Genomic DNA, 51,299 nt, shown 5'->3' on the forward strand with positions numbered 1-51,299 from the left:
AAGTATATTGGGTGTGGTCATGGGTGTGGACTTGGGTATGGTTTCTAGAATTTATCTACAGCATAGCCCCTCCCTAATTTTTTAGGACGGCATCCCTGCTTCGACTCCCCTATAAAGAATCACGGGGGACCGACCCTCTTAAATTAAAACTCTCTTCAAGTTTTTGCAGTTGGGTGCTTACGCTAACCTGAAAATATATCATTAGATTTGTTTGGGAATTAAGAAAAGCTTACATATTTTATACAGTAGATCAATAAAGATAATCATTGACACCTGCTTACAATATTTTCAGAAAAACATCCCCTTCATTATTTTCAAATTTTCTTTGACCTCCTTTTCCCAAAACTTGAATCTGCGCACGTGTTATTAAGCATAGTCGTCGGTTAAAGTAAATCTGGACAAAGCTGGACGAGATGACTATTTTTTATTTTAATCCGAGTGGGCGGTGCTTTTGCTATTTTTATTATTAAAGTTTCTTTTCTAATATGCTTTTGATATAATAACAAATTATTTTCGGTCAAAAAGAAGTATCAGCCTAACAGAAGTTTTGTATGTCAACTGTTAACAGCGTTCCAAAATATTTTTAAAAGTCTTCTGCTTAATTCTAAACCACAGAAAAATCGTTCTAAGCCTTGAGGTATGTTCTTGGCAAATGACTAGTTGCTAATTCCACAAAAATGGTAGGTTATTTTACTCAACTGAATTTGTCCCTGGACTCAATGCAATAAGGGTTGCAGCCCCGAGAATGGTCTTTCGCTGGCGATACGATATAATAGAGCCATTCTTTCATGAAACATTCTGTTATTCAGTTTGAAACACAACCTTTATCCCGCTCAGCACATAAAGTACTTTGGAGGTTCCATGTGGGCTGCTGCTCCAAATTTTTTGCGCTGCTGCCCTCCTTTCCTCCAGAAGAGTTTTCTTACTACGGCGTTGATTTTACTTTCAGATGGTACCGAGAGCTTACTACGGCCTTGCTGGGAACAACCCGATATGGGAAAAGTGGTTTTTAGAAAGTGCACAGTGTAGTGACATTTCATTTAAAGAGTTATATGTATTAATCGAGGACCGAGATACCGGGGAGGGGGGGGGGCTTGGTCATTGGTTTTAACACTGCGAAACTGTGTCTCGTTTTTTGCATTAACACTGCGGAAGCAAGCCCTGTTGCAAAAATGAGCTAATTATTTTAGTTTGAGAATGGTTAGAGCCCGATAATACCATACACCTGTTGTGGTGAGCCAAGTGTATTAAGTAACATTCTAAGCATTATTTTCGTGTCCATCAAGGCCGCTTTCTGAATTTAGAAGACAGCCCAACATCATAACGAAAAGCATCGAAAAGAACAGCAGTGATTACAGGCAACGACCATTAGTAATAAAAATTTTGAACAGGTGTCTCGGACACTTCAATTCAAGGGTTTATGATGTTTTTTCGCACGAACCACTTATTCTTTTCTTCATGTTTGGACGTTTTCCAACGGAAATTGCAGTATTAGGAATACTTTTTCGACAAGTATCCAAAAGTGTGGTTAGTGCGTCAGGTCAAGCTGTTTTGTTGGCATAATTTGGGATCGGTCCATATATAAAGGCAATTGCCATGTAAATGTGTGATGAAAAGTTCGAAGTGTTGCATTGATTAGGGAAATCAGGCATGGATATTTTTCAAGTTTCAGATCGTTGTGTGCCTAAGCTGATTAAATTGAATAACGTATGTTTTGATATCAATGACATGATAATGATAATCGAAAATTATAATCGAAGTTGTCATTATGAATGTTGTCATAAAAATCATGATCATCATCATCATGCTAATCATCATGTCTTCATTGTTGCGCACAGTTTGTCAGCATTTACGATTGCAAATTCAATGGTTCAATGGATGGGGCGCCAGGCATTCTTTCTTTCTGAAGTAACAGGCCGTAAGCATTTCGGCTGTGACTATGCAGCTTTTCTTAGCATTAAATTCTTTGACACGAAGGAAGGGATATACTGGGTGCTAAAAATACCGGTGAAAGAACACGAATCCCGGTGCATTGTAAACGCCGCTTGTTATTTCCTCTAAAATGCTTTTTTAACCCTGTTGATTATTCATTCGATGGTTTGTTTGCTGCTTACTCATTACATTGTGAACAAATATCTTCCTGTCGGTAAATATTCGTGCGCTCTGATGCCACTGATGTATGTTGTCTGTGACGCATTTTGGATGCTATTCACTGTCATTAACCGCAACGTCCATTAAAGTTAGCAATTCCGCGGTTATTAGTCTTTCCACGTAGAAAATTGTTCAACTACGACAGCCTTCTTACCATCTATCTATTTTTATAGGAAACTATGTCGTAAACAGAAGCAATAAGATGTATTTTCTTGTTCACATTCTGAGCGAAGACTAAGATTCTGTGGTTTTTTCAATATATTTTCTATAATTAAGTCAGGCTAAACAAGTAGAAACTTAAAGATAAAATCCAGTTTTAGTAAGAGTCCTTGGCTCCAAATTTCGTCCAGTTTTTCTTGAATATTAACTTTATTTCTAGCAATTTCACTCCATAAGGACTAGAAAACAAGCTGGGACACTTGGTTGCACGGAGTGTTTAGACAAAGTTAAAATATCAAGAGCATTGGCTATCGGTGCATAGAGTTCAGATCATAACAAATTCTTGAAAAAGGAGGATGTAATGATAGTCTGCTGGAAAAACGAAGGAAGATTCTAAATAGGGGTAGCCAGCCCCCAAAAGCTGCTAGGCACAAAGCCAGTATCGTCGATTTTGATAACAATAAAATTGTATTAACAGTTTGCTTCTTGTTATAAACTACACTCATTTTTTATAGGAAACTAGTTATAAGAAACGCGTACTGGCCAGTCAGAAAAAATTAAGTAACTTCAATGCTCGAAGCAAAAAATTAAGAAACATTTAGTGGTCATTAAACTGAAAACAACGAAATTTTGTAAAATCCAAGAACATGATTGCCCTGATGGCCTAGAAATTAAGACACAAGGGATAAAAATATACTTCCCACATCTAGATACAGCGTCAGGACGGAAGCGAATTTCTTGACTTGTAAAAAGGTCACAAACATTTCATAACATCATTCATGACAATGAATATTGAAATTTCCAGAACATTAAGAAACTGGAGTACTCAACATCGACCTTTGTTTCTTATAAAGAATAGGTAAAGAGAACCTTTCTCGTTATTTTTATTATTATTATTATTATTATTATTATTATTATTATTATTATTATTATGACTCATACAAATGTATGCTCAAACTTGCTTTTTAAGCAGACAGTTGTGTGAATTCGGTTGGATATTGCGTAGATTCTAAAAAGTACGAAAACGAAGTGTCTTCTATATGAATTGGCCTACGGAATGAACGGAACATGAATCCTGCTCTTGCCTGCCCCGTGATTAAAAATAGACTCAGTTATTATTTTAGAAGGCTTTCGAGAAAAAATAGCAAATTAAAATTGATCAATTTCCCCAGTTTGCTTTATGTTTCCTTTTTTAGAAATCAGGCAATTGTACGACCTTTTGAGCTCAGCACATTTCAGAAATAGCTGTAATGGTTGGAAATCGACTTTGACCGGTACTTTCAAAAAGCTTTAAATAAGTTAACCTCTCTAAAAATTTCTGAAAGTGATAAAAATAAACCGTGGCCCATCCACACGGTCTGGAGTATTACTTTCTCAGCTGACGTCACAAAATGAATTTTATAGAACACGTCCCGTCCTTTGTTTCAAGCTTGCGCAGCAGATGCCTCTCGTGGTAGGAAAAGGAGGTGTATACCACATCCGCTAAGGCAGAATAGGATTTGCCAAACAGTAAGCAAAAGCGGCGCAATGCTCTCCCCGATATTTTGCTAAAACTTTGGAAACTGAAAGCAAAGGAGTCATCACCGGGCTCCCAATGAAATTCCACCAATTCCTCTAACGGCCTAAATACAAACAACCCATAATGTATTCATCTCTCTGTTCCCAAGAGTACCGGTTTCATTCAAATCAATTTATTTATTGTTAGGCTTAAAGTTATCCTGTACACTCTTTTTTATATAAGAACCAGTAAATTTAAGTTCTGGTTGATTGTTCTTAAATTTTCGGAAAGTCTGAGGCTGGATTGTTCTTAATTTGTTTCTTAATCTAATAGGGTATAAGCGGTGCGAGTGCTACCTTTTTCGCTCTAGGGTGGTGTACAGGCCTCATTTGCCAAAGTGAGTAAGACAGCCTTAATTTGCTGACAAATTTGAATATTTACCGAAAAAGCACCCACACATTGCTAAAAATCCTCACTTTTGAGATAAAACGTTGTTCTAAATTGCATTTTACAGTAGCTCATCCTCAGCTTGTTCTTAATTTGTTCTTAACTTTTGACCAATTTTGATGCTCGAGTTCTTAAATAATTGCTCTTATAAAAAAAGAGTGTATTTTACGTAATCTCAAATATCTTGTAAAGAGGGGATAGAAGAGTCCTTTGGGCAGAAAAGAAATAAATAATCAGGAGTTGGTATATGTAGGGGGCTGGATTTAGCAGAGATTGGTTTAATCGTAAATAGTAGAATAAGTGGAATGGGGTGGGGCGGGAATTAGGGTTACATGTGCGAAAATCGATAGATACCTATCCTATTCAGTTCATTGCTCAGTGAGTCTAAAACTAGCTCTAGTATTTCCTTGTCTGTTCTCAGTTTCGATGTGCCGTTTAATGCAGAATGCACTCCTTTTTTATAAGAACAATTTTATAACAACACTAGCCTCAAAATTGGTCATAAATTAAGAACAAATTAAGAACAATCCAGCCACATTCGTCTCCTCTAATTTTTATTGCTTCATCGCTGAAAATTTTGGCAGGAAACAAACCAAAAAAAGAAGTTGGGGCTAATAATAGAATAAGGAAGTCCTTGGTTGACTTTTTCCTGCCAAAACTAAGCGTCCTGGTATGATTGTTGAATTTCTCAGTTTACATACCTACATTTACCACCTTACTGAAAAGGCTGCACAGAATGTAATTACATAAATATGTAAGTTAACCAAAAGTGGTAAACACACAAATGAGATTGGACGTAATGTTACTGCCAAGCCCTATATTTCCGCCTTGCGATCGCTTGGATGTCATACATCACGTGGCGTTCTGATACATGTGTTTAACCATCAAACCGTGGGAAAGCAATTAAACCAGCCATAAATTGGTTTGAAAAAGGCGGATTTTAAGGGTGGCCTCTGCCCTCCGAAATTGAGAACAAACACCCTTATTGTATTGAGGGAAATCTTGACAGAGATTGCTAAGTTCTCAAGGAGACCTGTTTATTTCAATCATCAACTTGTGATCAGGGACCCCTGTCAACAAAAAAGAACGCGAAGCAGGGACCGTGGAAGCGGGGGCTGAGGGGGCCTCAAAAAGTGGGGGTCTAAAAGTGGAGGTGGCTAAAATCGAATAAATCCAAGCCCCCCTTCTCCGCGATGCCTGTAAAAACAATACGAAAATTGCTTTGCGTCTTGGTTTTAGACATATTTAGCCCTCCCAAAAAGCGTTTTGGCCCCCTCCATCTGTAATATGCTTCGCGGTCCTTGACGCGAAGGAAAGCCTCCTGTTGGCCTTAAAAGGAAGTGAAGGGGTGAAAACGCCCTTTTCATGACAGTACATTGGATTTGATATCCATTGATTTTCCTATTTTTATAATCATGCTAATCAAAAAGCACCGCTTTAATGTACCAGAAGTTAGCCAGATGATTTCAAGGTGCCACAGTAATTCAAAATAAATCATCAGTTACGAATAAATTATTAGAAGCTGTGAATCAAACGACCTTGTCTTGTAGCCCCTTCCCTCACCCTTTGGTTTTTCAGGCACCCTATGTTTACTACATGTTTTTCAGAGGCCCTACTTTGTTGAATTTCAAAGGGTTGATTATTCCCCATTGCGGGGGGTTATTTTAGGAGTTCTTAAAGCCGCAAACCGTGCAAAAATCCGCCAAAAAACCTCAATCCGCAATGAAATAAAGTACATTGACGTTGCTGCAATGGACAAAACGTGGGCTTGCACAAAACAGTCAAAAACCCCATTTCTTTGATTGATTAACAGTATACTCCCCATTTGGTGCGGCCCTGTGTTCGTCCCCAGTTAATTCTCTGTCTTTTTTTATCTCCACTAAATCTCCGACTTTTATTTTATTCTGGGCTTTGTTGCCTTTTGAATAAACATAACATATTCATTGTTGACCAACGATTCGAAACCACACTTTATTTCGCACAGAACTTTTAGGCACAATTTTCGATGTTTTTAACGTGATGGTTTTTAGATTATTTTTACGTTCCTTTAATTAATTTTTTTCAAAAAGCTTTTTCTTTAATAAATATGATTTGACGCAGTTCAGTGGCCTGGAGGGGAAATCTTTGTTGTGGGAAAATTCAATCTTGAAACAAGATCCTATTACAAGACACCGGATTGCCCCGCTCAGGGCAGACAATAAATTTTTTTGTGCTCTGGCAGAAAAACTCTCTTGAAATCACATCATTGGGCAAATATTAAAAACAGGGATGGTAAAAAACAAATGTCCAAAAATTTAATGAAGGTGTTTTTTTCTTTTTAACTATAATGAATGCATCATTCATGGTAAGGCTTTCTCTCGTGAGGGCCCAAAAAGCCCCGAAATTAAATATCAAAGTATTTTGTACCAAGTCTGTGTTGTTTTTTATACTTGTCCTTCTTCTAAGATAGGCGTTCCTTCGCATCTCTACCCTTATCTTCTCTTTGATTTCAATGCAAGGGGGTTTCCAAAAACTAAAACGGGGATTGGCCCAAAATAAATTGTGTGCCTTTAGCGTAAATTGAGGACCCGTCATTCCTTTTGCCCCGGGGCCCGGCCCGCCCCGCCTAGCAGCGGCCCTTGAAAGGAGAATGAAGTGCAACTACTCTCTGTAAAATGTGCACACTTTTTGAACAAGATGAGAGGTAGAAGATGCAAAGGTAAAGTCACTTCTGATTGAGCGTTTACACGGGATAAAGGGCGGAGTACTTCGGATTGTTTTTCACTTCACCTCAAAAGCGGAGTGACTTTAATCCGGTTTGGCAAATGGCAATCCGAAGCGCTTCGGATTGCCTTAGCATTGTTTTACTGAAACCCCTATACGAATTAAAAACCAATCCGGCCTCGTATATTAGGCCTGAAATGCACTCACAGATGTCTCGAAATGGCAGTGTTTTGAGAGCGGTCGAAAAAATAAATTGCTAGCTTTTTGCAGTTTTGTACAAAAGAGTACGCAAAAGCAACAACATGCTGAAAAACATCTGCTTACTCTTTGAAAGCTATGACATTTCATGGAAAACTTGAGAACGATGTCATCATGATGAGCACATCGATTTATGATCGGTCAATCAAATTAGCATAAGAATACAGCAACCACATGTCGGCATAACAATTACGTAGGCGAGTACTATTGTCAAAATGCGCGCCACTCTGTGCAATAAATAACGATTCGTTCACAGTGCCATCTGCTTGTTGCAGCACTCAACTTCACAGACTGCTGCCCTTGGTCTTGAAAGCCAATTGAAGATACGCAATGCTAGTGGACAGACATTCTCGCTACCAGGGTTTATATCAGTATTGTCGATGAATTGTTGTGAATCAAAGGAGGTTTTAAATGGAAGATTTGTAGAGGAAATACTTTGGATGAAATTTCATGAATGAAATTGTTTTGAATGTAATTCTGAGAAAACAACAAGTTTTGTATCGATCTATTGTGGCAAGTAGTTGGTCAGGAGGAAAAGCAATAGTTTACTGTCATTGACAGGATATTTCTGCCAAATGATGGGTGACCAAATGTTGGAAACATTGTATACAACTGATTTTATGCTGGCCCCCAAACACGTGGATGGGGAAGACAAGGAGAACATGCAGATTAAAAATGAATTTCGCGTTTTCCGAGATTACTTGGGATTAATCAATTTAGTGCAACCTGAAGGTTATGGCTCAGTCAGCGACACACCACCTTTTCAAACCCTTAGCCCAAGCAGCCCCAACGACCACTACTTTGATGCAAGCGATTGCGTGAAAATTTCTTCCCGAAAAAGACTGGACAGTCTCGACTCAGACAAAAGTGAAAATTCGTTAGGAAGTCGTGGTGATGGAGATATTAGCATGATTTTCGATTCAATAAATTCACAGGAATTCCGACCGTTTAAGCCGTCCATCATCGGAGATTCTTTGTCAAGATCGGAGTTGTTTTCCAACCGAATTGGGGGCAAACTAACAAAGGTGGGAAAGACGACTGCAAATATGGTTGCTAACGAAAAGCAGAGGGTCAGCCAACGGCAAGTATGTGTGTTCTGTAGAAATAACGGCGAAAGTAAAGAATTCTATACAGGCCATACCCTGAAAGATGCGGAAGGAAATACCTCATGCCCTATTCTGAGAGCCTACACATGTCCCTTGTGTAAAGCGTGCGGGGATAAGTCACATACAATAAAATATTGTCCAAAATATACCCCGAAACCGAAGGACAAAATTCTGCCAATTTAGATATATGTCATGAAAATTTTTCGTATTTATTAGAGCGAATATTAAATTTAGTTGCTAAATTCTATGAGTTAAATATTGAAATATAGAACAATGAATTGAACTGCAGCCAAAATGCTCAGATTCTTAACAATGATATTTAAAGTACGAAATGGTTCGTGTTTTGTTATTGGATGTACAAATTTGACATTTCTTTTTAAAGTTTATAGCTTAATTTTCAGGGTTATTTAATCACAGAAAATAGTAATAATCCCAAATTGGGGCCTAGATTCCCTGGGATTTAAATCAAGCGTTTTCCCCGCAAAATGTTGTTTGTCATTAATTTTAATTTGATAAAAAGTATGTTTGAGACAGGATGGCAGGTATGATACACTCCTGTATGCTCAATTGCATGAAATCGGTTGCCAAAGGAACGCGATTCAATTTAACTATTCATAATACATGCAAGCCTGTAAAATCGTCTCTGGTGCGTTGCCCTGTCTCAAAGCCGCCCTCCACACATCGCGTACAGCTCGCGTTAGTAAGAACTGAATTAAATTCCACTTCTTCCTGTTTACTCCACCTTTACAGCACCCCAGATTAGGGAGGGTGGGCGACTAATTGTTTATTCCATAAAGAGTTTTTGGAAGCGGTTAGACAATTTCATTTGAAAATTAGAGCGGTTTTATCAAATACGTTGGCCACTAAACCATGTTGACTATTTTAGCCAAAATAAAAATACCCACTTCCCCACCTCTGAAGACCATGCTGAAGCTTCCGACGGTTTACCATTTCGTGAGAAATATTTGCAGATATATTGTTTGTCTACAAGTGGTAAATGTCTATGGTTTGAGAAATTCCAACACACCCCTTCAAGGAATAATGATCAATTCTTTGTGTGCCAACAGAAGGTAATTGACGTTTGTTCAACGAAATATGATGCCACTATGTCAGCTTCCCGTCTCGAAAGCTCCTGGATCTGCGGTTTAAAAGATTCAATTGCAGAATTAGATTGTGTATGAATTCAACACTGAAAGATGTTTACAATTCTTTCTCCGATGCAATAAGCAAAAGCCGCTTCCCCTGTTCCTTATCTATACAAAGCCGCCCTTTATTACCCATTTTGATAGCGCGCTTAGGAAATATGTTTGATTTACTATAACTTAAGCCCGGCCTGCTCTTTCATTTCATTGATTTGAGATCGCCATCTGAAGAGTTTAGGCGGGAACAAAGTGGCAGTGCGGGGGTTTTCCGCCAAAACATGCGAAACAAGGAAAAGTGAGGATGTCCGCTCAGTCAACGTTTTCTTTATAAATCAAGTAGTAGTAGACTTTTCAATTAGACTTTTCTTCAATTCTGGCGAGGTATAGCATGAAATATGTTGTCTTGCCCAAATAAAAGTATCTTGTATTATTGATATACGAATAAGCCGTTATGTCTCATTGTTAATGTATGTAAGCTGAAAGACGGTGATTCTTGCAACTTTGCTGCAAAATAGAATATCATTGCACGTTGTTTCTCACTTCCTTCTTGCACGCACCTTCATTCATGTCTCCACCTGAGCATAAACGTTTACAAGATTACTTTTGGTTTTTAGCTGACGAACAATGGTAATTTCGGTGTCAGATTCTGCCGGATGCGAAGTTGGGTTGAAAACATAGTCACAAAATCCTGTTTTATCTCATTTGCCATTTGCAAGGTCAAACATCAATGTCTTCTTTGTTCTCCACAATAAAGCGATTACAAACTCTATTTCGTTGTCGACCCCGCGGCAGAAATGCCTCGATCCACCTCCCCTGCACGTGGTCTGAACATAACTTCTAGTCTTCTTTTGTTGCATAGGCCAGAGAATCGCCGTTCCGTCAGCGTTCTTAATCATCGATGTTGCTATCGAAAATCTCGTTTCTTACTAGAAATAACGCCACCATTTTGTTCAATCTCTTGATAAGCACTTCATTTGCTGTCTATTTTTAAGCCGCCGTGCTTGTAAACTTGGTGCATTGATTCTTTACTTAGTTGCCACCGTGCTACCCTGTTATGTTTGCCCCAATGTTTCTCTATTACCCTTGAAAATTGCAACGATATTTGTTGGTGTTAACTTCTAGCAAAAAACGAGTTTTGTTTATCTTATGGTTTCACGAATTTCCAATGTTGGACACAATGAATTTTAATTAAGATGAATTTGTACTTCTTTAATACTTATCGCATATTGTATTGAGATTTATTGTTAACATTATAAGTATTGAAAATAGCAATAATTATACGATGTTTAGAGATTTAATTTCCTGCAAGTTTTATGCAGTAAAGCTGGCTCCTGCCTTTTATTTGTTGTTTGCTTCCCTCAAAAATGTCTTGTCTTGTCCGGTATGCCTTTTTTGCGAACTCACAAAACTGAACGTCAGGTTGAATTCGAATTATAACTAGTTCCTTAGGCATATGTAAGACAAAAGTGGTCTATTGACAGTGTATGGATGACCTTTTTGTCGATCTGTTTAAGGGTTGGACCCCCCACTCTCGGTCACTGCCCCCAATTTTTACGCCTGTGCCTAGAACACAATACAGCTTAAAATTCTTAATAAATTTTTTCTTCTCCTATCTTAAAGACTTTAAGTCGCGATATTCTCCAGAATCGTTTGGTCAGAGCTTTTAATGAACGTTTCAGGACATGGGTGGCCAATTGTCATTATAACTGTAATTGGGCAATTAAGCGTATCCTGGCAGACGCTTGTAGCTATTTGGTTTATGTCGTTTTGGCTTAGCTACTTGGCTAGGTTTGTTTACATTCGTGCTTTCTGTTCCAGATTATTTTGCTGTATCCGCGTTTTGAATCAAATTTTCAATATTGTCTTTATAGGCAAGTGTAATGTTTTCATTTTAAGTTGTGACTGCTTATAAATAAAAGCTCGAGTTAAGGTAATCTGTGGTTTGCTGCTAGTTCTTTTTCGAGATTTCAAATCCGTTTAACAGACTTTCAATGTAACTCAAGTGCAAAGGATTTCTTATCGTCAAAAGAACGGCTGCTTTGTTTTGATTTAGTTCTCTAATGCTTGAATCAAAGCACCATGCCAAGCACAATAATGCCCTACCCGGGAGCACTGCTTGTTTTGGAAACATCTCTGTATCTTTTTATCCTAAGTATCAATCAGATTGGCGTGGAATACGACGTTTTTCGCTTTGAGACTGAGTGGCTGATTTTAGTTGTCTTCGATTCCAAGAGCCTCCAGCCCATGATGAGGCACCAACTTCCTCTCTTTGATGACAGACCGCGAAACCAATCCAGTACTCCGCCAGGTTTCGAATGGAAAAACACTCGGACGTTCTTCAGTATTGGAGTGATTTCAAAAAGACTTATAGTCAAAATATTTTATGTTTATGTTGGTAGCAAACCTTTGTGAAACTATGCCCCCAATATCGATTCGGATTACACACTCCTTAAACCTTCTGAAGACATTAACAATAAACGTTCCCTATTCTTCAAACTCCATTTTCCCTTCCCTCCAGTCTTTCTTTGTGCTAGCTGAGCAGATACATTCACCATGGATCACTGGCAGCCAATAGCCAATGAAAAAGAACAAGAGCGGAAAGCTTTAATTCTAAAACCCAGTAGAAAAAGTCCTAAAGGGAATGAAAAGAGATTAATTTTTGTAAAATGTTATGGATTTGTTTTACCACTCTGTGGTTTACAAAGCAGCAAACAAGAACTAATACCCGAGGCGTCACTGCAAAGGGATAAGAAAGTATTACATTTTGTCTAAGGATAAATATCGGAAATGTTGGCATTTCTTAAAAATACTGACTAGGTTAATGTCGTTTAATGGGAGGTAGGGTAAAGGTTGATAAGATAAAATTGAAGGTCCCCCATTCAATGAAACAGCCATTAATTAATAGGATTCTTATTAAGAGGACAGTTCTTCTACACCTATGTAAATGTTTGGAGATCTCTCAAATATGTATTTCTATCCATGTCTGTATTTTATTTTATTTTAAAAGGAAGAACAGGGGGAGGGAGAGATTTCAGATGTCAGCTCCTCCTTTCTGCAATGCACCTGCAAAAAGGACTGTAGATAAAAGGGGAACAGGGGAGAGCGTTATCTCTTTACAGCCCCCAGTTGTGTACCTTATGTGAGGGCGGTGGAGAGTCAGTTCCGACCCCGTGGTAAAAGTTGAATTATATAAAGGAATAGAATACATTCCATTAGGATAAGAAGAGAGATGTGACTGCGTGGGCTGCTAAGCGTTTATTCTTGTCCCGTCGTTTATTCCTGGGTCAATGTTTGGGAATGATTTGACTGGGTTTTCAGAATTAGCTCTCGGGCAAGTAGTGCTGACTTGAAGGGTGAAAAAGTCGCGGAGTAAAAGTATCGCGGTAGTTAGTTTTGTGAGCGTTTTTTTCTGATTACGCGCGACATTTAATTCCGAAGACATTTAAACTATTAAAGAACGCCTCCAGTAATTTTCAAACTATAGTATACTTCCTTTATAACAGTGTTCTGAATGGGAAGCGATACAATGTGCAGCCCCCTTATATGAATTTCATTCCGACGGCACTGACGAGTACTGAATGAATGACCCCCTCCCTATTTGTCCCGGCGACGCTGTTTGTTAAATTCTCATTTTAAATATGAGTCTAATGGTGAGAGAGGCCGGGCGTGGCTAATGTTGCTATTGGATATCGTAATAAAGATGAATTTGAGATCTCCGTCCTCTGAAGTCTGCCTCCAGTCATGGGCCTACTGTATTTTTTCAAACCTTTTGCCCGAGTATCGGCTATTATCTTTTTCGATTGGCTGTTGATATAGAAGATTTTCTGGTACTTTTTTAAGTTGATGTTACTTAAGAAGGCTGTAAAAGGGCTGAAGCAACCACTGGAAACATATATAATTATCTATGCTGGAAACGACCATCGCTGAATTGAGGCTGGTTGCCAGTTAAAGAAGAATAACTCGGTGGTCGTTTTTGACATGGACACACAGTGCCGTCTAACCAACTATTCATTTCTGTGAATAGGATATCAGTGGCTGATGGTTTGTGCGTGCAGTCGATTGAATGGTATGGTGCACGGAAAACCTTTTCAATATTCACTTATAATAGTCATGCAATATTTAATATTGATTCGCAGCAGGGTGAAATGAATGCTGCCAAACCAATTTCTTGTTTAAATACTCGATACTAATGAGTCTAGCCTCAAAAGTTGAATTTAAATTAAAATTTGATGCATGAAGCTTAAAGTGCAGCAAGTGTAGCTATTCAGCAAGTGCAATGACGATTCTTGTAATGACGTTAAAGAAACGGGCTTTTGATGTGAATGCCCTGAATAGCACGGTGAGAATTAAGGGTTAAAAATCAGTAGCTTATCTCAAGGTTGAATAAACACGGTGTTTGTCTCTCTCTAAAATTTTCCTTGAAGTGAATAATACTAAACGTGGTTTCTGATGAGATTCATATAGATATGTGATATCAGAATAGGTCCATTATTGTTCGTGTTTAAGTAGGACATGCACCTGCATCTTCTCGACAAAAATCTTCTGCTTACTCAAGCACTAGCATAATTTGTACTCCTGTAGCCCGAGGCTAAATCCTGGTTAATTAACGAGGACTTAGTGTTTTCCACTTGATCCTTGTCGTTCTATCGCTATCAGGCTCACTGTCAGGTTTGAGAAAAGAGACACTGTGACAGAGAAGAAGTATGATTCGTTTCTTCCAGCCCCCTTCACCAACGCAGAAGACTTCTATATGCCACTCACGTGGTCTGTTCTTTACTTCTTGTTTTCTTTGTATTGTATACCATGATTGTACTTTGACATCTTGCTTGGTTAATGTTTAGGTCAATGTGTTAGGTGAATCCATGGTCTACCATTGAAGACTTGGAGAAGAATTATCTTCCTGAATAACCTTCATTTATGCTTTTCTAGAAAATTCGTGCGACAGTGCTTCAACCTATGATTCTTCTTGACTGTGCTACGTACAATCCCATGATTGTGAATTTCATTGTCTGAATTTGTTGGTCATTGTCCGAATCATAAGTTCAGAAATCGCCTGTACATGACTAGGCCTTTTTATTGTGGGTCATATACCCTTTATTTTTAAACAATGTTGTTATCAAAGTTCAGAGGCCTCTAGAGGGGCAATGAATCTGGGAGCCTTTGCCGTAGCACGTGTTTAGTGAAAAGAAAACCGGGTTTCAGATAGCAAATGTTAAAAAAGCGCATGGTTTTTATTGACAATCGAAGCAAGCCAGCTGCATTGATAATCGCCTTATCCTGCCACTGACTCTTCTATTCATACTCTTCTCTCTTCTTTGTTCAATCTGCGAATATTCTACTTGAACCTGAGTTTGTTTCCTTGATAAATAGTAGATAAGAAATGCCTACTACGGTCTTTTTAATGTTTTATCTATGGCTTTAGAAAATGATTTAGCGAAAACTGTTTGTTCTACGGGCAAATAAAACACCTCTGTTTAATGTGGTATGTATAACAAGACACTTTTCACTGTTTAATGTTACTGGGATAATTTCAAAGAAACGATTCGAGCGTTTTACGGGTAAAATCCATTTCATTATTGACCTGGAAGCCGTAGCTAAGGTTTTTTATTATTTAAAGCGATATCATCAGCCTCTTTAATGTCTGTGTCTCGTTTTCATTGAAGTTCTATAACCCAAGCAGTGCAATCATCGTCCTCTGCTGCATGCATGTTTTCATTCTTTCAATATATTTTAAGCTCTCTTTTCTTGGTGGTGAGATGTAGGTTGGTGTTCAAATCCCACAATGCCATGTCTGGTATACAGTAAATTAAATTTACAAGGCTATCAAGTTTTTTTTATAAAACTTCGGTACATTATCTTCACTGGGTCAAAGAAGTTAAGAAGCATTTGATGTTGTGTTATCAAACTTTTGTTATGTATTACTCCGTTTTTTCAAACCACAAGTTTTCGATTTCTTGCCAGAAATAGTAAAGTCTCCTTCTATTTAACCAATATCATTTGCAAATGTTCGCACATGAAACGGAAAACAACATTTTGAAAAATTGAATATTGTTATTTTGTAAGAGACATTTGGGGCTCCTCTAACAAATTTCTTGGTTTGCTTTACGTATAGACTCAAAGAATGCTATGTGCGACCTTTTCTGGAGAAAAATTATGTTTCCTTGTCAAGAAACCTTGCTAAGAGACCTTTTCTACAGAGATGCAGTAAATTGTTAAGAAACTCATACTACAGGATTTCGCAAATATTCTTCTTAAAGATGAACTAAAGTAAGAAACTTTCGAACGGAAGAGTTTTGGAAAAAATAACTACGGACAGAAAGATTTCGTATGCATTTTCAAGAACTTCGAACAAAACTTTCGGCAGCTATTTTTGGATGATACCGAATATGCTAATAGAAGCTGCAATTTACAATAATAAATCATGGGCAACCAAAATAATAAGTGTAGTACGAATATTCGACAGAAGAAAGAAGTAAAAGCAAAGAGGAAAACTAGAAAGGAATTCAGAGGATCACTAAGTTTAAAGCAGATTTTGCAAAATTTTTATAAAATGTGAAACATGTTGGATCGTGGACGCTACCTCTTCATCTTTGCATCTCATTGAAAAGTAGCTACCTAACTGTTTTAAAGCTGTTTATCCGCCATGTTTGTTGTTCATTAATCGCATCGGAAGGCGCTTAAATAAGGAGGGAAACATCTTTTCCTGCACTTCGCTAGCGATTAGGCGAACAAAAGGAGATTAAAACTCTAGCTATGTAGGCCCTGAAAACTCTTTTGGTAACTTTAAGTGCTAGGGATCTGAAGATTTTAAGAAAACTTCCTGCGCTGGTTCAAATCTTAATATTATGTTAGAAGCTTATATGCTTTTGCCTTTTTATTGCCTACAAATTAAACATTTTTGGATGAAATAACTTTTGAACTATAAGGAAATTACGTTTCACAATGATGTTTGTTTGCATTTCTCAGAAAGCCCTCATCATCTGCTTTTGCTTCTTTTTGCAAAATTGCACTGATAAACATTCGAATTACCAACGTATTGCAGTTTGTCTGAGCCCTTTAAATTTAAGAGCTTCATAAAACTAAAATTTTGTACTGCTACAAATACAGTAGTTTCTTATGTAAACAAAGGCTGAGATGGGTTTAGAAATGTGAGGAGGGTGCTTCTGTTTTGTTAAATAAAGTAAATATTTGAGCTAGAAGTAACATCGCTATGAAGCATAAAGTTCTAAGATAAATGAAACTGATACTTAGTTTAAATGATTAATTTGATGTTTTTAGTTGCTCGGCGGTGTGTATCAAAAGCAAAGAAAAACTGCGCTGTTACATTGTTTATGATTGATTAAACAGAAAATACTATGAACAAACGATATACACTAACTGGAATATAAAGTTCATTTGGGAGGGGTGCTCAAATCTCTTAGCCCCCGCTTTCTCGGTCCCCTTTGCGCACTTAAAAACGTTTTGACCATGTCTTTAAAAATTTATCAATTACAGTTCAATAACCTTCTCATTTCATAGTTAGACTTTTGAACTAAATTTATCTTTAGTCACAAAAACAAAACAAAGGACTTCGCAAAAGCTTTAGCAAAACTTTTAGTTACTGACTCTAAAATAAATGCAAAAATTGCAGTTTCTAGAAGAAATGTTCACAGTTAATTGCTATGTTGTTGAAAAAATTGTATTCTCGTTTCTCTTTATCCGCTTAAATAGAATCGTTTCTAATTCCAGAATAAGCCTCAATTTGCTTGATAGTATTTAGTACTTATTAGCTAAACACTTCTGAATCGCTTGTCCATTTGCCAGCGTGGTATATTTTCAACTAAAGTCACCTGCTGAGAAATATCCCATCGATTGACAGATGGTACTCTTAAAAGACTTGAAATATCATGGCTTTAGGTGCTTTTGTGTTGAATTCACTGCGCAATGTCGAAATTAGCTCCAAAACATCGGTGAAGTCATCAACATAAAAAGGTTATGAGACGCAATTCTGTCAAAGTTTTTTCATTCATCATTTTAAGATTTGTTGCTAGAGTTGATTTCAATTCATGTTTTTAGTTACATCTTAATGAGGGTTTTTTGGCAAAAAAAACAGGAAAATTCCAATCTTGCCTGATTGATATCATAAATGAAAATAGATTTTATGTTTTGATCAGCTAAGTGAACTAAGCAATTGCAAACATTACAGTAATAATTTTGTTGGACCTTGATGCTCATATCACAAATGATGACGTAAAAGCCATGCTAAGAGCAGAAAACGTTCATATCCGAAATTATCTACGCTTCCTTCTTGAATACTGAGTCGAAAAGAGGTCAATAATAACTGACAACATGCAATAATACTTTATAACCGGTGCTCCACGACTTCTACATACATTCCTTACGTCATAGCAAGCTGGTATTATTCCATACTTTGTACCTTTTCGTTTAGATATACAGCAAGTCTTATCAGCATTATGAATCCTAAGTATCAGAATTTCAGGATGTTTACGAGATCAAGTGTAAATATTTTCGTTGTAATGCTAGCCATTTGGGTTTTAATTTTGCCGTAGCTCTGTCCAGGTACGCAGTTGCAACGAAGCATTTGCCAGGCAGTTTGTGTAAATGCGAAAAAAATATCATTAGAACTTAAATTACGATCGTTTATGGGTGCAATTTTGTCAGAAAATTTGATATTTTGTCCTTGGTCCAGCTGCGCCCCTGGCTCTGCAATAATTGCTTTTAAATTGTTCATTAAATGTCGCTCTTGCTTAGGCATTCAATCTCTCACCAAAACAGCTGAGCTGAAATTAAGCCTTACAGTTGATCTAAATAAGACAAAATTGAGCTTGCTAGCGTAACGAGGATCACTAACCGTATGATATATGTCATACACCTGAACCATGCCTCCTATCTCTTTCAAACATTCCTTAAACAATTTCTGTAAAATCATGATTATTTAGCTTTCATTAAGGTCTTCAAAATGCAGCAAGAAGCAAAATCATTTTTTCATCTATACACCTTACTTGGCTCAAATAAAAAATGGCGGCATATTCTGTAAAATAATTATAAGGGTGCCCTTTGTAATGATTTCACATCTATTTCAAAGGGGCACATACCCCCTCTGTGCCCCGGGCTCTTACTTCTATGTGCTACCATCCCCTGTGTCGAATACTTTTATCGGCAAAGTATGTTACCGTTCCTAGTAGCATATTCTAGCGAAAACATCAACTTCTCGATAGTGTGTGCTAGGCTGACGATGTTCTAATAATAAGCATAAAGGTCCCAAGCGAGATGAGCTTTAAGCAATTATTCCGCTACTGACTCGAATGATGGATCTTGATAACATAAAACAGCAAAATTTTACTATGAGAACATCCACAAGTTTCATCTCATTGGAAATCCTGGTTATGTTCATGACTATATTTTCACATGAAAGATTATGTTGCCCACCTAGAACACGTAGTACAGGAACTTCAAAGAAGGTCAACGCTAATGTTGTGGCCTCTTTTGTGAGAAGTTGAAAATTTTTTTAAAGAAACCATGCAATGTAGGACAAGAAATTCCAATTTCACCCCAACCCCTAGCTCGAATGAGGCTCTGTAGAAAGGAAAGCGATATTAGGACCACCATTTCATCCATTTTGCTTGAAGCTATTTTAAGTTGCATTATTTGCTTAAAGCCCTCTTTATACTGAACAGACAAGCGAACCTGTAGGAAAGATCGTTTAAATAACTCCGCCAACAGTCAGCGTCTAGGAACCTTGTTCTTCAAACTTTTGTCGTGCACTTTCTGCGGCACTTAAATTATTCATCACTACTACAGTGGCGATTGCAGTCTACTGCTGCCTAAGATCGCTAGTAAGGAAACCGCTCCGCTTAATATTGAAATTTAATACTTGTTTCCAGCGTAGAATTCCCATATGTCACGTCAAGTCCTTGGCTAAAAAGGCAAGCTGCGCAATTGGTTGATGTGCTTTTGTCTGTCAGCTCCAACGATCATCTTCTTTTCATCCACGTTAAGAGAGTATATAAGCATATAAGAGATTGCTTAATTACGGAGTTCACTGTGTTGACATCTTTCTTCGTCTTATTCGCGTATGCAACGATTGTATTATATTGCACTCGCACACCAAGACAACTGCCTAAATGCATTCTGTTTGAAATGCAATGGTCCGGAAAAAGCAAATCTGCTGATTATGGAGAATAAACCTTAGAAACAGATAGAGGAGCGTCATGTTTCTTGGTTGGGGCAAAGGATGTCCCTACAAAGTTAGAAAAGGGGCAATGGAGCTCCAAAGATAACTTCAGCAAATTATATTTCTATTCATATTTATGTTCTGAAAGAACGTTATGAACTACCTCCAAAAATTGGCTGGATACATAGTCTCTGTCTTTTAAATTATGAAGTAAGCTAATATAACTATAATCCGTTTGCAAACTTTATATTGCAAACTTTATTTTGCAAACAATATTTCAGTAGCCATATCTTAGCCAATTAGGAACAGATTTGGCTGATTTACCATGTTTAAGAGTATTTCATGGTTTTATTCTAGGTAATGTAATAATTAGTAGTAAAATCTAAAATTACATTTTTCGTTACGTCACACTCCAGAACTCTATACCATGATTCAACACGGCATACTAAGCCCCTGATTCTACCACTTTCTGACTACACACCTTTCTTAATCCGCCACTTTCCGAAACCACCTCTCCCTACCTGCAGCTTTTTCTAACTGGAGCATTTCCTTGAAGAGTCAATTCATCGTTTCCAGAAACTTAATAACCTAAATCTTAATTGCAAGGTATATTCATGTTCCAAATTCGAAATATTTTACACTTAATGAATATTTTGACTTATGTTAGACTTTTTCTGGCCGATTAAATAAAAGCTTAGAAAAGATTCGTTAATGCCTCTCATTTCTCTGAAGTGGGGATATGTCCATAAATCAAATAGAATGTGATCCCTTCTCCTTTTTTGCCATTTGTTGCAATCATTGAGTAAAAATTGGAGCAGCAGCTTACAATACCCCAGATGTTTATACTACAAGGAGGGTCGGCTGAAAAGTACTTAAGTATGCTCTGTTTTCCCTTTGTCGCGCTATCTTCCAAATTTCAGTAGTGAGGTAAAAAAGAAATTTCCAAACAGCACAGATTCTTGTTTATTTTAAGCCAATTGAAGGCCTGGTGTCGTTTCTAACTTAGAAGAAAAGAAGTTGATCGCTTCGTCCTTACTTCTGTATGAATCATTCGCCACACGCTGTGGCATTCTCGGGTTCCAATCCCATCTATCTACTTCATGTTTCCTTTATTCGATAGTTATTTGTTCTTATGAAATGATTCAGCCTTCTTTTTGTCTTCAAAAATAATGCAAATGAGGTTTTTTATGTAAGCTTGTAACTGATGACGCCAATAAAGATGACGAATTTGATCTTATGTGACTGGTGTCAGCTGAAATCTTCTGACAAGGCAGCTTGTGTATCACGCAGGTGTTTTATTGTCATAAGCAAAAATCGTAATGAAGCAAGCAAGTTGATGATAAATACATACACTTCTGGTACTAGTTTACTTTATAAGTTACACAATGCATGAATAGAAATGTAAACTACGTCGATGACCAAATGAAAGGCCTTTGGGCAGGGGCGGCGTGGAGTGATATAAAGTTGCTATTACCACAAATATATGTACCTTGTGAGTTCTTTACTAGTGAGTTTTTAAACGATTGTTTTAGGACCTATATCTCTTTTCTCAAAGTCCGTATGTACGGGTGGAGCCACTAATCTATTCCTTTGGAATACTGGGTTTACGCATAGGCTGATAGCCTTTGTGAAAGGTGGCTACACTTTGGGGCCGATAGACCCCAGCGGCTCTTTGCCATCTGGGAAAGCCCCTTGCTATTAAAGGTACACTGTGTTATAGCAAGATTGCTACTGTGATCTAATTGGGTACCAGAGAGGTGGGTAATCAAACCATCTGATATAAAGCTTCTAATGAATGGAAATTGCTTACAAACCACCAAAACACCAAAAATAGGCCTCAAAGCAAGAATTTCCTTAGCTTTATCTTTGCACAGACTTCTAAGTTTCAGTTTAAGTCGAAATACTGAACTATGTACGCGTGGTCCTGCTTTCCTGGTCATCTATTTGTCAAACGAAATTTCACCCTAAGCCCAGAAAAGATAGCGGACATACTGTAGAATACAACGTTGAAGCTCATTGAAGTCAAATGAAACAAAGGCAATACGTCTGTATCCCGCCTTGTATTCTTCCTTTGGAGAGATATTCCAAGCCCCAAGTCTGGAGGAGGGGGAAAGTTTCTAGATTTTGCTTATCTTCAGCTTTAACATAATGACGTTATCTGTAGCGAGCTTGGCAAAAGCGAAAAGGGTTTCGTGTCGTTCTGGAAAATAATTGAACATATATATATATATACATCTTATTATGAATTTTGGCAGAAAAATTCTTTATTATTTGGGTTCCTAGCTCTTGATTTGTTGATAGGTTCTCAAACGACCCGTGGATTATGTTGCCATGAAATTCTGTCCAAAAGAAAGGATATTATTATAGCTTAAATCCGTGCAGCACTTTATTATATGGTAAAGAGAAACGATTTTCTCATTACCAAAGGCCAAAATTGGTTAACGATGAAGAAGTTTAATTGAAAAGAAAATGAATGAGTCGAAAGATGATCTGTCGTACCATAGCATATAATTATAACTCTAATGGCATAAGTCTTAAGTTTAATATTTCTAGTCCAAAACTATTTTGATATGTTTTTCATGTAAATCTACTAGTTAGCTTTCATGAAAGAATTCGTCGTACATAGTCTTGTTTGCAGTGTCTAAAATGCGTCCTTTGTTAATTTAGTATTTAGTATACATTACTTTATGTTCTAAAGGGTTATAGAGAGAGGTATGCTCTTATGAAAGCAATATTCAGCTTTTTGTAACTAGGGGCCTGAAAACTAATCTGCGCATACTGAACATTAAATCTTATAGTGTTTTAAGGGACTGTACGTGTATTATCCAAAATTGCAATAATTCAGTCTTACAGTAACACGATTGTAATGATGTGGGAATGAAAATTCAAAGCCCGGAGCATTGCTGTTTGTCTTTGTTTTGCGTGCAAAATTTTTGGGTGTTTCTTGAATAATCCTGTAGCAACACAAAGGGAAGTAGGCCTCAACTGTCAAATGGTTTGCTTTTTCAAGTTAAATATCATTGAGAATTCTAGTTTGCAAAGCAACATAATGTAGCTTTGTTGAACTTTGAAATTGGTTTATATCAGTGGTTAGCAATCCAATTTCTCAAATTTAATCTTGTTTTCTTGTTTATTCAATATTTTGGTTTCGATGTATATGAATTGGGCATCCAAGTGAATAATGTTTGTCGAATAATGTGGTACCCAGTACTGGTTAGCTCAAACATAGCATTATTATCATTTATATTCAGGAAACGTTAATGATAATACGTTACAGCCAGCTCCTTGTTTATACCGTCATGCAAAATCGGTTAGCTTCTTTCAGTGCAGTTTGAAAATACATTCCTTGTTTTCAGGTACACAAGCAGAACTGACGTTATTGTTTCTTAGTGCAGTATACTAGCATTCCTAGTCATTTTGTTTCCTAGTTCAGTTAACTCGCACATTCCGAAAGCAGATTCAGACCCTTTTGCGCAGGGACATAAATTGATGTAAGTTTTTGAGGAAGTGAGAGGTAAAATATTCCAACTGACAATAGTTGTTATTTTGTACCAAAATCGTAACGAGTCTTAACTTACAGAGACTTAAAGGTCGGGTCAATTTTTTCTGAATTTTGAAAACACTATATCTGAAGTGACTAAACATTGGAGCTACGACGTAGGTTTTAAAGAATTTCAAAGTTTATGGGGTTACATCCCAGCAACATCCCACCCTTCCGTTATGCTCCCTATACTATAACAAATGACGAGATTCAGTTCAATTAAATATTTAAGTCCACATGGTTCTAGCAACTGATAATAAATATGCAAACGATATTTGGTGTCACGCAGCTCTTCCGACTTGTTTGCTGTTAAATCTAAATCCTTCTGCTACGTTCAGAACTAAAAAGCCTTACATGAAATTTAATAATGATTTATTCTGAAAATCTATCTTCTTTTGTGCTCTTAAGAAGATTGGCGATTATTCTAAATTGTCGTTTGCTTCAACTCTGACAGTGCTTATTGCTGCGATAATTTGCGCTGAAAACTAATAAGAGATGCCGTAAATGATCTTCTCTCAAACAAGACCTGATAAACTGCATTGCGATATTTCGATACATCAGAGAAAGGGTTATTGCTAAAAAGTAGCAAAATAATAATAAGGGAAGGTATATAATACCTATCTATCGCGGAGGTACGGATATATAACATTAGAAGAACCACCTCAGATAAACAGGAATGTATTTAGTGGAAACCAATGTAAAAGATGTTAGTCCCAGGACCCTAAAATTCTTGAAAACACGTAGTCTTTGTTACTCGTAGTATAATTCAATAAGAGGACTGAGGAGAGTGAAGCATGGAATAGGATTGTATACGGGGAATGTGTTGATAACCTAAAACAAAGTATTTACTCGATAAAAAGAGTTAATAAAAAGAATACATGTTCAAATTAAGTTGTATCAAATTTTCCGTGTTTCTCAGCTGCATTGAAAATGGATTTCAATCAATTTCACATGAACAGCCGCGCTGAGCAACTAAAAGGGAGGCTGGTTCGAATATAGAGTGAAATTGAGGCAAATCAAAAACGGTTTTCAAGGTTCAGCTCATCCGGGCCGTATTGATTTCTGATAAGAAAGCCTGCCTTGTGTACATTAAATGTGAATTGAATAACGTTTTTAAGGTTATAGGCAGCTAACTGAATAAAAAATCGTTTTTGGTTGAAAAACTCCATTTGGGCATTGAAAACGAACTGTGGATTAGAACAGACGCTGTTAGGGTTCAATATATGATTGAGGTAGCGATAACATTACTTAACGTGCGACATGCGATTTTCAGGGGAAATAATGTATGACTGCTGGACCTACAGGATTCTGAATTAAAAACTAATTGGATAAAGGGCGTTGTTTTAAAAACATGCTTAGACAGTTAAGGTTGGAATAAAGAAGGTATCTGCCTTGAAAGCAATTGTTTTCAAACGACTCATAAGGTGACCTTTGTCATTCCTTAAAGATTTTTAAGGGCAGATAAATTGGGCGGCTGCAGGATTGAGATTTCCATCGCTATCATCTCAGACTTTGGGTGAGAGGTTCGAATTGATAATGAATTAAAATGAATTAAAATGGTTGGTGGTATGACAATCATATGCCAGTGGTTTCACACTTCGGGCGTTTACAAACCGCTGAAAATCCATGCGCACATGTTCGGTGTTGTGTGATAGACGTTTTTTGCATGATAATATTTATCTGTCAAGTAACAGGTGGATCAGATTAACAGATACAGCTAATTACATGAATATTGCAAAGGGGAATGTGGACAAGAACCTGCAGTTTCTGGTGTTCCAATGGAATCCGTGCAATACCTTGGCATTCAGTTATCACGCGCACTCTTATCTTCAATTTCATTCCATCGAAGCGTGTTTTAATCTCATTACATCATTGATATTTACTAAATCATGAATTCCTTGTATCACAAATATCAGCCGTCGTTAACAAGCTGTTGTTGCTGAAAACGCAGTTGGTAATGGTGATTATGATTATCATAATGCATCAATGCCGATTATGATTATTATAATTAGTAACTAAGTCGAGAATAAGCTGAATTCTGAATTCCTATATAGTTGCATGCTTTCTATAAACAAAACATTCCATGATACAAATTTTAGGTCACCAGTTAGTTTATTATCTTTTAATAAGATTTAGAGAAATTATTTAGATTTCCAAGCTAACATCAATGAAAGAATGCAAAGAAACCCTAGGCTCATGCCTTTCTTTCTTCTACACCCTCCCACCTGCACCTTATTAATAGTGTATTGCAATAGTCACTTTCAAAACCCCAGTTTTTCGTTACAGTTTCTTTAGGTTGGTCAAAATAAATACATTATCGAAAACTATTTTAATATTTTTGAAGCTAATTCCGAATTATGTTATTGTAGGTTGATATGTGGTGAATCATCGGGGCACTGAATCTTTTTATATGGCCACACTTTTTACTTATGAGAGAAATGAAAATGTGCTCGCTCAGTCTTCTGGCTTTTCTCTCGTTTGATCGATACTGGTAGCTAATAAGCTTCTCGAAATACCAAAATAATACAAATATGAGGTGTCTGATGTCTGATGAAACAAAGAGCCCGTTGGGAAAATAAGATACACTGTTGTCTTTAAGGATCAGTTTGCTAAACCAGATTTTTTGTTTCAATTTTTATGAGATGACTTGCCTTGACTTATAATATTTATTGAATTGCCATCTCATGCAATTTTAGTGCTAAATTGATTTCTCGACAGATTGTCTCCTCCGCAGTGAATCGCATTATAAGCTGTTGTTTTCCAAACCCCTAAAAGCAGCCTTTAAGTGAATGAAGAAAATGGCACCCACTTTAAACTATAAAGCAGATAATAAAGAAGGGGTTTGCGCAATAATATCAATTGAAGGGAAAACAAGCGGGGACCAAATGACGACACAAAAAATTCCACTAAGACATTATATTTTTCATGTGAAATCCTAAAATGGACATGTCTATTTTATTTTCAGGAACCTAAAGGGCGTGGCACCAAAATCTGATGCTATCTACACCTACAATCCTGGACAAAAATGGTTGAGACTTTTCAAGGAAAGCTTGTATTTTCTTAAAGAACTTTTATTAAAAAATTACTTTCCCCCCACCCTCAATTCAATGTAAAATGCATGATTTTGAAGGAGAAATAATAGAACTACAAATCCAACATTGCTTCGGGGGAAAGGGGATTCGAGTTTACAGGAGCAAGGTAAAGAAGAAAATTACAAAAATTGCATTTTGTCTCAACATTTTTGTCCGGGATTTTAGCCTCAGCCTGTGTCAGTTAGAGGCCTGGACCACAGGCTATCTACACCCCCTCCTCAATCCTTGCCTCTAAAATCAACCCCGCTTCAATCCTTGCCTCTAAATTCCTGGATAGCAAGTTTTATGCGCCATACCAGGCATCTGCAAAAGAAATGATGGCTTTGGCTCTTTAGGCTGTGGCTAGCAAATGGGAAATCGAATAACGAGATAAGTGCCGAAGTGTTTGCAGCAAAAGATCACTAATTATTTTAGATGTTTAACAGGCATTTGATTAATATTGTATTGTATATAAGCTGACATAATTATTCTTTATTGATGCTTCATCGTGCGTTTTGTTGATTTCAATTTTTTCGAAACTTTGCGTGTATAGGTCGAAAAATATCTGACTATGGTCTAAAGAGACCTGACTATGCAAGTTTGACTGTATAAGCAAAAACTTGACAACGACTCCAAGAAATCGATTAAAACCATCAAATAGCTTTCTGCCTAAGGATTTTAATTCTAAGAGAAAAGTTTACTATAAGGTATGCTGCAATGAGTGTATTTTTCAGTAAACTGGAAGAATTGAAATTCTAAATTTTTCCCAGCATTCCGCCGCGTTTGCTACTGTCGCAAAAATCTGCAGTCTGGCAAAGGCCTATGCTAAGTAAAAGTTGTTCCTTTTCTGTTAAGTTTTGAAAGAAGAAAGTTTTGTGATGCTTCAAAGGGCATCATATTAGAGAACGATTCTTAAGGAAAGCACATCCCAATAAAGTTTTTGATAACTGCCCCCTTCCCGTAATTTCCTGTGTACGACCTTGCACGCCTGTGTCTATTTACTATTTCATCGCTGAGATTATTTTGTTGTCAAAAGCGAGTATAGAAGCTGGTTTTCAATTTTTGATTACGATCTTGCTTTAGTATGCTATTACCTCAAAATCACAACATAATAAACAGCACGATACTCTAAGGTTGGGAATAAACGGAGGGGGTTTTGAAACACGGGTCGACCTTCAAAACAACTGAAAAATTGAATATTTCCACTGAGAGAAGTAATTTTGCTAGGCCGCCCTTCTGCGCCTCCGTGCTACGGTGTCACTGCGTAAAATCAGGTAGAGAACTGAATCGATTTAAGTAAACATGAGAGAGCTTCAAGTAAACGCTATAGGCTTTTTCTATTCGCAATTTAAATACAGTATATAAGATTTTGATAATATGCTTTAAATATAAGTTCACTAATTCAATCGAAGCTTTTTATCTTTAAGCAAGTCGTGTGTCTTTGTCTCGGGAGAGTAATATGTATCGGTTTTAATGTTGGCAAAATTGAAAATTTTTGTCACGTAATAGATATGAACTCTTCAAGGAAGAAGTGTATCGAAACCCCACCTCCTCCTTTCTCTAATGAAAACGATTTTTATTCTTCAGTGGATTTAAAAAGCATATCTTTACGCTCGATGCTCTTTCTTTAATAAAGAGAAGAGGCGCTCCTAATTGCACGTGGGATGTTCAAGCTCTCATGGGAAACCAATCAGCATTTTTGCGTAGATATTTGAGTCGGGGGTCTGTAGGAACTGGCCTAGTCATCAAACATTTCGTCGCTCTCAAAGGCAGCACTTGAAATCATGTATGAACTGGTTGAAGCTGACTGTTCGTCCTCAAGATCTATTTCTGCGTCCCTCTCATTTCTTGTGAGATAATGTGTTTTGTAGTAAATTGCAATGGCATGGTATAAAAGCTCATATTGGCTCTGAAACAAACAAAGATGCTTATCAGCTTATTTATTGGCTACCACCAAACCTGGTAAGTTCATGTTTAAAACTTTCAACTGAAAAAGCTGAATGTCAGTAAAATGCTTTTATTGGTAAGCTGATGTCATTAACAAAGGTTTGTGTCACTATATACTGTGTACTATGGACATAGTCGAAGCAAATATTGTTTGAAAAGGCAGGCTAGGAAACGAGGGGATCTTCGCCAAATTTTGGGTGGGGGTCTGCTGCGGACATACTCAAAATGGTACCGTTGGCTAGGGTGAAATTGCTTTATTCAAATATCATTCACTAGACCAACATCATCAAATATGATACCCTTGGCTAGACACTGTGTTTTTATTTGTGGAAGGTGACTATTTCGTCATCGGCCCTGTTGTCAAAATATTACATATCATTCTAACACCAGCTTTTCTATATTTTTCTACAATACTATCAATCACATTTCAGACTAAATGGAACAAAACTTTAGTCAGATATTGTTTACCGCTGCTCTATTCATTATCAGGATGAAAGTCACAATCACACGACTCACCACCCCCTTCCCCCCCTACACACACACACACACACACACATCATTTCTCTCGTCAATCATTGACAGAAGTGGGGTCGGCTGTTCATCCCAATCCACCTCGTGGCGACACTTTCAAGCTACTTTGATTCTAGCCTAGCAGAGACTGCCAACAAACTGTTAAAACCCAAGAATTCACTTTTTACAAAACAATTAACAGTCAGCCATACCAGTGTTTGTATTGCTGCCATCCTACATTGCCTCAACCGCCTCACGGTTTGTACGATGTTTACAGCTCCTTCGCAGTTCAGTTTTTCCATCAATTGACAGAGAGCAACGAAAACACCAGATTTGCCTGTTCCAGCCCTAAAAATTAGGCAAAGGCGTGTATGGATTGGAATTCAGAAAAGAATTCATAATCGAAGCATAAAAATGTTACTGATTCGGGGGATTTTCCTAGTAATTTTTGCAAGCATATAACGAATCCAATATTCAATATTTTGAAAGGCCGTTTTATTCGTAAATTGGACCGTAACTTCAATGACATTTTGAGGTCAATTATAAAGCCGGCTAGTGGTAAAAGTAATCTTTAAAAGGAGATTTCCTATTGAAACAATTTTTGGTTATAATTATTAGACATGATATTGTCAAATTAATATCAATTCTGAAGCTCAAGCCATCAAGCTTCAACATTGCCAAATACAGAAAATACACAATAATTAAAACGTCGGTGATAATCCGGTACGGTGGACCATTGTATAGTAGCTGTGATGCAAATATAACAAAAACTTTTATCTACCAGAAGAGGACAGTAAGATGATAATGTCATACCTGCAATGTACCACAATAGTTCTACTTTTTGCTGTTGTGTTCCACTGCACACATTGCACAGCAAAATTGACGAAATCAAACAAAGATGCATCGTTTGAGTTTTCAGGCCAGGTTTCGTAATGATATTGCCTTACTAATCGTGTATCCGTGTGCTAATACAAAAGAAATCATTGAGAAAATCCTTAATGAAAATCCTTTTTGTTTTATGCTTGAACTTCTTATAATATTTTAAGGCAATATGCAACACAACATTGAAGAAAAATTATTACAATGCCCGAGACATGTTATGGAAGACTGGAAAGTGAAATTACTTCTATATTTTAGGGTCTGAGCTCCTGAATCTCATAGCTGTGACTTTGCCTTTGCATTTAAAGTGAAGTTTAGTTTCAACAAGCAGTATAAATAAAAAACAGCAAAGATAAACCTCTCCGTTAACCTAATAAAAATTGCCATCTATCGCTGATTGCATTCAAATAATAGCATAACGCTTTTTATCGTAGAAAGGATGACCTATCGAGCTTTGGATACAGGTTATAATATCTTCGATTCCGCACTAAAATCCCGTTAATGTGATAACTCCAACATCGTTTTAGCTTGGATCTCTCAGTCAAACAGGTTCAAAACACGAACAAGAAGCTTGCTACACACTTGGAAATGTCCTTAGGAAAACCTCGAAATCTTTAATAACAATCTTTAGCAGTTGTAAAAGTACTATAACCTGTATTCAAAGCTCGCTAGGTCATCCTTCGATGCAATCAACTCTTTTCTAGTTAAATTTTAAGGAAAAATCAGTCGTTTAAAGTATGCCCTATGTTAGATTAAATAGCAAAAACACAAAGGTTGTCAATTATAGGGCTTCTTTCGTAGAAATTGTTAACATTTTTTCACATTTACAAGTTTAAACGAGAACCATGGATCGTATTTCATCTGAAATTCATCGGTATTATTACAGCAAAATGTTGTTCACATTTCCAAGATAAATATCGTGATAAATGCGTGATGGATGTAATTAAAAGTTACAATTGATGACAACATGGTCGTCAGATTGATTGCATTTTACCATCACAGCTCTGGTATTGCAGTCGATCTACATACTTTATCTAATCAAATCCAATTTTATTCATTTAAACTTAAACTTTTTCCAAATTAGAAAAGAAGGTTTGAAACTAAAACTGTTTTTATGATTTTGAAAATTGTTTAACTTTGTATACTATAGTATGATAGCAGTAGGATATTGAAAACATTAATCACATTAATTATAATAAATACATAAATTACTGATAGGACAATGGTTGCACCTTTAGACTGCAAGTCCTCTTCGCACTTACCTCACTGTGTACAATTTCGAGGTTTCTTATTTCAAAAAATCCTTGCTTCTCCCGTGATATCAGTCGAACTTTTAGCTTACCAGCTTTCACAACTTCATCTTTCTCCGGCCAGTAAACAACTGTTTCCTGGAACAGAATTCAATAAAATTGATTGTGAGATATGGTTTTTAGTCAATGAATGATTTTCACTTGAGAACACTATTTGAAGAAATGCTAGAGTTGGTTTTCAATTCTTAAATTTAGCTTAAACTTCCCAAAATAACGGCAATTGCTTCTGCGTGAAAGATCAACATTTGTGAAAAATAGCACAGTAGAGACTGTTGCATTTTAGACAAACTTAAATGCCAATAATTCAATATTATTCATAAATATGAAGCTTTGTTTCAGGATTCAACAGGGGATTCACTTGTACACCTTCGTTGCTATTGAACGAGCACAGTATGTCGTTTTCATTAGGCCCCTGGATCACAAAGGCCCTTGCATCAGCCGTCAAAAAGGGTGTGTTGTAATCTTGGCCAGTCACATCATATACAGCAGCCTTTGGTACAATCTGTTAATACCCCCTGCTTGTCATGGGTTCATCAATAGCTCTATGCCTGTCCAATCTCGATTGATAATGCTTAATTTTAGAAGTGATTTTGGAGGCCCCTGGAACACTAGTGCAGCTTAGAATGTTCTCTTAATTACGTCATGTATCGAAGTATAAGAAATTGATTGACAAATGATAGATTCAATAATGTAACTGTTTAAATTTTTTTCAAAATTTTGTCAGCAAAAAAGAGTCCAAACTTGTCCTAAATCTCCAAACCGCTAATCATTTGAGCGTCTATACCTGACTGAAACAGTTTAGCTTCTTAGCTTTATCTAATTTTCTCGGCCTAGCCATCGAGGACACGAAGATTATTTTTGCACACTTTCATAATCTTTACTATTTACACTGTTTATGTTACATAAATTATTTAGTAGGTTTTTCTGTTTGTTTGTCATCTGAATTAACTAATTTTCTTTTTACAAATAAAAAATAAACTTTTGAAGATACAATTAAGCCTTCATCTGACAGTCTCCAGAGCATAAAAATTTAGAAAATTGCTTAAAAACTCATCTTAATAAAATATTAAACTATTTAAAAGGTATTTAAAATACAAATCTCAGTTGCTAACTACAGGTCTTACAGCAAAAGTGCGGATTGATCCATCCCATTGTGATATCTAGGCAAGGTGTTCCTAGTTTGTGGGCCTAACGACAGAAAACTTTTTGACCCTAAAGTAACCTGTGTTAGCTGTGTATGACTGCAGCTGCGGCAGATCACACGGGCAAATAACAAGGCTATAATTATCAAATTATGTTTGCAAGACTGTGAATAGAATTAACAAATAATTATTATCCAATAAAACGAGGGTTGCCGTTCAGTCTAGCTTGCGGCTGATGGAAGGTTGTAGAGAGAAAGCTTTCCTTGTCTGAAATTGACCCACTTACTATTAGATTTTAAGATAAAATTAACTTCATTTTGGTATTTATTTCTGTAATGAAATGTAATGTATATCGCACTTATGATTAATACAGCTCACGTGTTCCCCAAAATGGATTATCCTTTTACTTTCCCCTAAAACAGGCTCACTTGCAGGTTGAGGCAACTGGTTGTCTTAAAAACATTGCACCTGCAAAGATCAGTAGTTAACTGTTTTCGAATATACTAGGGGAGAAAGGACTGAAAGACATTAATGACAGTGCCATCAATTTATGATATTACCTAGATTTTGGTTTTGATGCACCGACCTGAGTAAACTATATTATTTCTCTAGTGCTCTGATAAACAATCCCACGATCCAAGTAATAACAAGATCCGTTTAGATTCTTTATAGTTTAATAGATATCAGGAAGATGATTGTTTCTTTGGCCATCTTATAAACAGGTCTTTTTTTCTAAAAGTCTATTTTGTTACATGTTTGTTTCTACGTGAAATGGTTATTGTACAAGCTACAAATCTGTGCAAGTATACAACATAGTTTGACAACTGGCTACAGCTAACATACATGCATTTAATCAATGAAAACTGATAAAGAGAACGTTCAGTCATGAAGGTCGGTATGTACACGTAGGACTTGCTCCAACATTGCCATCTACAGAGCATGAAGGTAAATAAAAATGATATCAAATGGCTACCTTGTCTCCAAAGGAAAGCATGACAACAGTTAAACATCCAGTCTCCCACAGCATACAGCAAAACTCATACAATGTTTCCTCCATTGGACTCTGGGTTATTATGAACTGTCTTTTTCTTGTTAATCCATCAACGTAATTTGCATTGATATAGTCAGACCCTTCTGCAATAGATTTGTCCTTCAGCTTGACTCTCGTATGATCAAAGGGCAATATGTTCGGAAAACGGTTTTTCAATGAATTTTTTGGAAGCTTAGCAACATCTGCTCGAATCTTCATTGCTGTTATATCTTTCATTATTGTCTCAAATTCCGCAGAAAGTCCCAGCTCATCTGTAAGTGACAGTAATAACATTATACATTTTTCAAGTACTAATTCTTTCTGATTAGTATAGTTCCTGTCATATGCTGTAAATCATATATAATATGTCCATAGTTATATGGCATATGAAATATGTCACATGTCAAATTACTGTCATTTCATGTCATTTCGTGTCAGTCACGTCACGTCACGTCACGTCATGTCATGTCACATTCTAGGCTACTGTTTGTTACATTGGCCATTAGCAATATGACATATGTTTAATTATGTCATTGTCATGTTGGTTACATTGTGATATAAAACCTTGTGTTTATGTCACTATGTTGTATTAGATGACATTATTTTGCATCATTATCTGTTATATTATATCCCATTAGCATATTATCATTGGTCTTACTATAATAATTGATATCATTAAATGTCATTTTTATCTAGATTATGTTACAGGCTAATAAATTAAACTGATTCCTTCTAATCATTCAACCATATTTATTTTTAATGTTAATGCAAAACTAATCGTAGCTGTACAGTGATGGCTAACAAGAAACCTTACCTTTTGGGCCCCGGTCTTTCCTTTTTGCAATGTAGTCTGTCAAATTTCTTCCATTAATTTCCAATCTCTTTTCATAGATGACATGATCAAGTATGCAGTCATGAACGAAAATGTACTCTTCTAAGTGACGAATAAGTTGAAATCTTTGTTGTCTAAAGAAACAAAATTTGAAACGGTTAAGCTGTTACATATTCGAATCAATTGAGTATGAAATTTTGGAGAACATAAGCAATCATTAGCTTGAAATTAATAAAACTTCTAAAGGTTCGGTCAGCGGTATTGTCCGTTGTAGGGAAAATTAGTTGTAGGGAATGTCTGTTGCTGGGAAAGTCTCCTGAATAGAAAGTCCCCTGTATGGTAAGTCCCTTGTATGGTAAGTCCCCTGTATGGTAAGTCCCCTGTATGGTAAGTCCCCTGTATGATAAGTCCCCTGTATGTTAAGTCCTCTGTATGTTAAGTCCTCTGTATGGTAAGTCCTCTGTATGGTAAGTCCCCTGTATGGTAAGTCCCCTGTATGGTAAGTCCCCTGTATGGTAAGTCCCCTGTATGATAAGTCCCCTGTATGATAAGTCCCCTGTATGTTAAGTCCTCTGTATGTTAAGTCCTCTGTATGGTAAGTCCCCTGTATGGTAAGTCCCCTGTATGGTAAGTCCCCTGTATGGTAAGTCCCCTGTATGGTAAGTCCCCTGTATGGTAAGTCCCCTGTATGGTAAGTCCCCTGTATGGTAAGTCCTCTGTATGATCAGACCCTGTATGGAAAATCTGTTATATGGAAGTATCCGTTAATTAAGGTTTTGCTTTCTTTATTTAGTTGACTCTACTGTCCAAGACTGATTTTAAGTTTTGACCACTTTAACATTCTTCAACAAAATGTATAAAGGTAATTGGGAAGTTTCAAACTCTATACATTTTAAATAGTACCCTTTGTTCTTGATTCAAAATCAGACATCAGTTATAGACATGCAAGTACCTTTAAAATGAGTAGTTTCCACATGGAACAGACAGAAAAGATGGGCCCCACGCCAATTTATTTGAATAAAGCTTTGCAAGCATCAGGCTTGGATTTAGATTTTTGAACCTCTTTCCCTAATTAGAAAGCTTCGACGGACTTCATAGATTTTATACATACTCACACCAACACAAAAAGCATCGTTTCTGCCTATCACGTTTTTCATGAATTGATAGAGTCTGCATGAATAAGCATTATGTTTTAACTGTCTTCTGATTATACAAAATGCTGCTAGACGAACAAAACTTGCATTTCCAATCAAATTTGCTTGACATTTCCAAACACCTCTGTGTGCCGAGGAAGCAACGGTGTCCTTTTTAAAAAAATGGCATAAACCTATTTAACTGAAGACTAGATTTGACAAAGGAACAGCGCTTGAAAACAAAGCACAACATCTTCTCATTTAGTGACAAAGCTAGACTTTTTGAAGGCAGACTGAAGCTTCCAAAAGGCAAGGAGACGCCACAACGGTTACAATGAGAATTTTTCACAATCACATTCTATCACAGCACTTTAGGAATAGTTTAAGGCCGTCAAATGTGTCTGACAGTTTTATTTTGATTTCGTGACCGCTAGGTCATTTCCGAGTTATCTTGTTTTTATGATAAGGAGAGAAAAGGAAAGACGAAAACTTCGTATAAACGAGCCTGAAACTGCCATTTAGACATAGCCGGTTTAAATTAAAAATGTGAGGATTGTGTTGCGAGCAGCTGCAGATTTTTAGCATGATGTATGTGGCAAACAGCTCGCTGCGAAACGGGAAAAGTTTCTAAAAATTTCGGTTATGCAACTCTTAGCAAGCACCTGCATATGGTTGTTGGCAATGAGAGCAAAGTTGCAAAGCTGCTCATTTCATGTCGACAATACCGTAATTTATCAATTTCAAGTTTGCCAGTATAATCACTTTGCTATTATGATAGAATTGTGCAAAGCTTTAAGATTGAAAGTTTGAGATAAAATAAAGCCCTGGCAAAACGACTAAACATTTCACTTAACACTCGAGTAAAAGTTTGATGGAAAGTTTATTCGTTTGGCCACCCTGTTTAGTGTTGTTTAGTCGTCTTGAGTGTTATTGAGCAAGGTTTGATTCTGGTAAAAAATATTTAGCGTTGTTTAGTGTTGTTTAGCAAATGGTTAGTCGTTTTGCCATCAATTAAACATTTGTTGTGCTAGCGCAGGCGCCGTAGCTGTGGAAATCCAAAAAATTTTCCAGGGTTTTTTTTCCAGTCTTTACGTGACCCAAAATCTCTAGAATGCCTTAGTGAGACATGTGTTTCATCTCCTTGTACCCTACTGTGTATTCCTCAACAGTTTAACAGTACGTTACTGTTTCATCAAATTCGTATTTTTATCCACTTCTTGTCTTTGAAGTCTTTTATGCTAACATACAACGAAACAAACAGAAAGAAAATTCCTATACAAGATCCCCTACAACCCCACAGCGTCTTACACAGATCGTAGTTCAAAAATGTGGAGTAAAGTTTAATAAAAATGTTAGTCACGTTTTGCCACCCTCGCCAAACTTCGCCAAACTTAACTAAACAAATATTGAGTGAATGTTTAGTGAAATGTTTAGTCGTTTTACCAGACATCATCCGATGCTTAAGATTTTATGGTTTAAAACATCATTCTTATATATATATAACCTTTATTTGTTTGATGAATGAAGGTGACATCAAGCCACACATCGTCGTTTGCTAATACTTTCCTTTGATACGTGTTTTCTATTATATTGTTTTATCTCCTTTGATCCATGGAAGCCTAGATTAATTTGAATCCTTGCCTATCATAAAGCGGGCGCTGGTTATTCCTGAGCAGGTTATTAGCCACCTTGTCATAGAGTTAAACAGCTTTTCTACAGGAAAAGCAAATTCTTGTGAATTCTAGTCAAACGATAGAGTTTTAGATATTGCAACAACTGAAATATGTTTAAAATTGAATTCGATGCTTTTATTGAGATCTGCTCGTCTTTGTTTACAAAATCTTTGATAATAGAATTGGTTTTGGAAAGGGACTTGAGAAGCGTGCAGCATAAGCAAATGTCTCACCTGCTACAGTCAAGATCGTAGAAAACATTAATATTTCTGCTTTCACTCATTAGTCTGTTTAGCTGTATATCAACCATTATGTACACTCCTGTTCTGCCATTTCCGGAAGAGCAGTGTACAACCTGTGTTGGGAAATTATTAAAAATGTAAGAGATTAAATAAACTCCGCTGAAACATCATGAATGTAAAACTAGATGCTAAATGTATCCAAAAACAAAGATGAAGTTTAATCTTATAGAAAAGGCAACAAGCTTCTGAAATTGGAGCCAAGTCTTTGAAAAAAAAAAATTGGAAAAACAACTAAAAAGTCAAAAGTCAATGTTTGTTGTCTTGCAATACCTAACTTGCAGTTCTGACGTTTATAACTTCTGCCCTAGTGACAAAGTCATTTCAACAAAAATATTATTTTCTTAAGACAAGAATAGTTCAACATTTTCCATATAAAAAGTTTACTAACTGGTACAAATAAATATTGTAGATAAACGTTTCTGCCTTTTTAACGAATTGTCAGCTATGAATCTATGTGCTTTAGTTACAATGCATGTGCACAAATCCAACAATTTCGTAAGAAGGGGGCTGGCAATAGGAATCGAGATTAAATCAGGTCATTGCAACGAATTGTCTTCTTGTAGGATAAAGAGGTTCATCAATTTTATTTCAGATGTCCTTTATGTTTCATCCTAGCAATCTACCTCTTCGTCATTTTGTTATACCTGCTGCGATAATTCTTGATTGAGGTCACATTCTTGATTGAAACTTTGAGAAAACAATTCGAGCGCACCCTCGAGAAAAGGCAGGATAAAAACCTGATGCTATTAATAAATATCCCTACGGTTCACAATACAGTGGAAAATAGAACTCTAGAAACAGCTTTGGACATTGTCTGAGAGAAATATCGTTGTTTAGTGAAAAGTATCGTTATATAGTTAAATTTCTATTATTGTAGAAAGTTAAAAAGAAATATTGACAAAGGCTCGAATAAATGATTATGGTCTATTCATTTCTAGCTAAACGTTGCTGTTTCGTTGATACCGTATTGAAATGACAAGAGATATTCCTCTTTCATCTGTATTGAGAATGAAAAGAACGAGTTGAGAAGATATGAAAAGGTGAGGTTGAATTTCAAGGAAAACAGATCACAATTTCTAGGTAATTTTTTCTTTCTATATTGTGAGAATCTTTGCCTTACGAACCCATCGAGGGTTTCCAGGGAAAATATCAGCAAAAAGCACTTACAACTGGCTGGTTATTGTTGGCTTTGAACGAGGCTACTTTTTTAACAAACTCCAAAAACGAGGTTGGGTGAAGAGGGACAGCTCTCTGTGTAGGCCATGAAGTAAAGTTGAATTGTCTCACAATCCTCAGTTCGGTACTCCCTACATGCTGTATTTCCATAACTCGTATCACATAATCTGCATAGCGGATTGTCTCTAAATGCTTAATTGTTATTTTGCCATATGATACTGTGGATGCATCTGGCCAATATTTTGCACAAGCAGTACCATCTTTCTCTTTCAAAGTGACGATCTGTTAATAGAAGTTCCAAGGTCATCATGTAAAGATTATTTATGTCAAGGGCTATGGCTTCAACAATAGAGCTCTTGAATTAGTTACTGATTCTATATTATATTTGAAGTATATAACCGTTAAACAATAAAATAACTGGTGAGTCTTAAATCCTATATGGAGCATCGATATACATATAGTGACTGAACAAATATTAAAATTAGATAATAACATCTCAAATTGCAAAAGCTGTTACAAATGTGTGTCCCATAAAGCAAAATACAAACGAAAATTAAGGTCATATAAAGAGTAACACAGAAATATTCCAAAAATGGGACATCTTTTAAACGGAACTGGGTTGATCTTAACGGGACTGAGTCTTTTGTCAAAGGAATATCAGTTCCCGATCAATTCGAAGTAGCAACAAGCAGTGGCGAAGCTGGACTCCCATGGATGGTCGTGCCCATTGGCCACTACGCAACAGAAATGCGCCTCCGCAATATTATCAAAAAAAATATTTCAGTGATCTAAGGAGCTTATATAGCAATTGCATGGCACTGCATTACTTTTCTGACAAGATAGAAACAAACTAAAATTAAAAGTATGAAAGCTGCTTTTGTGTCCCCCCTGCCTCTGGCTGATACTCAAAATTCATTTTCTTCCCAAAGTGTGATGGAGGTTCCTGGCAACTTTTTTTTATTTTTGGTAATATTTACCCAAATATCAGTTCAAAGCTTGAACAACAAACTTTTTCTAAAATTTTATCAAATTATTGCAACAATGGGACCAAAATATACACCTGTGGACTCAGATTTCAAATGTATAATAATTGCAAGCACTATTTGTTTTGCACACATAAAATTTAGAATTTCATTCAAAAAAGAGGCAAAAGTTTGGCTGTAAAGGCAAACTTGACTGTGAAGTGCAAGACATGTATCAAGAATCAGATGACAAATGAAACAGATGAAACAGAAATATTAGAATATCTGCTGAAGACAGTACTGTCATGCGGCATTATTGATCTAGCCACAGTTAAAAAGCACTAAATTGTGAGTGGCAGAATGAAGGCAGTATTTCTTTAAAATCCTTGAGACCTGTTTTTTCATCAGGTTTGTTGCATAAAGATTTGTAGGTAGCCACTTTGTTAAGCTGAACAAAACCACTCACAGATATTCACCAATCAATTAGATACTTAATTTAAGGTTATGCCTTATGAGATAATGATAAACTACACCATGTATGACAATATTTGAAAGTTGCATAAGATGAAATAACCATTATAAGGTTTGAATAAAATTCCAATTGAAAAGCAGCATTAAATTAATCATTGAAAAACAGATCATGACAATTTATGAATAAACAGGGCAGCATACACAAATGAAGAATGTTCAATAAATTTCTTCAGTGTCCAGGTAGGTGGAAATACTGAGATCAGATGACTGGGGTCAAAAATTTAATACAGAATAATCATGAGCCTGAGAGTTATTTGCAGACAACAGTGTTTCTTGAGCAAAAAATTAAGGGGGGTATGTGTAATAGCTTAAAGATTATTTCACCCTGCTTATTTAAGACAAACTGACTAATTCATGGAGAAAGTTACCTACATTAAGGAAAATATATGCACACCCAAGGAAACTGCACACAACCAAATTACATGGAAAGCAAGGGAAAAAATCAGAAAATCACTAGGCTGAGCTTGAAAACATATCATCAGAAACATAAACAAAATCATCAACAGGTTGATCAATGCTATTTCATTTTTCCCTTTCACGTGTTTTAAGGAGGGTAAAACTCCAGTAGAGCTAATTTGCAAAGAGGTTTTCTACTACAAATACTTTCAAAATTCAGAACTTTCTACTGGGAAGATTCTAGTCCAAAAATACATCAAACACCTCATAACTAATGTAAAATGAATAGATATTTATGTACATTTTGCCCCAAATGTTCATAATACTTTGGTCTTGAACACCTAAGTATACTGTTCTCAAAATAAATATTGATTATTTTATTGATTGATTGATTGATTGATTGAGTTTATCCCGTTCAGTGTGCGTCTCTCTGGTACAAATCCGAGCGAAAACTGCCATATTTTCCATTCTGATCACGTTAAAAACATCCAGATGATATTCAAATTATCGTCCATTTTCTAGATAAGATAGCATCTTGCACATTTGATAATCTTGATTCTGTTTAGGTGAATGAGAACTTGTTCGCCTATCAAAAAGAGATCCATTGGATTGATTCCGTATAGGCTGAGTCAAAATAACTATGAAACAATCCCTCCACAGTCGTTAACCAGTTTCCTGATAAATTACAACGGTTTATTGGACTGGAACATTTACATGCACCATTCAAATCACCCTGATATCACACCAACATCCACAAACGCCTGCAGTATTGACAAGTAGGCCCCAATGATACAGGGTGCAGATAGTCTTGCCTTCAGAAACGGGCACGACCTCGTGATTGATTTACTCCAGCTTCAGCCAATCAAATGCTGGAAATCGTACCACAACTATTATTATTATTATGACGAGGTCGTGCTCATTTCTGAGGGCACGACTAGCATTGTTTTTCTCTATTGTTGGGCACGACCAAACATAGGCTGTCCAATTGAAGCTTCTATTGTTGGGCACGACCAAATCACAAGGTACCAGATTTTGGGCACGACCAATATGAAACCCTGTGGATTTCTACTCCGCTCCTGAAATAATTCCAGGGGCCCTGGGCGATTCGAGTAGAATTCACTTATGTCTGCGGGATAAGCTTGATCGATTTGTCGACTATACGACTAATTTTTGTCTATATTTGAAAACTTTTCGCGGAGCCAAATAAATTTTTGCCAATATGTGAAAACCTTACTTTTGGAAGTTTATGGTCGTGCCGGGCACGACGGGCACGACCTTTGGCTTCGCCACTGGCAACAAGTATAATTGCATGGCAAAGTATAATTGCAAACACATATAAAGAAGTCCTCCGTTTGAAGCTCAGCTTACAAATAGCTTTATCAAACATTTCAAAGGAGGGTTGGCTAAGCTAAACGGGTCCTCTGGACCTCTTATAATGTGGAAGGTTACCCCTATTTTTGAGTAGGGAAGAAACTCACGTAGATGCAAACTCATTCAAAATATGTGACGTTTGTGATTGCTGGATGATTTTTAAACTCCGTCGAAATGACGTATATTTTCTAAAGAACTCGAAACTATGAAAATAATAGTCGTCAATTCTTACTTTGTTCCTGCTTATGCTCGAGCAAAAAATGTATTAAAATCTCACCGTTACAATGATGTTGCTCTCTTGCTCCCATATCATTCTCCAAAAGTCGGCAATCGTGTCCGGTAATGGGGCCTGAGTTGCTATGTAAGCCTTAGGCCTGTTGAAGCCATCTACATAATTAGCGTTTATATACGAGGATGAAACGTCGTGACTTTTAGCCTCAAGGGCAACTCTTGATTTGTCAAATGTTAGCACATTCGCATATCTGTTCTTGGTTGCATTATATGGGCGATTTCCAAATGAGCATCCCTGCACACTAGTATCTACGAGCTTTGAGAACTCTTTCTTGAAGCCTTTGTTGTCGTGAAATTTCATTAATGAAACATGATCGTATAGGTTTTCTGCACTGATCGGCAATTGGTGATCTATTTGATAATGGTTTATTTTTCTGTTATCAGCGAAGCACTTCAACATTAAACATTGCAAAAATCTTATGCATTCTACAAATTTTTCTAAATGACTGATAATGTTATAATGCAAGCCATCTGCAAATCAAACGAAAGCATCAAATCTAATTTTTAAAATCTGTTAGGTAATAATCATGTTCTGTAAAAGGAGGACAAATCGACAAGAGTGTAATACCGTTATATCCAACTGAGTTAATATACAACCTCTTTGTACTTTTTCATTTTATTGCATTGAATAAAATTGTTTCATGTTAATTTTAATATAACTAATGTAAACAAACCTAAACAAACATGAAGCACGCAATATGAATAGGCACACCCACGTTCAATGGACCAAGATTTAATCAAGTAGTTGACCTGCTTAGTACATGGTCTGTTTTAATTGTTATGTTGTCATTGTTCTGAGAATGAATTCTAGATTTCGAAACTCGATATTCTGGTACCATTTTTGATAGTTCATACTTTTGGAATGTCAAGAGGGTTTTTGAGATAAAGGTTGTGACCAGTTCTTTGGGTAGGAAATAGAAAGATTCTGAATTAAAATGAATCTGATCTTTATAAACTTCAAGTGACAATATTCTAACTAATTGTACATATATGAATTGTAGTTTTTTTATAGAAGAAGAGCAGTCTTGACAGATAAAGACAAATAATCGTAATTCCTTCTCGTAACTACTTTGCCCATTGCCAATGATTTAAAGGAATTGAGTAAGAAAATTTTCAGTTTTCTCTCTCTCTTTCGCCAATATACTCCACAATATCTGTACAAGAATTTATCTTTTAGGCTGCTTTTTTAGATTTCATCGATTTGAACCAAGTTTTAACTTCTCATCAATCTGAACACCAAGCAAAGTGACAATGCTATCTATTTTTGTTTTAATCGATAGTGATAATGCTATCGCTTTGCCAATTGCAAACTTGTCTTTAGTCATATATTTCTTATTAAATATGATGATTCCAAAAAGACCTACCACTTAAGTTGTGATAACATCTTTGCAGAAACATTAAGTAGAAGTGGTCTGTGAATTGACACATGTGGTACTTACATTGATCATGTCATTCCCAAGTCATTTTTTAAGATTTTTTCACAATTATATGTCGTAGTATTCCTTCAGAGATTCAAAGCTACTTTTTAAATAATTTATCAAGCCAATTTAGATTTTCCCAATGATTGGAAATAAAATATTATTGTATTGCTGAATGCCGGTCATTGTGGATTGAATTTGAAGTTTGACCAGTACTAACATTGGATATTTAGTTGTTGTGGTCCTAGCATGCCTTTTGTTATTTTAATACTTCTTTATACTTTGCTTTGGCTTTGGGTCCTTAACCCAGCATTACATACCGATACATAATGTTAACATACCTAGTTCTCTTAACGGGTTGTCTTTTCCGGCATTCCAATGCAAGTCCCTTTGGTCGTACCTTTTTTCCAGTTTCCAGACACAGAGTCGAAATATGACGAAAACGAAAAGCAAGATCCCAACCGCACCACCGAATATTATACCAGCTAGCTTTAAAACATATATTACGCCAGTTTTTGTTGCCTGACTTTCAATTGTTGTTGAGTTGCAGACTAAAAAGCAAAAAAATTTGTTCACTGTTGCTTGCTATGTGTGCAGTAACATGATTAAAAGGACAGACATTCCCGTTTTCCAACTTAGAACTATCTGTTCCAAATTTTGTAATAGGTTTCAACGAGTGCCTTGTTTTTTCCTTTCAAAACTTGCTATTCAGTTTAATATTTTTCTTTATGTAACAAGAAGCTTGAAGATCACTGAACAATTAGCATTTTTTAGTTTAAACAAGATTCCTGATGCAAAATCTTTAGTCAAGTTTACTCACCAATAGATTTCCAACTGAGTTTGGGCGTGATCAACGTTCCCTCAAATGTTTATGTACTTCCTACTGTTATTTAAACTGTAATATGCATTGCAGTAGCTAGCAGGAGGGTGTAGGCTAGTGTTACACCCCCCCCCCCAATTCTTCATACAGTAGGTAAATTTTGCCACTGATGAAACTCCACCCCCCCCCCCCCAGGTCTGAAAGATTGGGTTACGTTACGAGTAGTGTATTCACATTTCGTATTTTTCTGATCTCTAAGCTTGAAAACATCAAAAAGTATAGCGGATTTGAACAATATACCTGTATTTGTTGTGTCGACTGCTAAATCTTTACTCACTTGCCCGATTCGATATGTATCGTTTTCATAAGAAAAATTACTTGATACTTGAACAATGATGCTTTTAATTGTTGCTGCAACAAAGGAAATAAGAAGTCAATATAACGTAATGTGAATGGGGAAAATTGGCAAATGAATCAAAATAAACTAAATTAAAGTTAATTAAATCAATTAGATTCAATGTATACCTAAATCCATACGCATTAAGATATTCAGTAAATTTCATAGTAGAAACATTGGCAGTAACTGTTTTACAAAAGAATCTATCAAGGAGATTCTTTTAAAGAGCCCACACTTTCTTGATAATAGATCTTCCTTTCAAGGTTGCAAAAAGCCTCTTACAGTTTTGTGTAAACGGGAGGGAGTTGGTGTAGGGAGGTAATCTTATGATGAGGTCCAGGCCAACAAAGGGAGTTCATCATAGGGAGCTTTCGCGTACCTCTTAAAGAATTTCCGCAAGCAAGGTTCTAATATTTGGTCAAAATTTACTTCAGAATGAAACTTTTCATAGTTTAGAAACTTATGTTACAGGCGAGCAGTGGCGGTTTCTAAGGGGGCGAGGGGCGCAGTTACCCCTGGAGTCCAAATATCGGCAGAATTACCATTCGGAAATTTCTGGTATTTGCTATTTTGTCATCAATACTTCAATCATTTGGGGCCTTGTTTCCAACAGAAAGCAAAGTAGAATCGATATGGAGGATAGGTGAAATCATGTCAATCTATTGTCAGATAATCCAAATGTTAGCGGAAAATGCCTTAACTTTGTCTAGCATTTAGAAAGTCTGCTGTTGAAAAGCTTCCAAAAACAATGAGAAAGGGGAAAAGGGGAGAGTTAATTGTGAAGCAATGTACATGCATGAAACCGGACTGTGTGAGGCCCTAATCTGTATAGAGCCTTCCAAATATATTTGCTAAAACAGCCAGTGATGGGGGGTCTTTCTCAAAACTGCAGACGAACAAGATTGGTCAGCAACAACGCAAGGGGCTATAGCTCTCAATTGAAAACAAAGTTGAGGCAAAAAATGAAAATAAAAGCAAAAATAATTACAGCTTGCCTCGTGGAACGTTGGAGGTTTGTAACGTTTTGCAAAAATAGGCTTTTTTGTAAACATGTCAGAAAAGAGGCTGGGATTGAAATAATTCAAATAAAGACTGGAATAAGGAATATCTTATCAAGTATTTGTAAAACTTTTCCTTAATGTAAACAGGCTTTTACTGATTTCTCTAGGCTTATTATAATATTGCGATAAGTTTTGAGAATTTTGGCGTACTTTGTTGTTATTTTTAACCTTATTTTTTTAATATTTCGTAGTATTTCGTTTCGTTTCGTGTCGTTTCGCTGATTATAATCAGCTTTCTTTTGAACCCTGTTAGTTATATCGTATGATAACTCACTTGATGGTTTTGCAAATAATGATATTTTCAGAAAAATTATTTTGAAAAAGGTTACAAACCGGTTTTGAAAATTTGAAAGTTAATTCCCTGAATCCTCGAATTGGCCCCCCTCGAAAATAACCCCCCTCGAATAAGCCCCCTCCCTAGAATTACAAATTGTCAATAAATCCCCCTTCGAATAAGCCTCCACTTCTACCGTAAATTCTCGAATTGGGCCCCTCTATTTGATGATATTTGCCATCTGAGGTTGCCTATAGCGTTTTATTGAATTACCAGAACAAATTCATACTTTTGGTAATGCTCATAAAGGAATCCCTACTAAAATAAACGAGGTATTCTAATAATGTCTCCTTAATCTTTACAATAATTTTTATAACAAATATCAAAGTTTTATAAGCCCCCCCTGGCATAAGTCCCCCCTCGAATAAGCCCCCATCTAGAAGTATCAAGAATAAATAAGCCCCCAGGGGGCTAATTCGAAGATATACGGTATCATGTATAAGAACGGCTCCAAAATTCTCAAAGAAAGTTCATTCTGAGTTAACTCACTATTTTAAGTTTACATCAAGTTTGAGGAAGGTTTAACTGAGGAGAAGGGTAGTCAGAGGAAGGTTTAGCTTTTGCTGAACCATGAAAGTCAAAACATCACATTTTGGGAATAGTTCAAAACAAATTTGAGCCACACCACATCATTTACTATGAGTCACACCATTTACCATGTAATAGTCGGCAAATTTCACACGGTTGCCCCTCCTGAAATTTTACGAAAAACCGCCACTGCAGGCGAGAGGAATTAGACATTTTCGACAGGCCTAGCCATTCTGCCAATGTCACTCTCTTTATCTTTGAACCAAATGACATTCATTCTAAATAGAAATGCTGAGTTTTTGCTTTAAGGTTACGGTAAACGTTTTGAACACGAAAATTGGTTTTTTCTTCCTAAAGGCCAAACGGCTCAAGGAATCTGGATAAACTATATATCATTCGATGCACAAGATTATGGCGTATCTAGCCAGATAAAAAGTATTGGCAAATAATGTTAAATGTTATTTTCCATGCGAATTTACGGGTCAAAAAGTGTACCACCTTCAAAAGCTATTATGTACCCTTGCGTTTGAGGTAACAAAATCTGACTTAGACTAACAGGAAGTGCAGGTCCTAAGCTACCAAAGTGTGTCTCAGATTTTTTAAATTCCTCCTCTTCTTGAAACTATGCCCTGTCAAAAATTGGCAAATAATTGTTCCACCCTCCCGCAGCTGTATTTGGGTATAAAAGACGGACCAGAGAAAATAAAAAAATTTTGAGACACACTTTGTTTGCCCAACGTCTGCCCTGGCCGTGTGCAAATTTTCGAGCCATTCGATTGGTTCCTTGGGTACATAATAGCTTTTTCGTACCTGCATGTAGAGGAATTTCGAGTCCGGAGAAAACGGGATTTTACTGATCGCACTTGCAAGATACACTCGTAAACCACAGTGTAATCCGGGTCAAGTCACTTGAAGATTTAAGATCAATAAGCCTGTTTAAATAAACACGGCCGTACATTGGGTATATGGATGTGCCATGCTATATTGTAAATGAGACATGCGACTACAACCGCAAAGCAACGATAATCGGCTTAAAAGGTCAAGAGATTTTCAGGCCTCAACTAAAAGTTTAGATAAAGAAATTAAGGAAACCTTTGTTTACATGGGATTTTTTCCACTTTCAAAATTTCTGTTTGTTTCAAATTTGGTGTCATTGTGTGCCTTGAAAGTTCGGCTACTTGAATGTGAAAAAATCGAAAAAATGATGTTTTCATCCAGCAAACGTTTACCGTAACCTTAAGAGCCTATAGGGCGGGTCTTCGGGGCCTGTGCCCCTACAAAATGTTTTTCTGTTTGGAACTTAAAGCGAAATGTTTGTTTACAAGCCAGTTTTTAGACTGTTTGCATGTGGAAGTCAGCTATTATTGAAAACAGGGCTCAATAACGCCAGTGGCAGCGCCAAGGGGGTATGGGGGTAATTACCGATGGTCCACATATTTCTTCTAAAAATTGATTAAAAAGTACATCATATTTCTAAAGGAAAATCAAACAGGTACAAAGCACTGAAACGAGGTACAAAGGGTATGGTTTCACTGGCAGCGCCCATTACCCTCTCACTCTGCAGTAGCTGGCGCCGCCACTGAATAACGCTGGAATCTTGTACAAAGAATACTGTAAATCGTGAAGTTTTGTGGTCTACGAAAGCTTTTTCCGTGGAGGCAGACCTTTGGTATTGAGAGAGGATTGCGCACTATATTAGAATGTAGAAAAACATTATTGACCAATTTTACCTGAAACTGATATAAGATGCACTGTATTGTTGTTGCGTGATGTTAATGTGTTAATGCTTCCATTGTATGGCTGTGTGGCATGATACGCAATGATGTAATTTCGTATCCTGAGGTTTGTGCTTGGTTCAGTCCATTTGAGTTTGACCTCTGTGACACATCTTTTTGTTGTTATTGTATACGTTAGGTTTGCTGGTTGCTCTAATACAATGAAAATGAACAGAACAATGAAGTGTATTCTTGAAATTTTACAAGTAATATAAACTATAGAATATAATACTATTATCATATTAAAAACTGGATGATACTAGACGGCAAAAACTTTGATAATGTAGTTTTTTGAAAACGTTGATAGCGGAAGGTTCAGGGGTCTGGGGGAGCTGGAGCCCCCTCCCCCAATAGTTGTCAAGCTGTAGTATGTTTCCTTTATAAGAGTGTACTGAACGGAAAGCAATACAATGGGCAGCCCCCCCCCCCCCAAAGATAAAATTCGTTCCTACGGCACTGATTCTTAAAGGCAAATGTTCGTGTTTCAACTTAATCGTTTGTCACGGCTGTTTTAATAACTTTTAAGGAGTTATTTGAAGTTGAACTGCGTTTCCTGTAATCAATAATTTTGGTATCAAGCAAATGAAAAAGCAAGAACGTCCTCATATCGACGAAAGCAAAGCTTGAGGTCCCTCTCTTTTATAAATGCCAGTCTAGTTTCTGTTTATATTGAGACAAGTAAAATAGAAGCCCTTAAAATGCTTCAATACAGATTTTGGTTTAGTACCAATATCAAAGGAAGGAGAAGGGATAGGGAGTGGGGAGGTGATTTACAGAAAGAGGCAGCAGAAAAGAGACCGGGAAAGGGGGACCGGAGATAGGAGACCGGAAACAGGGGATCGGAAACAGGGACAGTAGAAAAAATACTGCATAAAGGGGATCGCAGAAAGGGGCCAAAGGGAACGAGGATCGGAGAAAGGGGACAGGGCAAAGGGGCTCGGAGAAAGGGGACAGGAGAAAGGGGACAGGAGAAACGGTACAAGAGAAAGGGGTTCGGAGAAAAGGGACAGAGGAACAGTAAACGAAGAGGAGAAAGGGGAATGGCTGCTTTCAAACAAAAGTTTAACAAACCTAACGGCATACGAACGGGGTGGATGATCAATTTTTGCAGGTGCAAAACTCAGGATTTTACTGAGATGGGCATGACCAACGTCACAGTGAGTGTAGGTATGCAATTTGCACTGCCTATCAACTGAAGTGTTTTTATCATTAAAGTGAAAGCTTGTTACAAAAGTTGAAATATGGTAAAGTAAAGTGAAAACAAAAGCATTTGTATGCCAGTAGACGGCCTTTTTGCGTTTGGTTGACATGTTTGCTCCAAATACTTTTCGATTTAGAACTATGAGCAACTTAACATTTATCCCCATTTTTAGTTTGTTTCTTTTAACGTCTTGATGAGCCTAAAACCGTCGAAGGCTACAGTTAAATTCGCTGCCTAGGAAAGCATTGCTCAAGTTATATTCAGCGATAGGTACGAAATAGATTGTGTCGATTGAGTATATTTCCAACAGATTATAACTGTTCTACAAATGTCATATTCTGAATTTGCGATTTATCCATGGTCATAAAGCCAATTAAAAATTTGTTGCGTGATCATATTGACTGCATGCTGCCCCACCTAATCCACTCATTTTCTTAAAATCCACTCATCTTTTTAAACAGTCCTAGTGCTTTTTCGAAGTCCAAATCTTTCCTCCTTTTTAATAACAGTTTTGAGCTAATACTTGAAAACGCTACCAGCAATCTTTAATCAGGCTATAATGCTTAAAGTTATATATAAGTTGCACGAAAAGTGAGCTAATATGTTGTCCACTAAAAGAGGAACTATTTGCATTTTCTCGTCATCAGACCAGGAGTTTAGTAGGCCTCAAAGAAAACATGAAACTTCAGTGTTGAAATTGAAAGTTGAGACTCTTACCGTTGTTGCCAACCACGACTCCAGCCATGTGCAGGATAGACAGCAGCACCAGTGATACTTGCTTATAATAAGCCATCATCGGTCACCACTTTCAATAAAAATTTATAAAAATTTCACATATAATTTGTTTCCATCGCATTGATAACTTCAAGGAACACATTTCTTGTCTTTGTCTTAGATACGTTTTTGCGGGTTGGAAACAATTACTTTCAAAACTGAGATGACATAATTGATGTGAAGTGAACCGAGGTTAATGTATGTCTATGCAATTGTTTGTGGTTCACCGTCTTCATACAGAGTGGCTTTTTAGAATCAATATTCAATGTAGATGCATCTTTATGAAGCTTCATTTTCATTGAATTTCAATAGCATAAGCGGCAAAGGCCAGCAAGAAAGAGTCAAATCATTCTCCTTAAAGAATGCTCTTTTTCTATCAGCCAGTTTACAGATAATCAAACTATGCAGCTTCTAAGCGAGAGTCTGCAACCCTTTATCAATTTTAAATGGGGTTGTAATGAACCAAGACCCCTTGGGTAGGGATAAAGCCATTAGAAATACCTTGCAGTGGCGGAAATCTGGAGAGCGAAGGGAGTGATCGCCCCCCCCCCCCCCCCTAAATATTTTGGAAGACAATGGTCCTCTGTTCTAAAAAAATTGACAAATGTGACGTCATTTTATCTAAATTATAAGCTTGCTCCCAATATTTGATCAGGTGTCCGCCAGTGTTTTGGGGGCCATTCAATATTCAAGTCATGCTAAGCAGAGAAAGAGGGGTTATTCTAAAATTTGGCTAAGTATGATAGGAATAGGGCTTCTGGTAGCACTCTACTATTATATTACAGAATGCCGTAAGAAAGACGTTTCCAAACCCCATGAACAATGTGGAAGACTGAGGCTACTGTAGGTGTATGTGGAGGGAGCTTGTCACCCCATCATGAAAGCAATGCAGCTAGCAGGGCATTCGAATGCTTTGAAGTGGCAAAATTCTTACTTATCCTATAACCTCTTACCTGAAAAGACCACTTTAATAAAATAAAAATTCGATTGAATGAAGGCTCCAAATCCCAGACCCCTTTTATTTTATTACATAGTTAAACAAATGCTTCTAATTGCAATCCTTAACACCCATTACAACTGCCCCTTTTGCCCCCTCTCTGAGTCTGAATGCTCATATTCATTCATAAAAGTCGACAAGTCGATTTACAACAGATACAACTGACTTTGCAAATTAAGAGGTATTTCGTGGTGTTCTTTAAGGTTATGGGGTGGGATTGTCAAGCTCTAGATAGATAATCCTCACGTATCCAATTCTT

The 51,299-nt window shown here is 36.7% G+C and overlaps 2 protein-coding genes across 2 annotated transcripts; one reads left to right on the forward strand and one right to left on the reverse strand.

The window, feature by feature from the left end:
- Window positions 1-7,443: 7,443 nt before the first annotated feature.
- Window positions 7,444-10,792, forward strand: LOC135694848 (uncharacterized). Its single transcript, XM_089109753.1, has one exon. It carries the CDS (start codon window positions 7,792-7,794, stop codon window positions 8,503-8,505), a length of 714 nt encoding a protein of 237 aa, XP_088965879.1. The 5' UTR covers window positions 7,444-7,791; the 3' UTR covers window positions 8,506-10,792.
- Window positions 10,793-16,024: 5,232 nt separating this feature from the next.
- Window positions 16,025-50,205, reverse strand: LOC135695020 (receptor-type tyrosine-protein phosphatase epsilon). The gene is made up of 13 exons (XM_065213957.2): window positions 49,987-50,205; window positions 48,024-48,221; window positions 44,274-44,384; window positions 43,495-43,704; window positions 41,722-42,086; window positions 38,176-38,466; window positions 36,940-37,061; window positions 33,883-34,034; window positions 33,012-33,340; window positions 30,849-30,974; window positions 29,521-29,672; window positions 28,920-29,055; window positions 16,025-28,159 (listed from the first exon to the last, which is right to left on the reverse strand). The coding sequence occupies exons 1-13, from the start codon at window positions 50,063-50,065 to the stop codon at window positions 27,989-27,991; spliced, it is 2,442 nt and encodes an 813-aa protein (XP_065070029.2). The 5' UTR covers window positions 50,066-50,205; the 3' UTR covers window positions 16,025-27,988.
- Between the last annotated feature and the right edge of the window lie 1,094 nt (window positions 50,206-51,299).

Source organism: Rhopilema esculentum, chromosome 8 (genome assembly GCF_057945365.1).
Source record: "Rhopilema esculentum isolate cy_ngs chromosome 8, ASM5794536v1, whole genome shotgun sequence".
Taxonomy (NCBI): domain Eukaryota; kingdom Metazoa; phylum Cnidaria; class Scyphozoa; order Rhizostomeae; family Rhizostomatidae; genus Rhopilema; species Rhopilema esculentum.

Coding starts and splice junctions, on each gene's coding strand:
- LOC135694848 (XM_089109753.1), top strand. CDS start 7,792: ATGATGGGTGACCAAATGTTGGAAACATTGTATACAACTGATTTTATG.
- LOC135695020 (XM_065213957.2), bottom strand. CDS start 50,065: ATGATGGCTTATTATAAGCAAGTATCACTGGTGCTGCTGTCTATCCTG. Junction 37,062..38,175: donor CCAACAATAACCAGCCAGTT/GTAAGTGCTTTT, acceptor TTCCCAACACAG/GTTGTACACTGCTCTTCCGG. Junction 28,160..28,919: donor TGGCAGCAATACAAACACTG/GTATGGCTGACT, acceptor TGTTTGTTTCAG/AGCCAATATGAGCTTTTATA.